The following is a 72,089-nucleotide window of genomic DNA, read 5'->3' as shown; positions in this document are numbered from 1 at the left end:
TTTTTCATAATAAATAAAATATACAATAAAGAAAATGATAAGATTTAATACTCAAAGTTTGGGGATAACAAGTAAGTATTTAAGTAAGGTGAAAAAATAGAGAGGGCAGTTAGCTCAAGGTGAATTAGATAGTATGTGAAAGAGATGGTAGCAGTGGTAAGCAAATTAATATGAAACAGTTCAAAATCATGTAAGATTATTGAGTTCACTTCAAGAAATGTTTTCCTTTCTGATATGATGAGTATACTACAAAGGCTTGAGTGAACACTGTAAAGCTGTCATTTGTAAAAATAAATTTGCAAATTCTGCTCTTGGATTTCTCACTGGTGTCATGAGCTATGGCTCCAGTGGATATCTAGTATCGCTTGAAACAAAAAAGAAAAAAAGAGAGTGAGAGAGATAGAGAGAAAAGGGGAGAGACAAACAAATAAAAAGTGGTTTAGTATTCAGTAATACATTTTACATGAATAACTATTTAAATAAAATAAGAAAAAGAAAGAAAAATATTTCTCCACTTAGCAACAAGATGATCATTGGGCATCCTACCATATAGGAAGAAGTGGTAGAGAGAACTAGTGTGCCAAATATGGGAATTGTTTGAACTGCCAGGATGCAGGGCAGACACATTGGTGATCCACCCCCATGTATCACACACTACCTGGCAAGTGATGGAATGGTAGCGGAGCCCTTCCTGTTATTGTACCACTCACCTGTGAAATAGATGGGGCCCTAATTACAACATGGATGCACTCTATAGCAATGAGTACCTCAGAGAAATGTGCCACCCCATAAGAGGCATGCATAGTCTGGGCTCAGTCCTGAGGTGACACCAGAAAATAGATGTACTGATCCACATGTGGCACAAGTACATCCAAGAAATGCTGAAGTATCCTGGAGGCAGACCCCTGTGAGATACCCAATGCGTCCCCAGTCTGCCTCTGGAAGGTCCCGTGGCAATTATAGTGAAGGCTATACTTACCTTGGTGTCAGAATCTAAACCTGGCACAACCTTAAAGAAGCATGCCAAAATGAGGGGTATTCCCCCTTGAGGCTGAAAAAAAGCAACATTGCTTTTTTTTCCGCCTCAAGGGGGAATACCCCTCATTTTGGCATGCACATTTAAGGTTGTGTCAGGTTTCGATTCTGTGTTACAAAAGGACTGATGGAAAACATTTGACTGAATTTTAATGGATCTTCATTGGATAATTAATTTATGATGTCATTTATTTTTGAGTATTTAATATGATGAGCTATGCTTCTGCCCACATCTGACAAAGTTGTTGAAATGAAAACGGATTTTTAACTATGTTAATGGTGTTTTTTATACTTCAATAAAAGTGTTTTGCTGCATTAATTCCCTCCGTGGCTTTATTGTTTCATTTTGCGAGGTAGTTCTCTGCTTCCTTGTTTGGTTTTAATCACCTCATTTTTGCCTTACTTTGGTTTACCTTTAAATGTTTCCCACTTTCTGTACCTTTTGTGAGCTCATGAGCTGGAGAGATTTTTTCATCTGCTCCTGAATGGGTAAGAAATATAACAGTAAAGTGTCTGGGAACTGTAAGAGTGAAAAGATTGTTAATGGGGCCCATGCTCCAAGTGTAAAGGTTTTAACATAGGAAAGACTATTTCTAAGTTTAAAAGGAGGATAACTCAACACATGTCGAAATTAAAAATAGACTAAACAAGAATTATTTTATAGAACACAGCATTGAATCACCAGGTTATTCTTTTTTCACTTTTCACATTTTGAATGTGATCAGGATGTGTCCACTTGAGGGGAACTGTAATGCCATTCTTGAAAAGAAGGAGCTGGAATGGCATATTCGCCCTAAACCCTACAACCCACCTGTACTTAATTCTGCTTGTTCAACTAAATGCATTTTTCATCTTAGGTAACTATCCCAGAAATTATTTTATCATAAATTAAAGTTGGGTTATTCCAGTGACTAAGCCTATTTGAGTTTGTTTCTTCCATACCTTCATAGAAGGGGAATGAACATCCTAAGTTTTGGACTGTTTATTACAGTTGCTCAATATTGTAACTTTTAATTTTTTTTTATTTTTCATTTTTCTCAAATAACAAGGAAATGATGTCAGTCCTCTACCTTAATGCTGTGGTCAGTATTCTCTAGGTAGGAGAACATGGATCACAGATTGCATGCCATATCAGGGCTAGCCACTCAATGGTGTAATAATTGGCTCTAGGTTATTCGGTCAGGTTGACTAAAGTTGCCCAAAAAATGGGCTTGGGTACTTGTCGGTGAGAAATGGGTTGAAGGAACAATGTTAATGGCAGGAGGGGTGTATGTGCTCCTATTGGACAGTGCATGCCTGCTATAAAGCCCAGTAGCCCTTGGTCAATAAGCTTCTGGCCTGTCAGTGTCCAGTTGCCCAGCTTGGGTTGCCTGGGATAACTCTGTTGAGTGAAAGCTGGATGTAAAACCAATCAACCTGCCAAACATAAACTAAAGATTTCTGTACTCGGTGTAGGTTCACTGACAAGAGAGAGCTTGGAAGTTGATGACATGATGGTAAGGAGGAGTCTGGACAGCTTCTGTACCCAGGAGATAAGATGGAAGGGCAGTGCAACAAAACCACTTGACTTAGGAACCAGACTCTACTACTTGGGAGGAGGAAAGACTAGAATTAGTGTGGGAATTGTGATGAGGAAGAGGCTCCAAAAGACAGTGAGGGATGTCATCAGAAATAGACTCATGGAACTCAGACTTCAGTGTAATGATAGGGTTCTATTCATAATCTCAGCCTATGGCCCAAGGCAGGGTTGTGACAGTGAGGAAGAGTGCATTCAGACAGCAGTCGCAGGACCTGCTAAATAAAGCAGGACAATATGAGCCGGTATTGATAATGGGTGACCTGAATGCACACATAGGGACAGACAGAACAGGATATGAAGACTGCCTAGGTCCTCATGGGTGGGGCAAATGGAATAAAGAAGGAGACGCCATTCTGGACTTCTGTCTGGCAAATGGCTTGATGGTGGCCAATACATGGTTTAGAAAGAGAGACAGTCACAAGATACATACAAGAGTGGTCAACATGCAACTCAGGCAGACTTCCTCTTAGTAAGGAATGGACATTGGGGTAGAAACAGTGATTGCAAAGTCATCTCCATTGAAATAGTCAGCTCACAGGATAAATCACTGGTTGCCACAATCAGCTGCAGGGAGGGGTCAGAGGAGGCTCTGATATCAACAGAGACTAGGCTGATGACCTGGAAGTTGACTGGGGAGAAAGCACAAGAGTTCAAGGAATCAATCAGGGCTCTATCTCCTCCAGAAGAACAGGAAATAGACAGAGCTGAAGAAGAAGAAGAATGGCAATGCCTCAAAACAAAATGTGTGAGGCCTATAGAACAGATATGCAGCTGAGCCAGGTATGGAAGTAAGGCAGAAAAGGAAAGACAGTGGTAGAATGCAGAAGTACAGAAAGTCATGAAAAGAAAAAAGTGCAGGAAAAAAGATGGACCAGGCTAAGAAGGAATACTGGTTGTCTATGAAAGATGCTGAGAAGTGCTGCAATAGCAAAGAACAAGACAGCAGAGGCACTATACCAGCTTCTGGAAAGTGACACAATAGCTGCCACAATTTAACTCTATCAGGCTGCAAAGCAAAGACAGAAAGATAAAGGAGGTAGTCAGATACCCTTTATAAAGGATGCCAGCAACAGCCAAGGCAGATGGATCGAATACTTCCAGCAGCTTCTGAATGAAGAAAACCCCATAGACGCTGTACTGCCCCAGACACAGCCTACAGTGAGAGAAGAAGAGAAGCCCACTCTAGAGGAAGTAAGAGCAGCACTAAGGAAAATTATCTCAGGGAATGCAGCTGGCTCAGATGAGGTTACAGTAGATATGATAAGAGATTTTGGGTGAAATAGGGGAGAAAAGGCTTCTGAGGGTACTCACAGCAGTATGGAGAGCAAGGCATATCCCAGATGACTGGAGAAAAACATACTAGTGCCAGTGTACAAGAGCAAAGGGGAAATCTACAACTATTGGCATTACAGAGGTATCAAACTCCTGTCACACTACATGAAACTTCTGGAGAGAGTGAAGGTAAATGAATATGCAGAGTAGTAGAAAGTAAGATGGCAAATGGACAGTTTGGATTCAGATCAGAATGCAGCACAACTAACCCAATGTTTACAGGAGACAGATAGTTGAGAAGTAGCTAAAGATGAGGAAATTGTTCAACTGGACATTTCTAGACATGGAGAAAGCTTATGACAAGGTCCTAAGAAAGCTGATTTGGGCAGTCCTGTGGTGGTTCAAAGTATAAGAAACGGTGGTAGAATTAGTGCAGCCCATGTACAAGGACACGATGACTCAAGTATGAAAAGTGTTTGCATTCATAGAGGGGGTTCTTAGTGGCAGTGGGTATGCATCCACCCAGATTCCAAGCAAGAGCTTCAGTAAAGCATAGGGAAATGGAGTGCAAAACTGAAGGTACACGTGATGAAAGTGAGTACAGATTAAGACAATTGTAATGGCAGCATAATAGAGGAATTCTGAAGAAGTTGAGAACTGAGGTAAAAGGGAAGATAGTAGAAAAGTTAACAGCTTCAAGCATCTGGGAGGGTTGACTGAGGAGATAGTCTAAATTAGGCGGTCAAAGCTAGAATTAATGGACTGCAGCCAACTGGCACAGAGTGTCAGGGTAGTGCATGACAGAAGAATGCCAAAGAATCTGAAAAGTAAGGTGTGCAAAACAGTGGTGTGACCAGTACTACTGTATGGCACAGAATCCTGGAGAGTAAAGGCAGAGCAATTGAAGAAGCTAGAAGTGATGGAAATGAAGTGCCTGAGGCAGGTGGTAAGATGCACACTATAGGACAGTTGAAGAAATGAGGACATCAGAGCAGAAGCCAAAGCCACTCCAATTACAGAGAAGGTCAAAGAGAATAAATTATGGTGGTTTGGGTAAATTTGCTGAAAAACAAATAACAGTCTGGTAAAGATGATTTGGGACAGACAGAAAGAAAGCAACAGGAAACAAGAGTGTCCAGTAAAGGGATGGTTTGTGTGAGAGAAGACCTGCGACAGTCAGGCATGATTCTCAAAGAAGGTAGCAAAATGGCACTGAATCGAAAGAGATGGCGTCAGTTGACTTGACACCCTGTCCCCATTTAAAAAATGGGAAAAAGGGAGTTGATGATGGTGATGATTGCGATGTTACTGTTAGACCCCCCTCAATTTCTCCTGTTCCTGATTCCATAATAGTAACAATATAGTAAATAATATGTTCTCTCATAAAAATATTGAATAAATATCTATCTATTGATTGCATTAATGTCGTTCTTTTTATATGATTGAACCATACGCATAATAAATGTGAATATTTAGTTTTAAAATATGTGGCCAGTGTTGACTTATTACAAGAATGCACCATTCCTTTAACATTAATAGATATTCCCTGGTATTCATTAACAGTGGTGTAGGCTTTGCACTAAGCCTACACGATGCAAATGTGTTAACTCAATCATCATCAGTGCTAATTGAATATGCATGCTGCTCTCCCCATCTACATGTTTGCAAGCACATTTTTATGGACAGCAGTAGTGCTCACGGCCATGGGAAAGGTGCTTGCATGCATGAACACAGAATGTAAACAAAATGGTTTGTTTATAGGCAACGCTAAGATACAAACATGCACTGTAGACCAGAATTATTAAGGGCAAGTACAGTGAAATAAGACAGAAGGAGGGGAAGAGAAATGGGGGAATTGTAAACAAATAATAATTATTTTATACTACATAATTAATTAATATAGAATAGGAAATGGATAAAGTGTACTTATATACTGCAGGCAAATGTGCTGAAGTATCAAAGAGCATTTCTAACAAAAATCCTGCAATGCTGATGTAATGATAATTAAGTGTCAATGGCAATACCAGAGTTATATTATGCACATAAATAAAAAAGGACATGCTAACAAAGAATATGACAGGGATATATAGTTACAGTGTAACAAAGGGGAGAGAAAATGTGATGCACATGTTTATAAAATGCTGAACTGAGATAATAGCAATTAAGGAGAAAAAATACATTGCGGGATGAATACATAGGCTGCAGTTATTGCATGTGATATGTATACACAGGGAATCTATGTATGCAAGCCAACACCACTGCTGTATTATTCACCTCAGCATGTATCCGCAAGAACAAATGGACCTTACAGTTGTAAAGTTGTTTTGCAAATAAATATCAGTGGCACCCATAGGAAAGGAGTTTATCATCTATGAGCATGTAATAGATAAGCAAGTGTTGTATAGTGATTTCAATTCTAAATGGTAATCTAATAACATTCAACATACTTAACTGACAAATGACAACATAGATTAGATGACATGTCATGATTTCAAGTTTTCTATTGCTGATTTGCAAACATCTCAGACATTGTTATACTGTGCATGCTCAAACTGAATTAAAGGAAACAGTAACATAACAGCAATTCAACAGCAGTAGCACACAAAAAAAGCGTTGTAACAGATGACCAAATACAGTTTCTGATGGTCTGACACCATGCCTTACCCCCGGATTTACTAATCTTCTGTGCAGGACTAGCTTAGTCCTGCATGGAAGCGACCATTTAGGAGCAGGACATCAGCACACCATGCATATTAATGAAGGCACGCTGCCTGAGCTCCTAATTAGACACATAGCATGTAAGAGTGCAGGGGGCATGTCTGAGAGCAGAGCTTTCAGAATATACACACCCCCACCATGAAGAACAGTAGAAAGGCCAAAGGAATGAGCGAGACTGCTCATAGGTGTCCGCATACCCCCAGCAACATCCCCCACGTGTACAACAGCAATAGTAAATACAAACCAAATAAACAAACATTTGTTTTTATTATGAATCCAATTAAAACTAACCATAGGTGCGCGGGTTTGCCCATCGCTTAGCTATGGTTAAAGCAGCTTAAATGGCTGAAGAGGATAACAAGGAATGTAGCAGTATAGCAATAGTGTAGTAGGCAGAGCATTCGCCCTATGAGCAGGCATTCCTGGTTCGAGTCCCACTGCAGCACATTCCATTTTCCATGTCAAATCACGTTATGACCAATATTTTAGTTGCATAACCAACTAAATAACATATATTTGTGAAATAGAGTACGGCATTAAATGCAGATTTGAGGTGTCAGTGTCATAATGTTGCAAAGTCCACAGATAATCACGTGCCCCATACAGTATATGCACACAGGAATCATGGATACAAATGGAAGGTAAAATGTGTAATGAATGATAACCCCATACAGCTTCCAAATTCCTCTCCTTCCCAAGAACCATTAGATATTACTGTCTAAATCAGTGCAGTTGTAAGCGAGAGTAAGCACTAGTAAGCAAGTGTAAGCACCAATAAGCAGCAGTAAGCATATTTAAGCACTAGTAAGTGAGTTTAAGCCTGTTTGCATGGGGGTAAGCACTGCGCACACAGGTTAAGCAATATTGAAGCTTACTCTCTGTAAGCATCATTAACCGGAGGTTAGTATTGCTTAACCTCGTGCAAATCCACACAAACCCGCTTACAACTGTTCAAAAGTGCTTTAATCACTCTGTATCCAACGGCCCTTGTTCTGCCCAGCAAGAAAATAAACAGCCTCACAGCTCTTGAATCCTGGACCCTATACACTACAGTCACAGTAGTTAACCACCAAGTCATCACAGTAGTACAGAAGAATGAGGTATCACCAAACATATCCTCACTATAGTAAAATCAAACTGAACCTGTGAAAGGAATCAGTATACAGTCATATGTTCTATAACCCACAACATAACATAAATATGTGAACTGGAGTACAGCAGTAAGCCCAAATGTGAGGTGCAACTGTAATAGAGTGTTGAAGTCCAGAATACAACACAAGGACCCCATACAGTGTACGTACACATGAATCATGGATACCAGACATATATATAAGATGCAATGAATAATAAATCAATGCTAAAAAGAAAATATAATGCAAAGTCTATTGTAAGCAATGCTAAGCATTACACAGGCCAGCTTAGGAGGTGTAAACAATATGTAGGCCAGCTAACTCAATGTGCCCAGTGGTATTCCCCCTTAAACAATGCCAACCTTAGGTACGCAGGTTTGCCCACAGCTTAGCCTTTTCAAAACCAGCCAATTATGGCAAAGTGTGGGAAACTGGCCCTACTTAAACCCAACAAGCGGGAATACATCTCGTAACTGGTTGTAGCTTCCCCTTGCAGGCACCATGGCAGAAAGAGGAGAGGGTGTGCACTTCTGGGTGCAGCACTGGGGCATCCAGGGGTCCAGAGTCATGGCAGGACTCCTTGTCAAAGACAATGAGCAGAGACTGCCGCAGGGCCAGTACCAGGGTTCCCAATATAAGCCAGAAGCCTGGGACCGTCTCGCCAGTGACCTCACCACTGCCACTGGCATACCCCAAACTGGTGAGCAGGTCAGGCATCACTATGCTGACCTGAAGCAGTGTAAGGGGGACCTCTTGGAGCAGTGGATCGAAGAGGCTAGAATGGCAGGGGCTGTCCCAGCTGTGTGTAAGTATCATTCCATTATGTGTGTAATAATTGCCAGCTCATGTGTATCATGGATATGTATGGCTAAATATTCCTATGTCCTTCACAGCTGCAAGTGAGCGGGCCGCAAACCAGGAAGCCTATGGCTGTCACCTAGAGAGTTTGCGACATGAGGCAGGTTAGTAATACTCTTGCATGTACTGTCATAGGAAATAATTCTAAAAGTATTAGTAAATTAATTGCCAGTATAAAACCTACATTGTTTAAGGCAAGTACTGCATACACTGGAGAATATGGCAGGAAGCATCTCATATAGTTTGTATGTAAGCAAAAGCATAATAGCCTGACAATAAAGGTCTAACTGTTGGACTGCATGGGTATACTCTGGTATCATATGGTAATGTAGATTTGCAATCACATAATAGTACTGTTGAAGTTTGCACTGTTATCCACACTGTGCACCATAGATAGAATGTGTAGGAATGCCTCTATATGACTGTTGTAATCCCCAGAGGTCATTTAGTACAACTGAGAGACACATAGGCAGAAAACAGTGAAAAGGCAGACAACAAAATCCAAATAGCACATGCAACTGAGACATGAACTGTTGTATTTTTAGCACACACAACCATGGTTTGAATCCTAGCAGTGGTAGTAGTCTGCATACAGAATCATACCCCACAACTGTACAGATATGTCCAGAATGTCCAGTAAAGTGGCTCATATCTGTTGCCCGTCAACCTGTCCCCCTGGGAAATAAGGTGGATGATCCTAGACATATAGGCAGCAAACAGGAAATATAACTGACTGACACACATCTATGAGAAGAAAGCTGGCACACTAGCAACTCCTGAAAACCTTATGAGAGTAAGAAGCCACATATGTCCCATTTACATCCCCATGTTGTCAAGCTGTGGCCAGAGTGTGTACAGTAACAGAGTGAGACGTATGTGCATAATAGTAATGTGGAATCTGGTTCTGTGTGTGGCAACATTCAGGTAGTGCTAACAAACATTTCTCCCACAGGTCTGTCAGATACGAACACTGTGCCCAAAAATACAAGAATGATACCCTGTACTGGTACTGTTTACTTTGGTATTGTACGGCATTGTGACTGATGCAGTTGCTCTGAATAATAAGGTATTACTCATCACTGTCGCCCACACTGTCCTACAAAATATAACTGTCTAGGAAATCCTGTATAAGAGTGCTGTAATACAAGGTCAGAATGCAAAACCACAGGAGAATTATAAGACAGAAAGCAGATAGGAGATATACAGCAGTATATATATAGCACAAACAACTCTGATAGACAGTGTTTTAGTTGTAGCAGATACAGCCATGATCTGAATCCTGGGAGTGAAAGTAGGCTGCATACAGAATCATACCCCACAAATGTACAGATAAGACCAGAATGTCCAGTATGTGGGCCCATATCTGCTGCCTGTCACCCTGTCCCCCTGGAAAGTCAGTGGGATGATCCCAGATGTTTAGGCAGCAAACAGGGAATACAACTGATTGTTACACATCTATAAGAACAAACCTGTCACTCTAGCAACTCCCAAAACTGTTATGAGAGTAATAAGCCAAGTATGTCCTATCTACACCCCAATGTTGTCAAGCTGTGACCAGAGTGTGTACAGTAACAGAGTGATATGTATGTGCATAATACTAATGTGTAATCTGGTACTTTTTGTGGTAACATTCAGGTAGTGCTAACAAACATTGCTCCCACAGGTACGTTGGATACAAACACTGTGCTGAGAAATAAAAAGCTTGATACACTGCACTAGTACTGTTTACTCTGGTATTGTATGGAATTGTGAGTGTTGCAGTTGCTCTGAATAATAAGGTATCACTGATCACTGTCACCCACACTGTGCTACATAATATAACTGTGTAGGAAAGCCTGTATAAGAGTGTGGTAAGTCACTAAATGTTGGAGAGAGCAATAGTCTAGATATGTCCCAGTTCACCTGCATGTGGTCAAGACATGGCCAGAGTCTGTGCAGAAAGAGATGGAAAGGTATGTGCACAACATCAACCAGGAATCTGAGAGTATGTGTAGAAACAGTTAGTGTTAACAAACATTTCCTCCACAGATATACCAGGTAAGAGGTGTATACTGCAGGTAAAACCAGTTCATGTATAAAGATGACGACAGCCATATCATTGTCCAAACTAAGGCAATAGGGTAGTGTAGTAATACTTGTAAGGTACAGTTAACAGCACTGACTAGGAACGTAATGTGAACTACAGGAATATACCAGTTGTTAATTGACATCTTTCTCTCCTCCCCACCATATCTCCAACAATAAACTAAATACCCACCACAACTGGTATGTAATGACTTCACTGTTCTATTGGGACATATGTCCTATTGATTGATAATTATTTAAATCTCTTTCCATGCATGTTCTATGTTGAAATACTCCAAAATTGGTGGCATGGTGCCATCAATGTACCTGCATGCTGTTGTTATTACCACTGTGGTCCCAAATATGCATGTGTTCCATTTGCTATGCAACTGTTCCGTATCTGGTGTCTGGGTTAATGGGGATATCTATGCATGCTGTTATACCTAACCCTCGAATATGTTGACTATTACTAACCCACATATGCTGATACATCATAAACACCATAGCACATATGGGAATGCGGGTCACAACGGACCCACCTGTCCCACCTCAGCGGGCCATGGCACCAGGCACCAGCACATCTGGGACCTAACCCAGAACCTCCTCGTCCATTGGTCCTGCACCACCTTTGGGTGGAACTGCCACAGGGGATGGGGCTTGCCCCCCCGGAGCGGGTGCAGACAGGAAGCTGTCACCCATCGCCAGGTCTGGGTCTTGGTGCGTAGTGAGTTCCATCAGCAGTTTGGAGATCTACTATGCCAGCTCGAGGGACGCGTGTCGCAACTAGAGGTCAGCCTAGCTGTCCAACCCAGCCCCAAGGCACAGCCACCTTTGGGGCTGTGAAGGTGCAGTGGTGACTGTCCATGGGTGAAGATCTCAGTGCCACTGTTTCCACTAAGGGGTTCATGGGTTTCCGATTTCCCAACACCCCTTCCCATCAAGGTGTTTACCCCCACATGTGTCATATACCACCCCTGTATGTGTCTTGTTTGTCTTGTCTGTAAACCTACCCTACCTACCTCCCCAAATATACCTACTATCCTCCCCAACATCCCACTCTCACCTGGAAAAAAAAGGGCAATCTGTTCCCAAAAAAACATTGCCCCATACATAGCTGTCCATTTCACACACATGTCCACTGGACACATGTAATCTGGTCAAATTGGTATCACAACATATTAATGTTGTCCTCACACCTCTCTCAGAGGTTTGAGTGTCCAAATCCACCTCCAATGTCAGTGCATATGCACAGCTGTTGCTGTAGAAGAAATGGGCAGCTATGGACCTTTCCTACACCCTCCTGCACATCCCTAGCAATTTCCCTACTGTCTTTCCCTCTTTTTGCCCCTTTTTCACCACTTTCCTATCAACCCTTTTTTCTTTTCTTTTAAAGAAATTAGTGCGGGGGTAAGTGGGAGTAAACACTTTTAAGCAGCAGTAAGTGGGTTAAAGCTTGTTTGCACAGGGCTAAGCAATGCCTACACAGGTTAACAATTTAGAAACTAAGTGAGTATAAGAAACTGTAACCGAAAGTTAGCAGTGCTCACCTCTGCGCAAATCCGTGCAAACCTACTTACAACTGCTTAAAAGTGCCTTAATCACTCTGTATCCAATGCCCCTTGTTCTGCCCAGCAACAAAATAAATAGCCTCTGCAAGTCTTGAACCCAGGACCCTGCACACCATAGCCAAAGTGATTTACCACTAAGCCATGTCAGCTATACATAACCCTGATGTTTTCACAAACATATCATCCAGCACACTCATTCAACAGTACAGGAAATGTATTTAAACATGTAGATGTATGTGTGTGTACATACATCTACATGTTTAAATACATGTAGATGTATGTACACACACATACATCTACATGTTTAAATACATGTAGATGTATGTGTGTGTAGATGTAGATGTATGTGTGTGTACATATATTAATATCTAAATAGATATATACATATCTATATGTGTAGATATATATATATATATATATATATATATATATATAAAAATACATACATGTACATATATATATATATATATATATATATAAACGTACATACATACATATGCATACATCTATAGACATATATGTCTACATCTATATGTCTATACATATATATATATATATATATATATATATATATATATACAATATATATATATATATATATATATATATATATATATATATGTAAGCAGATATATATATATATATATATATATATATATATATATATATATATATATATATAGGTATATACAGACATACATCTGTAGATAAAAATGAGAACATAAAAACATATATGTCCACATGCACCGTTAATGGGGTTGAGGCCCCAAACATATGTCTTGTATGAATAGGGATCCCCCCCACTGCCAAACACATCTACCCTGCAATACACTACCAATTGTTGCAGATCCCATAACCAGAAAGTGACATGACATGGGCACAAGATGTTAACAGTACTCCATCCCACCTATATGATGTCAGGTTGGTATCAGTAACATATGCAGTACAGTCTGGCTCCCATAGGGAATGTACAATGGAGAAGCAATCAACATCCCTATATATACATATATACAGACACATATATGCAGATATATATATATATATATATATATATATATATATATATATCTAGATGTAACTATACATACACACACAGAGATATGTATAGGATGATACATATGTAGAAGGTGCACACAATATGGAACAGTCACTATGTCTACAGTTACCACCTTACCAACTGGACACTGTATGAGCAACCCATACAAATATCAATCATTGCTTGCAACATATACCTACAGAGAGGTCAAAGGATATAACACCACACACAGGTTTGCATACATGGGAAAGCTTTATTTGTGTACTATTACAGTTGTATATGCCATGTCATATAGCTGTTTAGACAGTGACATCCATATAACCAGAGTAATGCAACTGTGAAACAGTTATACTAATACAGTAGTCTGGAAAGGTTTACATATGTTGCTGTCCATGCCGTGGCCTTCAAGTAGTACAATAGTAAAGACAGACTGGGCCACAGGATACCAAACAATCAATAGTAATTAATGCAGATGTATAGTCCAGCAGCCTCTATCTGTACACATTCCCTAGGGGGGTAAAGACATCAGCTGACACAATGGGATGTATCTGTTACATAACAAGGCATAACTGACACCATCAACATCACACTGACAAACAGAACAGTCTGTCTGGAAGGAGGCAGTAGGTCTGCCTTTACCCAAGGTGGATTGTATGGTAATGTACATCCAGATACCTTAAGGCAGCTTACCCCTGATACCCCCACATGTTGTAACAACCTAGGTTAGTTATGGTGCATCCCCCCCAGACTCAATAATACAGGGCCATATACCACTGTTAAATACACTGGCCTCTGGAGTGCATAAGGGCACACATGTATTGTGTAGGTGAAGCCCACACATATATGGACCCAACCCCACAGTATGTGTGGGGGACACAACACCAGTGAACTGATGGCAGGAATGGCAGCATGACATACTCACAGCTCACTACATAACCCCTGACAGCATGTCATATGTGCAAAGCCTGGTATGTAGTTGGAGGACAGAGGCTGGAACACAGGCCCATATGTGTAAAACGTTTGTCATACACTAAGCAAGTCACTGGTGTTACAGGATAGTCTGCAACATACCCTTAGTCAGGAATATGAAGTTAGAAACAGAAATGGATGTGGCCATGTACTGATAGCACTCAACACACACACTGCCAGTGATATATCTGACACAAGACCTGTGTGGTGGACAGACAAAACATAATAGGCACACCTCTGGCCATCAAGAGGATAGGCCCACAGTTGAGAGCTATGCAGACAGACTACATTCCAAGTTAAACTAGTATGCACACACAATCCCTGTAACAGCAGTGCTATACAATGCATACAACAACATTAGTCACACTCTGTCTGTAGTTCTGGAACCTCAGCTGGCCTGAGTATGCAGGTTCTCCTGTAAGAGGTAATGCTACCTGCTGTCTGTAACACTGATGCCCACACACAGGAAGGATGTCAATCATACAGGAAAGGTAAAGGAACAACGCCCACACGATGTAGGGCTTTATAGTAGTTGGTTGCCATGACAGTGGTAAATGGAAGTACTACACAGCATGCTGCATGCTTATAGCAAGTGGAGGACACTAACTGGTGCATCACCTACAAATTCCATGCTGCAATCTATGCAAAGCAGCTCATTCCATTTACTGTGGAGAGACAGAGTGAGAGAGAGAGAGAGAGAGAGTGAAAGAGAGAGAGCGAGAGAGTGTGCGTATAAGGCACAGAACAAAACAAAAAAACAGAAGAGTCTGCATTCCCATAACAGGTATGTGAAGTATATATGTATGTAATTGACCGTAGTACTTCGTCCATAATTATGGGATAGATGATGTGGAATGATTTATATGTGCCTTCAGGTGTTGTTGTAATGATGTTCAGCTGAACAACTGCTGAGGACAATAGCGTCCATCCCTGTGGGTAGTGGGCCATACCCGTCAACCGTGCAGAGTTTGATAAGATGTAAGCCATCATAGTGTGTGTTGTGTAATGGGAAGTATGTATATTACATGGCCAATAGCTGGTGGTGGAAGTAATGCCATTATGATGGACACATGGGATCCACAGCCCACCCCTTGCAGGATACTCAGATTAATCTGTATTGTAGCATGCAGGAATCCCATAGGTGTGCAATAGGGTTACCTGCAATCTGTCCCTACATATGCCCCCCTAATTTCAGGCTGTGTCCATATGTGGCACCTGTCTGTGTTGTAGCAAGGCAGAACAGTGCAGCTGTGCAGGAAGGTGTTGTGAGATTGTGGACCTGATGTCTGAATGTACCCCACATATAGGTATGCATATGTGTACATATATACATATATATATATATATATATATATATATATATATATATATATATATATATATATGGGTCTAGAACTAATGCTCAAATGGCCGTTTCACTGAATGTGAAACGGCCGGGCATATGTACGCGAAAGTGCTTTTCACCAAAGAAGCACTTTCGTGTAAGTATGCCTGTTGTGGAGGTCGTACTACGGTGCGGATAAGGGAAAATTCCCTTTTCCTACTGTAGTGCGATCATGGAGTGAGAATATTAAAGTGGGGGGGTGGGGAGCACAGCACAGTTTTTTATTGTTTTTAATGGGGTTTTTTAACGCGCTTCAATGAAAGTGCTTTTTCGGTAAAAGCACTTTCGTTAAAGTGTGTTCGGTGAATGGATTTTTCAGACTATTGAACTTTCGTTCAATAGTCCTAGATCCGTATATATATATATATATATATATATATATATATATATATATACAGATACCCATGTGTAGACATATATATGAGCACATATATACATCACATATATCTACACATATATAGATATATAACTATAAGCACATGTCTACATATACACAAACACACACACAAACATATATGTATGTAAATGCATGTCCCCTATATTACTACCACAGTGCCGCAGGCTATGTGCTAGGAAACAGCACACATAGCAATAAACACAGATATCTACATCTGTCAGTGTGCGCAACATGGATGGGTATGTCACATGTGAACCCCTTGTTGCTCTGAAGTATGGAATGGAAATATGGGGAAGTATGGCAGGTATAGTTGTGGAGGTGGTCAGGGTTGGTAGATAGCCTACAGTGGTGGTATGTGACACATCTGGTGGGTAAACACCCTGGATGGTGTGTGCGGTCTGTGATGTGGATGCCCCATGGGCCCCAATATGGACATAAAGTGAACAAGCCTCCCACCCACTGCTACTCACAACAGCAGTCCATGTCCTGAAGGTGTCTGGCCTGGAGGCTGAGCAGGAGGAGCATTTTGGCCCTGTGAATGTGTACTAGGTGCCTCAGAGTGATGTAGCACATCCCACATGTGTCTGCGGAGCCCATTATGGAACAGACCTTGGACCTGATCTCAGGGGACAGAAACATGTCTGTGTGTGCCCCCAGGGGGGGGACAACAGCCCTTGGGTCAGTTCCACCTGATGGTATTGCTGGACCAGTACATAAGGAAGCCCCAGCTTGGGACACACATGTGATGTGGCTGGGTAACATGGGCAGATGAGTTTGGAGAGGTGGTTCTGCTGGCCAATAGTACATATACATGCTATTGTGTCACTGTTATAGAACATATGTTGGTAGTAATAGTCTACACAATCCCAGAACATGTACAACAGCATGCATACATAACCGCAATAACACAGTATGTCAGATGTGCAGCACACACATAGCAAGCATACCACAGGCATATATGGAACCTTTGTGGTCCTGACAATGGCATGCAGGTGAATAGTCTCTAACAGGCCAGCAATGATAGTGTCCACACAGGGAACATGGCTAGAAACACATTGCACAAAGCGTAATACAGTACAATAACTGCCCCACTGGTAGGTATGCTGTAGTCATACCTATTGAGTTGTGTGTACGGTTTGTTGTCGCTGATATGGTGGGGGGATGACAGTGATGTGTTTTAAGAACTGTGGTAACCTTGCTGCATGACTTGCTCACACCTGTGTCCATCTTTATGTCTTTCAGGCACGATGTCTCATGGAAGACTGCCAGCCTACACAGCAGCAGAAAATTACATCCTGCTGGATGGATTCATTCATCACTATGCAACCTTGTTTGGCTGGGCTGCCCATGATCAGCAAGAGTGGACCACCATGTGGAACGACCTAGTCCACAGGGTCAGTAATGTCGGACTGCATAACTGCAGTTATGAGCAGGTCCGGCATCATTGTTCTGACCTGCTTCTCAATGCCCATCGATGTGCTGCTGCAGTCCAGGGGGATCACCTCGCCACAGGGGGGGTATGCCATCCATCTCCCCCTGACATGTGTGGAGGAGCTCCTGGCCAGCCTCATGGCACCTGCCTGTCTGGCCAGCCACAAACCGCCAGACACCTTTGTGGAGGTGGGTGCCACCCACACACCGGCTGAGGAGCATGCAGGTAAGGCCAGAGGGCACATCCATAGACCACTGTTGCATATACATCCACACTGGTACAGGTAGATCATGCATATCTGACATGTCATAGATATATTTTGTTGCTACATAGTAGTGATAAACAGATGTCCATATGTGGTAGTATTGTGGAAATGTACTGTTGATGTATTGTAATACTGCACCCACTCTGTAGCACTGCCACAGTTGTGGCCACTGACTTTGCAACTCTCACCCTCTTATGTAGGACCCTCCGGGATACCACCAAGGCAGCAGCCTGTAGCTGATGAGTATGGTTTATGTAGATGCTTGCCAATACACTGGGCATGTAATAGCAATGGTATATTCCATGCACATATCTAACAAACCTACCCAGAATGCATGCTGTACATATGCACGTATTGTTCCTGTGAAATGCATGGCATCACAGGGGTGACCATGATGGGGTATTGGAAGGGTATGTCAGACACCTGCATGATAACTAACATCCTATCATTGCGGAATGTGTCCACAGGGAGTAACAGAATGATGGGAGACATGGCCTACAGTAGGGACATGTTTGGAACAACACCCATATACAGTGCAACACCTGTGTATATACTTGTAGGACAATGGCGATTGCTGCAGAGATACACTATGGCATAAGGCATTACAGTTGTCCACATTATCAGCTGGGACTAGGCTGTAACATGTGGTGTTCAGTGTATGAGACACTGCAAAGTGACACGTGTAGGGCTTACTTGTCATGCATCTGCGAAAAGGCTGAAGGAGGGGAGAGGGGTATCAGCATGACACACCAGTGCACTGCAGCAGGGATCCTTAGGATGCTAAGAATGGCTGTATCTGCACATAGTCAGGTTCAGAACCTGTGGCAGCCGTAACCCTACCCCCATAGCAATAGTGATGGCAGTGTGTAAACACCAAGGGATGTGCACATGAGTAGACCTTGCAATCATGCAGTATAGGGGGATGTGAGTAGGGCAGACTGAACATACACTGGCAAATGCAGATGACCCATGCTGGTATACCCCTGCCAAGAGTAGTGAATGCTGTAGTACTCACAACAAGAGGTGCGACAAACCGTCATAATAAGGGTGTGCACACATATGCCCACACTGTGTGTATGCATCACGTTCAGCATCCGCACACCTAACATATTCCATAGACACTGCATGTGAAAGTCCAGGACATATGTCACATATCGGGCTCATGTACTGTTAAGATATATGGTGATGTGGTCCCATGGCAGATCAAGGACGGGGATGTCATATCAATTAGGGTGTGTACACCACCATAGCTATGGTATACTCTGATGTTTGCCAGTGCAAGAGTATTGGATTGGTCATACATGGTCCGCTGATGTTGAGAGCTGTGAATCAGATATCAGGCATTCACAAATGACATCTGTCCACATATCATCCCAGGTATGTGTTTCTGGAAAACACAGGGGTTGTGAGCATTAAAGCTGAAATAACTGATACAGTAGTACACATTCAGCAATGGGCTGTACACCTGTGAGGTGTGGTGCACAGTATTCAGGAGAAGGGGTTTCAACTAGTGACACAGCACATGCATCACACACATGTATACTGTTGCTAGCATGGATTGACTATAGCTGCACTGCATGCTGTTGGGTACCATATGTTATGCATGTTGACAGAGGGGTAATAGGAGGACTGTGTGTACTATCATTGTGCAACCTTACCTGTATGTGCGTGTGTGTGTCCTGGTGGGTAGTTAGTTTGTCTGTAGGGTCACTCTGGTGAAGTGGAGGGAGGTTGATGCATGTAGGATGCTTATGTGCATGTGTGTGTGTTTGTGTGGCTGGCCATGTATGTACATGTGTGATTGTGGGGTGTTCATACAGCAGTACCACCCTCTGGGATCATGCAGTACATGTACATGGACTGCCACATTACACACAAAGGAATACTTGTCATGTGTGTAATCACAGGACAGCTGATAGTATAATATGGTCTGTAGCATGGAACAGGCATCAAGAGGGAACCAGTTACATCATTAATATTGCATTCAGCAGAGAGGTAACCTACAACCCATGTATGCAGCACTACAGATGCATTGGGGAAGTACTAGTCAACACCAGGGAGTGTAACCAAATATTACAGTTGTCACATGATAGGCTGATTGAGCAGCATATCTGGCATGTACTGAGCATTGCATACATATGACACACCAGTGCATGATATTATGGATAGAACATAGTTGCCCACACATATAGGGGCCATGCTCATGATGTCCAGACATACACAGGGTGAACACAGAATGACAGCGGTGAGGCCATCTAAAACCACTACACACAGATCAGGCAGGTAATGTAGTAACAGGTATTGTGTTGTGACCACTTGTGTAGGCATTTAGAGGACTGATATGTTAATGAGTGGTATCCATGTGTGTATGTTAACAAGTGTGATGCAGGACATATATGTGAGACTGTCTGTAAAGTCATGGACAGGTAGGTATTACGGAGGTGTGTGTGTGTGTGTGTGTGTGTGTGTGTGCACGTGTGTGTGTGTGTGTGTGTGTGTGTGTGTGTGTGTGTGTGTGTGTGTGTGTGTGTATACTGTTAGACAATGCTATACAGGTGTGTGTGTGTGTGTGTGTGTGTGTGTGTATACTGTTAGACAATGCTGTACAGGTTATAAGGTGCGTTTATTGTTTTCCCCCACAGGTGGCGAGGTGGGTCAGGGTCCCTCCTGCATGCAATCGGATGTTGGTGTCCATATAGACACCGAAGATGACAATACTGTTGAGGTACATGTGGGGTTTTCAGGGGCTGACAGTGCACCATCATTTGACATCCTCCTTTTAGCCACCCCAACCCAGCACACAGTTTCAGTGCCTATACATACCTCATCATCAGTAGCCATAGCGGTGGGACAGCTGGCATTTGGTGACAGTGCACAGGAAAGTGTGGTAACCATGCCTACTGTGTCTGGTCACAGCAGACATAGCTGGATGTCCGGCAGGGCACCACATAGGCAGATGTCCCAGGGTGCTCATGATAGGGCCACTGGACATCATGCTCCTGGCAGAGGTGACATAGCTGGTACCAGCAGGCGCATGTTTCAGGCTATCATGGCTGTGCAGGCACGTATGGAACATTACACCAGACAAGGCCTGAGGCTGCAGAGGAGAGGGCTGCTCTCACATCTGTAAGTGACAGCATCCGTGAACTGTCTGGTGCCATCAGTGCTTATACCGAGCTCATGGACAGATGGCATAGTGAGAAGATGGCCCTCATCGGCCGTGGTGTGTCCGTGCTTGAATGTGTGGTGGGGGTGTGGCGACAACCACATGGACATGGGCCAGCAACACCAACAGCTGGCAGTCAACGTGGACATGCTAGGACACCAAGGGGCTCCAGTAGTGGCAGTACCAGCCTCAGCAGTGCTGGGGCTGCTGTCCACACCACATCATAGCAGGCCACATGCACATGGTCCTGGCCAGTCCCAGGAGGGGCCTGATACCAGCGGACATTTGTCATCAGCAGGTATAGCACATTGAGGCCTGTACCTGGATGTGCCCATGGAACCCCTGGCAGGCCAGTCCATGTGTCCGTGGCCAGAGGCAGTAAACTGCACACCCTGCCAGTTATGGTCTGCAGCTGTCCATAAAATCCTGTGTAGGGCAGCCACATGGCAGAACTGTGTGCATGATTACCCACACACTGTACAAACACCTAGGGCAACCCCATACCTACACACACCACAGCACCACGTCCAGCTCACCGCAGTACACTCCTCATCCACACACATGCATTTGGCCTTAAAAACATGTAAGCCAATAGGGTAACATACACTGGAGCAGCATGTAACATCAGATAGTACGGGACCAAGAACAATGACATCTACCACAGTCTGTACACAGGCCAAGGTACATATTCACAATACAAACACTATCAACAATCACCATAAGTACACAGACCTCAGTAATGTACACACAACCACAGAATGCCCAGGTTATGTCCTCAAATATAACCCCTACTATACATAACATGTGTAGCAGTCTGATATCTCACTGGCTTGTTATCAGATATTATGTCAATAAATGTGGTATACAGAACATATGCACCTCTTCCTGCTTGACATATGTACAAAGGTTGACAGAGTTGTGGCTGGAGGCACATACACAGGGCCAATATTGACATGTTGCTGTGATGACCTCATACATTTACTGTTGTAAAAGGGTTTGTTGCAACATATGTCCTATGAGGGATATGAAGTCAGTAACTCTCACGGCTGTCACCATCTACTGACTGCAATCCTCACACTACCTTCTGCAGTTCACAGATAGGTGCTCTGTGGATAACACAAGAAACAAAAGGCACCACACACTGCCCAGTCTGCAGATGACCCTACAGATTTTTTTTTTCATGAACATAGCACTGACATGACAGGTATTAAAACATGTAGGACAGCCATGTCCACACACAGCCTGTTAAACCAACATTACTCCAAATGCAGTATAGCAGCACTTACAGTCTGCAGTCAAGTCAGGCACATCCCCCTCCTGTGTATTGACCTGTTTCCACAGTGTATGTTGTTAGAGGTAAATCCCCAATCCATCTGTGATGCTGTTTGCCAAACAACAGATCTAGTTCTTACTCACAGTGAATGAAAAAGCCCAACACCAACATGATGTTCCTAGATATTGGAGTGTGTTTCCATGCAATTGGCTATGGGAATGTTACCACAGCTGTTCCACATGCAATCAGCTAGAGGAGGGCTGCAATACATGCAGAGGCCATCAGCTGATCATGAGCATCACTTACAATACACATGCTGCTGCCTAAGCAAAGCAGTTGTAAATCTCCACATCCACCAGAGAGGGAGTGAGAGAGGCAGACAGAGGCAATGATAAGTCAGGGAGGGGTGGAAGAGTAAAACTTAAGCATGTTTGTATCACACACCTACCAGTACAGGGTATCAAACCCCTGACTATGTATTGCTATCACATGTCTATGCAGTTATTGGATGCGCCACATAGGTTACACGTTGAGGAGCCCTACAAATGTATATGTGATGGTGAGTAACATCTGCAACAGTGATATGGTAGCTATACGGTAGGTGTAGTACACGTGCCTGTCCGCATGAACAGGTGTCAGCGTCAACACAGTCACACTTTCACAGGGACCCACACACATTGACACACTTGGCAGGATCAGGAATACAACTCATCACTACTTAGATTGCCACAACACAGTACTGTGCAGGTATCACATGCACCACAGGGGTTATACGGAGGTTATATCGGCAAAGGATATGTGGAGTGTCTGACATCAGACAGCAAGACTGACAAAGTAGGGCATTTGAATTGTAGTGTGTATGTGACTAGCCTAAAAAGCATTGCTCCCTACACAGACATAGAAACACACACACAAACATCCACAACTGCCATTGCCATGTGTGAGAATAGACCCCCTACCAGAGTTCTACATCACACTACAGCATTATGCTGTTATAGGACTCGCCACAGAGATTACTGGTGTACTCCTTCCCCAAAGGTGTATTTCACAGTGAATGACATTAGCAGGATTGCCAAAGTAGGGTATTTGAATTGTAGTGATTGTGACTAGCCTAAAAAGCATTGCTCCCTATACAGACATAGGAACACACACACAAACATCCACACCTGCCATGTGTGGGAATAGAATCCCTACCAGAGTTCTATAACACACTACAGCATTACGCTGTTATAGGATGCTCCATAGAGATTACTGGAGTACACCTTCCCCAAAGGTGTATTTCACAGTGAATGACATCAGCAGGATTGCCTAAGTAGGACATTTGAATTGTAGTGAGTGTGACTAGCCTAAAAAGCATTGCTCTCTACACACACACACACATACACACACACACGCACAATTGCCATGTCTGGGATTAGAACTCCTACCTAACTAGTTTATCACACTACAGCAGTACGCACTTATAGGATGCACCACAGTGATTACTGGGCTACAGCTTTCCAAAATGTGTATTTCACAATGAATGACATCAGCAGCCTTGCCAAAGTAGGGCATTTGAATTGTAGTGAGTGTGGCTAGCCTAAAAATCATTGCTCTCTACACAGACAGAGGCACACACACACACACACACACACACACACACACACACACACACACACACACACACACACACACACACACACAGTTGCCATGTCTGGGATTAGAACTCCTACCTAACTAGCTTATCACACTACAGCAGTATGCAGTTATAAGACATGCCACATAGATTACTCGGCTTTCCAAAAGGTGCATTTCACAGTGAATGACATCAGCAGCCTTGCCAAAGCAGGGCATTTGAATTGTAGTTAGTGTGACTAGCCTAAAAATCATTGCTCTCTACACAGACAGAGACACACACACTCAGTTGCCATGTCTTGGATTAGAACTCCTACTTAACTAGTTTATCACACTAGAGCAGTATGCAGTTATAGGATGAACCATGAAGATTACTGGGCTACAGCTTTCAGAAAGGTGTATTTCACAGTGAATGATATCAGCAGCCTTGCCAAAGTAGGGCATTTGAATTGTAATGAGTTTGACTAGCCTAAAAAGCATTACTCTCTACACAGACAGGGAGACACACACACACACACACACACACACACACACACACACACACACACACACACACACACACACACACACACACACAGCTGCCATGTCTGGGATTAGGAATCCTACCTAACTAGTTTATCACACTACAGCAGTGCAGTTATAGAACACACCACAGAGATTACAGGGCTACACCTTTCCCAATGGTGTATTTCAAAGTGGATGACCTCAGCAGGCTTGTCATAGTAGGGCTATGGGGAGGGCAGCATGTGTGCATGGGCCATAACCCATTCATCTAGAGGTTGACACACCACATGCGGGCACACGCAGGGTTATTTCCACAGGTATGTGTATAGAGCTGTTAGATGACTACTTCCTTGTACAGTCATGTTGCACAGCTAGCACTTGCACCACATAGTTTGTAATGCTGATGGATACTGGTGGCTAATGTCTACAGTGAGTGACATTTACACCTCATGTGGTTGTAGCTATTTGGCTGTGTGCTGGGTGGGACAAGCCTCATAATGGATGGCTCCTTGTCACAATCACTCTCTTCGACACATCTATGTACATCTACTTTTGGCTTATTATAGTGTGTTGTCCTTGGATATATGTCTGTATTTCTATCCACTGTGTGTGCAAAGCATGACTGGTGCATACTGAGGAGTGTATGCACTAACATCTGCAACTGGCAGATATGTATGGTCCACTGTTGTTTGTAGACATGGGCTTCATTTGTTTAAGTATGTGAGCATGCCCAGTATGACCTTTCAGTATGTTGTTGTCTGATATAGCCTTCATTTCTCTAAGTGTGTGAGCATGCCCAGTATGCCCTTCTGTATTGAATGTGTGGATCGATTCCAGGAAGTTTGTACTCCACTGCAGACCTTTGTGTTGTACACCTACAGGTAGCAAACTGTTTCTGCAGGGTATCCGTCGATCATTTGGCAATATGGGGACAAACTGTGCAGGGGATAGTGTGTATTGTAAGTTATTGTGTCTCTGCTGCTTCAGCTACATGGTACTGCTGTTAGCAGAGATATTCAGACATGTCTACTGTTATACACTGTGATGTTTTCTGTCCTCATGTACTGTCAGGTGGACATTTCTGCTCACATTGATGTCTTGGGGGGCAAGGGTGACTGCAGTTGTGTCTGGTATTGTGGGCAGATGTCTACATATTCATGGTGAGTTATGCCATTCTGAAGGGGGAGCTGCAGACACTTGCTGCTGGGTCTGTGTATCCGGCTCAGCACCTTGGTACAGTGCTAGCTGAGGATCCCATACTTGTACATCCATCGACATGACAATATGGCCTTATCTTGCTGTGGCAATACCTCACAGCTGTACAGATTCACACAGGTTACCCAGAGGCAGGGGCAATGAGTCAGGACATACCCCCTAGTGTGGTGTATGAGCAGGTATGTACCCACCCATTTATGTGTTTGCAGCCAAAGATAGTGTGCGCACACAGCTTTGTGTTGGACCTTGCACATTCCATGCTGCCCATGCTCCCCCCCATTATTCTATCCTCTTACATACATTATGCATACATTCTCTGATACTTTCCCTATGGTTATCACCTCATCACAGCTGTGTGTTGGTGTTGGTCCACAGTTCCTGCAGTGGGACATGGTGGACATGTTACTGTGGTTTGTCCACATGGCCTTGCATATGGCTTATGTGGAGTGTGTTATGTTGTTATTTGGGTATCCATGACATAACGTGCATTGGCAGTACATGTGAGACACAGGCCTTTGGCAGAGGCCTGTGGGCCATTAGGTGTTGATGCAGGCCAGATGTGGCAGGCCGTTGCATTCTGTCAGTCCTACAGCCTTAGACCGCCATACAGTATATTCCCCTGGGGTGACAGGGTAGGTGTGCTAGGTGTTCATGCCAATACCTTCTATCTGTCTTGATCAGGTGGTGTGGATGCTGGCAGGGTGCTACCTATGGCTAGGGACACACCTGAACTGCATGCTGCATTCTTTCGCTATTGCCATATACAGGTGGGGTCATATTGTACCATTCCCTACAGCAGGGATACAACCAGAGAGGTGTGAGCTGGATGCATATGTGCTATGGACACTACTTGCATCTGACACACAAATATGCATGGGGCATTCAAGTTATGCTGGCATGTGCAGGTATATCAGCTGTTTCCCAATACATCAGTCCTACCTCCTTTGTGATCTGCAAGTGTTTGGGCAGACAACACCGGCATCCCCTACTACAGGACCAGATAATGCGATGCACACCTGTATGTACAATTCCAAGGGTGTCTCCATTTCACAGTGACACAATATATATACTGTATGCATACCTCTCAACTGTACAGATTTTCGCAGAATGTCCAGATTTTTGCTTCATATTTTTGGTGTGTTCCTCTGAAAATCTGCACCTGTCTGGCAAATACCTGGGAATTGAAGTCATTAAATAATGACAGATATTTGAGATTCAGACCCTACATCCTTCAGAAAATTCATGCTAATGCAAAACCCATTATTCTATCAACTTTCTAAGTTTGTAGGAGCAATATTTAAAATCTGTCCCTATTTGTCTCCCCATCATTTTAGGCTTTGCCCAGATTTTTTTGCTCTAAGAGGTTGAGAGGTATGACTGTATGTCTGGGGTACTTTCCCCTGTGTACTGCTGTATGTCTAGCCCAACAGCCATGCCATGTCAGGCTTTCAAATGGTGACACATATTACCACCATACATTTACAATGGCTTACTGCTATCATGTGTTATACTGGTGGGAATTGTTTTTGGCACTGCAGTTGTGAGAACTTGCCCCTGCCATCAGCAGTAGTGGGCAATGACCACCAGGTCTTACCTCAACTTGCATACATACTGACTACTCTCACACAATATGAAACACACATCAACCTAACACACACATACCTGCATATTGTGCAAATGCTACAACCTATCCTGCTACCTTGGCTACCTCTGTGCATCTGTGCTCCACTGGTATTATACCTACACATACATGTTACTACATTTCTACATAGGGTTGTGGGGGGGCACACGTGACTGTTACAACGTGTGTACATCGGATTGGGGGGGCACACCAGACCGTTACTACATTTCTAAATAGGTTTGGGGGGGCACACCTGACTGTTACTACATTTCTAAGTAGGGTTGGGGGGACCACACCTGACTGTTTCTACATTCCTACATAGGATTGGGGGAGGGGGGAACAGCTGACTGTTATTACATTTCTACCCAGGATTGGGGGAGGGGGCACACCTGTCTGTTTCTACATTTCTACACAATGGTTGGGAGGGGGCACACCTGACTGTTACTACATTTCTACGCTGGATTGGGGGAAGGGGCACACCTGACTGTTTCTATATGTCTACATAGGAGTAGAGTGGCACACCTGACTGTTACTACATTTCTACACAGGATTGGGGGGCACACCTGACTGTTTCTACATTTCTACACAGGTTTGGGGGGGCATGCCTGACTGTTACTACATTTCTCCACAGGATTTGGGGGGCACATCTGACTGTTTCTACATTTCTACATAGGATGGGGGGCATACCTGACACTTGTACACATTTGCTATGACTGCACTGGTATGTCAGGTACTCCATTTCATTCTGTATTCTAACCTGTCATGCTGACTAGAGGCATATCAGTGTACTACAGGTCTTAGCTTTGATTGACCTACATATTAGTTTCTGACTTCCTACCCTTCAGAACTAACATCCCACTGCCTGACCTGCTGTAGTCGGTCTGTGTAGGCCTGGCAGTTGATGGAGGCAAAGCCCTTGCATTTGATGTAGACCCTACCCCGCTCACCGGGTGGTGCTTTGATGCATATGTGCATGCAGTCTATAGCACCCACTAACTCAGGGTATTCTGGTATTTGGTGGAACAGTTGCATATTGCTGGCCAATGCCTCATGGGTGTTGGGGAAATATACGTGCTCACCGGCATGTGCTGACATAGCATCCAGGAACTGGTGGAGTACCCTGGATGCTGATGCCTGTGAGATCTCCATCATATCCACAGTTGGCCTTTGGAAGGTACCTGTAGCTAGTATTCTTAGGCTTACACATACCTTGGTATCCACTGGGATGGGTTCCCCTCTGTTAGTTCTGTGTGTCAGGCGTGGCCAGCACAGCTCAACAATTTGCTGTTAAGAGGTCCTTGTCCACCCTATAGTGCTCCACTGTCTCCAGCTCATGTAGCCCCTGGTAGGTTACCCTGGGTCTGTACACTCTTCGCTGTCTCCTTATTATGGGTTGGTCGACAGCATTCAAATCTTTACCACCCTCAGCCTCTTCCAAATGATTTTTATGATAGCTATTGCAGCCGCTATCATTTTGTTGTTTTGTTTGTTAAAATTTCCCCGCGTGTATACACCGGTGGTGTAGAGTATGGGAAAAACCAGAGGGAAAGGTGTTTGCATAGTTTATAGTAGTGTTATGGGCTGGGCTAGTCTGCTGCCTGTGTAATTGGCTGATTCTGATACATTTCACCTGCCAGCTATGCTAGTTCTCCTAGATTACCTTCCTACTGTTGTTTTCCCTTCCCATTGCCTTCCTGCTTAAGCCCGGGGGCACGCCACACAAACACAGTGCTCAAATGTGCACAGAGCTGCTATTTCCTGGTTTACTTTTTTTTTTCCTTTAAAACCCAGTGCGCGGCGTGCACACCCACTTAGGCAATGTAAAGAGTGCTAGGCAGCCTCAGACACACCCCCTTGCTTAGCTGTGCTAAGCTAGGAGCAAACCCGAGCCACAGAGCTTTAATCCACTTACTGTATATGCCTGACACACCTCCCTATGATGTCACCTAACTCCTAGGCTTGCACCAAGCTATTCCTGCTCTTACACTGTTGGGAGATGCCTGGCATGCAGGGGAAATCTGGGATTCACTATCATTCCCCTCATTTGCATAGGATTGCCTGCTAATGCATAGTTACATGTACCACACTGAGCCTCCCCCCTTAGCAACCACTATTTACTGGCCATGTTGTCTTCTGCCTGCCATTGAGTATAAAGGCAGAATAGTGATTTTGGTTAGAATGCTTATTTTAATTTTTTTTCTTATTTTCCCCCAATCCCATTTGCGCATCGCTGCCCTACGCTTAAACAGCTGAGATTGACTAAAAAAAAATAAAAGTTGATTTTTTTTTGCAAGTGTTTTCCATGCCAATGGCCTCAGAGTTGGCCATTGGTATGCTTTATACATGATATCCACCCTTTATTTGGAGCTGTCGTGGCTCCGTTTTGTAATTTGCAGAAATGTACTCTGTTACTGGCGGAATACATTTCTGTAGATTACACTAGTCCTGCACGGCCGGTTTCCAGCTTCCTAGATTGCAAATTCACCTAATTTGCATGGATTTCTCCTGCAAATGGGGTAATTTGCATACAAGGGCCGAGTCTGTGCAGGACTAGTGCAGGAGCGCTCGTGCACACCCCTACAGGTTATTCCTGGATCGCACGGCAGACATATTGCCTGCTGGAGCTCCTGCACTAGTCCTGCATGCCGTGCAGGGCTTGCAGAATCCAGGGGTTACTGTAAGAAGCATTTATTGAATCCCTCATCTGCCATTATAGTATAGTATAGTATAGTATAGTATAGTATAGTATGGTATAGTGTGATGAAAACAATTTCAGTAATAAAGAAATGTCTGGATGACAATATGTAATACAGAGCACAGTTATTTTAGGAATAGGTGAAGTACACCCTTGAAGGGCTTACAGCACTTTCTTATCATAAGGGGTATGGATGCCATACCTTGCAGGACAAGGTCTGAAAAAGGTGGCCCTCTAAGTGTGCCATAACTATTGTCTGTGTGTAAGTCACTGCTGTCTGACAGACAGATGTTACCAGTTTCATACTCCTGCCTATTACACTAGGATTTCTCCAGACCTCTGTGTTGACTCTATGTGCCACATCAGATAGCAATGGATGCTCTCACAAATACCTGAACTGAATGTGTGCATTAAGAAAGGAGTTATGAATATAATATGAACAAATGGATTTAGTCAGAATGCTGGAAAGGAGCTATTCATGTTACTGTCCACACAACAGTGAGTAGTAAAATGTCAATGTTTCTTTGACAGAGAAACTGCTTTCATTTTGTAGTACACACACTGTTCCAGAACTGAACCACAGTCTATCAGTGTAGGTATGTTATACAAGCCAGTACTCAATCTACATGCCACAGGAGCAGTCACAACATGACATGCCCCATATGACCATTTCACTGCCATGTAATAACCTGTGATACATCATCACAGGTTGTTATTACATGCTCCATATGACCATTTCACTGTCATGTAATAACCTGTGATGATGTATCATTGTACAACATAAAAATGGATAAGAATATCTAATACAGTGGTGCTTATGTAACATCAGTACATTCATATAATGTTGCCATTTCAAGAATTGAACAGCAAGCTATTTGACTATACTGACCAATGACATGTGGCTGTACCACAAGTGCTACAGTGGAAGTCTTAATACAACTGTTCACTCCACATGCTTACTTTTCCCATCAGATGTATGTGTTCTAAACAATCTCTTTGAGATAAAAGGGATGGTGGAGGCCACTCCCGCTGTAAATAGACACTTTGTAACTGCGGTGGATGTTATTCATCTATTACAGTATAAGGCCTGACAATGCTAACAGGCTCTGAATGTAAATGTTGAACACATGAGCATTTGACAACAGAAAATACATTATATTGTACAGGATGAATACACCACAGTAGAAGTGTCACTACATTTGTGAGATGTGTTGGTATGTGAAGGCATTACATAATGTTATTGCTGCAAGATATATGTGTGCCTATAATTGCTGTAGCAAGTCAACAATATACAGAATGTCTTCTCATCACCTTTTGCCAGAGGATAACACTTCCTACATATGTTATGTAAGGAAAATGTAATCACATGTCATCATTACTCTGAATGAAAGCATTGCTATGTGACAAATTACCATAAGTTTTTGTAAAGGAATCAACATCTATATACACAGCAGATGTGTGTTACAAGTGTGTGAATCACAAGCATCACACAACATGTTGAGGTACAACTGGGACAGTACCCATTTCAGTGGATGACATCACCACAGTTTAGTAGCTGGATGTTTAAGCTAAAAAGTGTTTGAAGTGCACAATAACACTGTTACAGCTACACATTATCTATGTACATATATGTATCTGAAGACTAACACACAGTACAAGGGTGAAAGACACACCCACAGCTGGCCTCAAACATTCTGCATATATAGCAAAACACCAGGACTTGGAGATGGCTGTAAAATCCAGTATAAAAATCTTTATTCGACACAAGCACTTTTGTGGGTCAGCCCACTTCTTCAGATGTCCAATACATTTTAAAAACAGCAAGAAAAGTGAGCACAAGCAGAGCTGGGGATCACAATGATGTAAAAAATCCATTCTTTTTCCACAAGCCACTGTAGTACAATGAAAACTTTTATTAAGCAAGATAGACACAATCAGATAAGCGCTTTTGTCTCTGCTGATTCAAAGACTTTTTCAGACCGGTCTGAAGAAGTCTCTGAATCAGCAGAGATGAAATTGCTTATCTGATTGTGTGTATCTTGCTTAATAAAAGTTTTCATTGTACTACAGTGGCTTATGGAAAAAGAACAAATTTTTTACATCATTGTGATCCTCAGCTCTGCTTGTGCTCACTTTTCTTGCTATTTTTGTGACTTATTCGTTGTTTTGTAACATTTCAAAAGCAGCTCTTAGTTTAAATATACACCCTCTTGGGACACATGATTAAAGATCAGTTCGAGACAAGCTTCACAATAGGGAGCAGGCATTAATGTAGCAGCAGAATAATGATGTGTTAAGGAAAGGTGTAGCCAACATTTTACAGCCACAGGAGTCAGACAAAACATTCTGAAACATTTTTTCAACCAGCTAGATTCAGACCTTTAGATCATTGCAAGAAGAACTTTTATACCAGAGTATTATCTAAGCATACCATTTAAGAAGTCATACTTCTGATATTTCATATTTGACAGCAGATTTCAGCAAATGCGAATGTGTGTATTCATCTTTATTATCGTATTGACCACTGTTATCTGTACATCTGACTGTTCAGCTTGTTGAAAAGTACATTTAACTTAATATACATAGCTAAGAACACTGGAGTGAAGTGCAATAGAGTAATGCAGCCAAAGGCAATAAAAGCACAAGCTATTGCCCTAAGCTGTGTTCTTTCATTTAGCCTTATTTGCATTTGTTTTCCTGCTCCACACATTGTGTAACTGCAGAAGTGGAAGAATAATGATACAAAAGGGAGAAGATACATCGACAGGGTGAGATGGAGAAAGGGATAACGTAGCTTATGACAGAAGAAGGATAATGATGAGCAAGGTTGGCTTACTAACGTTCCCTGTTGTTGCTGCAGTATTTTGACAAAGGATTTCTTGCTGCACTCTTCAAATGGTATGTTAATAAAATGTTGCATATGTAGAGAAATACAGATGACTGGAGTTAAATATATGAAAGTAATATGAAATTTGAATAACGAATACACTGATCTATAGCTGTAATCAAACATGTGACACTATACAAAAACATCAATCGACAAACCCAGTGATTATCTCAGCAAGCCACATAAGAACTCTTGCTTCATTAAATCCAGCAGCCTAAGAACTGCTACATTAACAGTTTCACAGTGCTGACTTTAGCCTGCCTTTACTCTGTATTCTCAGAGTACAGCAGATTTAAGTAAATTTGAACGGAAGTAACCTGACCACTGTGGGCTACATTGAAATCATCAGCTTTTGCAATAGGAAGTTAAACAGCATTCACTGTCACTCAGCATTGCTGCACTATGGCAACCTCCATGTAAATGCTGAGGACATAAATTGAAGGTTTTTCCTTGGGCCATTTCTGGCCATGTGTGTTGTGTATGTGAATCTATTTTTTGACCAGATTAAACATGTAAACAAGGGGTGGATAGGACAGTAGTGGAATGGGGCTGGCAAGCAGAGGGTAGGACACAGGGGAAAGAATAGAGGAATATGCAGAAGCTTGATGGGAGAACACCATAGCTATCACTTCTTCACAACATACATGTACAATTGTATACACAATTTCATGACTTTGGAGTGTCACCACACCAGTGATGGGTGACAACAACAGACTACTATTGTATGGCCAATTGGACAACATCAAGTGTGAAGCTGACACATAGAAGAGCTATGAATGTTTTTTTTTTTTTTCCTGGTAGGACAGGTGCCCATTTTTTATGTTTCATTTTTTGGGTGAGAGAGGAATGTTGGGAAAGGTGTTAGGAATGAGAAGCTCAGACAGGTAGTGTAGGTTAGGAAGCATGTGCAGACATACAGGATATACAAGACAGACAAGGATGGTGATGGCAAAAATGGTTGGGGGATACTATGATTGGAAATAGGGGACATTAGAGGCACACCCAAGTCCAGCTTCAGAACTGTGCAAATCTAGTCCTCGTCCTCAGAACTGTCATCACTGTCTCCTGCAGTAGCTCCCCAGGTCAGTGCTGGCTGTGGCATTGTCTTTGAAAACTGATGCAGGACCATTTCAACCCTGCCAATATGTGCACTAAGGCCCTCTCCAAGATATCCTCCACCATCCCTGGCAGCTCCTACCTGGTGACAAAATCACCACTTCCACTGGCATTGCCCCCAGAGGGTACCACTGCACCAGAGGCTGGGGCAGAACTACTTGACACACTTGGAGCAAGTAGGTTAGGAGTTGTGGAGGCAAAACTGACAGGTTGTGAACCTGAAGTGCTGGGTGTCTGTGCTGTTATCTGTGGAGGTCTAGTGGGCTGAGCCACAATGGTCAGTCTGTCTCTCTGTGCTATTGGTCATTTATTTTTCAGCAGCATGATATGCAAACAGCAGACTGTTAACAAATTGTAACCACCCCAAAAAATAAATAAATAAATAAAAGAGAGAAAGGGTGGTGGGGACAAAAGAGCTAGTTAGATACATGGTATGTCACACTACAAGTGTATTTTTTCAATAAACTTTGGCAATACATAAACAATTATGATAGTTTAGTATTGGACACCTTTGCCACATCCATATATGATAGAAAAGTATTAATGTGTCATAAAATAAACAAATCTCACTGCTATGATATAACAAAGAGTATCTTTTATTTCCCTATCATGAATAGGAAATATGAATTCAAATGTAATAATTGCAATTACCATAATTGGATTCTTCCTGACATATTATTCCAGTTAATATTTTATAAATACTTACCCAGTAATAAAAAGTAATTGCTGCTTCTGGTTATTGAACCTGTAGACAGTTAAGCTGCTGTTCTCATTGCCTAATGCAAGCAGCAAGGGTTATTGGGGAAGGCATGCATGCTTGAGATGAAGGTGGGGGTATGCCCTCTCAAAATACTAGTGATTGAGGAATGGAAAGAAAATTCTGACTTGAATTTGGACCTGAAGCATACTTACAACATGCCTTTCTGAGGTGAGTTAATCTCTCCTGGTGCAGCTCGCAGTCTGCAGCTATTTCCTCTGCAGCTGTGCAGTACAAAAAGAAAAGAAATGTATATGAAAGTATAGCGAGTACCTACATTGGTTGGCTAGATCATTAATTATATATCATAGATAGGTGATGGATTAGTACACTTACACAACTGCAGTTCTAAATTCAGCCTTTCACAGCTTAGGAGGTCCTGCTTGTGCTTCTTAATGTCACTGCAGTGGTGACAACATTGTTCCCCAGTGCATAGAATGTGCCAGTTGCACTGGAGACAGCCTTGGCTAAGCTATTTCAAGCCTCAGCCTTATACTGAGACCTAGTATAATCTCCCCTGCAGCAGCCCACCACTGTAGCACTTCACAAGGAGTTCCACAAATGTCCTGGACTCATCAACACCCCACATTTGTACTCTAAATTTAGCACCATTCCCTCCCTCACCAGCCATGTCTGCAAAAGTCAAACAAAAAAAATATATCTGAACTGCTAATCAATTCAGATCATCTGGTAACTGATTTTGCACAAAGACACACAGCCTTGCCGGCTGCATTTGCACAGTTGAAAGCAGATGGATACATTGGCAGACATGTTGGTACTACTTATATCACACAGCAATAAAGGTGTGAAACATGGCATTGAGATTTGCTATGTGTGATGCTCAACCTATTGCTACAAGTTCCAATGGTCACCAATGGAATGCTTAATGACATGTCTTTTAGTCCTTGGGAATTGAACCCATAGGATAAATTATGCAAAAACTGAAAGTTGGCTTATTAATTGACATTGTCATATGAGAACTACCTTTCAAGAATGGATATTAGAGATATACTCATTTCAGAATGAATGGAGATACACTTCAGAGAGGCTTTTATTAGTGTAATTTTAATTAGTCTGTTGCCATGCATGTTTGTACTACATAAGGCAACCTAAACTAATTCTTTCTATTTTTTGCTTCGGTGGGGAACTTTACTTGTGCACTGCCAAGTGGACAGAAAATGCAAATGAAAATGACAAAAATAAAAATATATATTTAGTGAATCATTGCAATGTGATCTGTAAACAGGACAATGCTTCATGTACATTATTTCTCTAAATTCACATCAGGTACACCTTGTGGCACACAGATAGTTATATGATAGATGTAATTTCTCCATTCAGTACCGTCCAGAGTGCTGAGGAAAGTGCACCATTGTCAGGAGTATTTGCTCTATATAAGGCAGCCTGAACTAAAATTTTCACTTTTTCCCCTTAGGTAGGGAACCACATTTGCACTCTGCCAAGGGGAGAGCAAATACAAATTAAAATGACAAAAAAAGTCTTACATAGCGTGAAGAATTGTAATGTGATCTCTAAACAGGATTCAAACAATTCGTATTTCTCTCAATTCAGTTCAGTTACACCTTGTGCCACAGAACTGGACATCTGTCAGGTGCATTCTCTGTAGTAAGTATTATCCATGTTGCTGAGAGACATGCAACAATGCCAGGCATATTTGGGCTATATAAGGCAGCCTAAACTAAATTTTTCACTTTTTTCCTTTGGCAGTGAACCATGTTTGTGCACTGCTAAGTGGAGGAAAAGGCATTAGAAAAATATACGACTGAGTAAAAAGTTGACAATAAATTAAATGCAGTCAGTAGGTGTATGTAGCAATTACCAGAGCAAAAAGTGCATTCAAGTGGCACATTCATCCTTCTCACGTCATTGCAACATCAGAAAGGTACTTTGTGAAACACATTATCAGACTTGTAGTTAATGACAAGTAATGTGAAAGTGAACAGACAAAAGCTCACATGTTAGCAAGAGCTGCTTTTTAAGCAAAAACACAATGGTATCAAAAATAGATTAAATATGTATTCAGACCACCCTCTGTAAAATTATCATTTAGGTGGATTTAAACTGTGCATCAGCTGTTCTTTTTCACTAAGCTTACTGCACTTACACCTTGTGCCACAGAGAAAGCTACCTAACAAGTATATTTTCTTCACTGAGTACTATCCAGAGTGTTGATGACTATGCAATGCCCAAGGGCTGGTTTGTGCTACATAAGGCAGCCTAAACTAAAATTTTTACTTTTTTCCTTAAGCTATGAAAGCTTATTTTGTACTAAGTGGTGCACAAATCAGAAGGTAATATTTATCAGAAGCATTCCAACAACTTTTTGACACATGAAATGAATCACAGAGTTTACCAAACAATAAGCACAGATATAACTGCATTAGACTGAAACATTCAGTCTTCTCACATCTCATTCCCACATCAATGCTATCATGTATGTCTCACAATATCAGAACTTTAGCTAATGCCATGAGAATTGAGAAGGGCACAGGGAACAGAATAAATGCTTTAATTGTTCACACAGCACACAAAATTAATATTGACATAATTTCAAAGGACTTTTCTGTCTGTCTGTCACTTTTATTCAGTACTGACCTTTTTGAGGAAAATGAAAGCAATGGCATTTGTGTTAACATGTCTGGCAGGAGATTTGTGTATATTCTCAGATTAACTTGTATTGTATGCCAGCATGTCTAATTGTGAAAACGTAAATAGGTTTTTAAAATGTTAAGTATTTTCCTGTTAATACAAAATGTTTAAAGAATTTGTCAATGTTTTGATACATTTCTAATTGCACATGTTTGTGAGGTAGATTCTAAAATACAAACTGTGGGAAATCAGCTGATCAGTAAGTTATGTCATTAGAATGTTCCTGGTTGCTACGTGATTATTTGAACAGATGATTGACCGGAAAAAGAACTTTTTCAAACAGCTGGTTGTTATTTTTAAAATAAGGCAGTTCAGACTGTTAACCTGGATTATAAAAGAGACTGCTTAAGTCAGTTGAAGGGCAGTTAGTTAAGAGTTGCAGTCAGTTACAGTAATGTGCAGTAGATACCCAAGAAAAAGGACTCACCAAAAACTGTAAGCCTGACTTTGCCTTGCTGTTATGTTTTAGATTAGATCAGGGACAGTATTTTCTAGTTAGATTAAGAAAGTTTAGTTATTTAGATAGAGTTTTTTTTAAGATGATGGACTTCTATCCTACAGTTTAATTTTATATTTATGGCGATTGAATTCTGGTGTTTATTGAAAATTATTGATTTACATTCTTGTAATCATTTTACTTCTTATTAAATGGTTTTCATTACTTTACATTGTGGCTGGACAATCAGCATGTTCTTTAGAAATTAGAGAGTGTTTATACCTGTCTGATACTCAACAGGTCACCTCTATGACCTTATACATACGTCTGACCCAGAGACTCCCCAGACTCTGGAATAGATTGCCCATACATGTCAAGCAGAGTGCCTCTTTGGACCTCTTCAAGAGGAACCTTGACGATTGGATGGGAGAAAGGAAATTCACCCCAGGGATCACGTCAGTCGCCCTGCTAGACAGGGGTCCAGGAAAGTAAATAATGTGGGAAGAAATAGCCAGGGAATTGTTATGGCTAGGCTTGTATAGGCCCTAGGGCTGATAGCCTAGTACCAACCTATGAACCTACGAACCAAATGCCTGGCTGCTTCTGGTCATAGCTATCATTTGTTTTGATATTTAACTTTTAATAATTGATCACCCTTTGAAGGACATGTAGATCGGTCTGACTCTGGTGGCACTGTTTACCATTTGCATTGGGGAGGGGACAGCTGGAAATCTGTGTCAGGCTTCTCATAAGTGTTTGAGTGTGTAAGACTTGCATTAATTTTGAGTGTGAGTGAATCAGAGGTCTTAAACTGGAACACATTTCTCTGAAATGTATATTAAGGGAATACATTTGGGGAGGACTGTGGTATATAGTCCAGTCTCAGAAAATAGAACATGTTCCTGTTGTGCTGTTAAGGGAAATTGTGAAATTTACTCTTGTATGCTCTGTGCTCTGGTGTTTCACATGACACTCCCACACTAGAGTCAGTAGTGAGGATTGAACCTCCTTAATTACTGACCCAGGTGTTAAGTGATGGATGTCTCATTATTGGTGGCAGTCTGGTCAGATATTGATCGGACATCGCAACATTACTTGAGTTTCCCACATCAGCACACTCATACACCAAAATGAGTGCCAAGATTTATTATGACCTTCCTGAGTAAAATGATCTGTGAACAGGTTTCAAACCCTTCATCACCTGTAATGTTTATTTAAACTCAATACATTTACACATTATGCCACAGAGAAAGAAATGTGACAATTTGAATTTGTTCACTCATTATTGTCCAGACTGCTGAGGAAAGTGCAACAATGCCAGTCTTCATTGTGCTATTGATGGAAGTCCAAATAAAAATAGCCAATTTTTACCTTGGGCAGTGAAATTCCAGTCACTTCTACTGATTGTTGTCAGTCAATGGAGGACAATGCTAAACAGTATTCAAATGATAAAAGAAAAAAATGGTGATCAAATAATTTAAATTTACATTTCAGATGTTTAATCAACTTTATCTTGCAACAGAAACCTCTATGGGTTTGAAAACTCAAACAATGGTAGTGAGAACAATCACTGAAGAGTATTTCCCATATTTTCCACAGATAAAGACATATATTAGCAAGGAAAAAAGTGGTTAAATGTACTGATAATGTAATGTATCAAGTCACATCCATAGTGCAACAGAAACAAGTTATGAAATTTGTCCTTCCTAATTTGACAGGAAATGTCTAGATGATTGTAATATTGCCAGCAGTTAGGATACCACTGTATTCACACAACATTAAACAAAGACCGCAAACACTGCAGATGCATTCCTCTCTTTCTATATGGTGCATCATTCCCTTAGCTATGTTTTCTTCAAAGCAATTCTATCTCTGTTTTATTGCATATGTTATCTGTATCAATGCTTGAAGCACTCCCTTGACTATGAACAACATTTCTTACTAAGGGGAAATGACTGTGATTATTAAAGCCAGCATTTGAATGTTAGGAATGTTGATCTCTAAATCAGTCAATGTACTCAAAGACTTTTTGGTAAGTTTCTTCTACCTGACATACCCTCAGTAGGTGTACATCAAAGAGGTGAGATTGTGAAACTCTGGTTGTTCCTGCAGTCAAGAGTAATCTTATACACCTGCAAGCCATTAGCAGGTAACACTGTTCTATGCTCATATTGCACTGTTAGGGCATGTATATGTAATTGTGTAGGTCTTTACATCATGTTTACATTCCCTTCACTTAGTGCATATTGTGATACTCAGCAATGCAAATGATGTAACACCTAATATGCATATTTATAGTGCTCGCATGGCTAACTCTGCATTATATAAAGGTAATCATGTAGCTAATGCCACTGTAAATTACTGGGGAGACTGTTTGGATCCATAGAGTTCAATACTGCTAAATAAACACAGCTTTTGAAGAATTACCTAATTTCTACACAGCTGTATTGTCAAAGTATGTTGCTATTTCTTATATAACGCTTTTAGCATAACATTAAAAGGTAAATTACATTAACAGCTGAAAAGCATCTTTTAGCTTAATTTTCTTTCTTTTATCTCTTTTTTAGCATAGCCCTGTCTACATTACAAAATGACCTACAGTTTTTAGGTTGTATTTAATTTATGTTTGAGCAGTTATTGGAAATGAGTATATTATAACTTTGTATGAATACCTGGCATTCTTACCTGTGTTAGTATCAAGGAAAATGTGTTACATTTGTGGATTTCTACCTGAATGACCACCACAGCAGTGCAGATGGTACTTATAACAGTTTTGGCTTACATTTCTAATGTTATATTTTGAATTGTTAATGCTGTAATGTATTACACAGTTAAACCAGTGTTATCTGCATTAGAGTACATTTATAGATTGTTGTTGATATTTGATTTAGAAATATTTTGGGGAGATCTGTTCTAACTTCTGTGTAGTCATAGGGAACATTAACTTTTAAATTGTTGTGTGCATTATGGATGCATGCATTCACACACAATTGAGTTCACAGCTATCCAGTCTGTGAATTATATATGTAATTATGTGACTGTTTTCAGTTTAATTTCATACAGAGATATGGCACCCAAAAAGAAATCTGTACCCCAGCAAGCCACCATACACTGATGCAGAAAATGAAGTTATTATCCATGCTTTATGTAATCATGGAAATTTTTTGCTAGTAAGAAGTAGAGTTGACCAGTTTGCCCAAGACAGGATATAGCAACAGGTGGTCAATGACATTAATCCTGTTGGAGTTCATGGGAGAACTTACTGCCAAATATGACACCAGGCAAGTGATATGGTAACCTCTGCCCACCATAGAGTAACTGAAATTGCCCAGGAACAGGTGGCTAGGGTGGTGGTCCTGCTACCAAACCACCACTGACACAGAGAAGGTCCTGTCCACTGTCAGAGATCCAGATAGCTTGGCAGAAGGTTCCCCAGAATCCTTTATGTTGGTGCAAATATAAAGAACAGACCCAGAGTGTTACAAGCAGACCTTCCAGGTATGAAAATATAAATGCAAGTGACATTGTTATAGCTTTATATGAGTATATCTTAGATGTCTGATATATAGAGAGTCAAAGATAACTGTGAGTCAGATGACACAGTGATGGAAACATGTTTGTATGAGAACATTTTTAATCTGCCCTTGTGAAGGAGATTGCTCTCTTTCCTTGTTTCATTTCCATTGAAATGCTTATCTACCTCTTTTCCGTTCTCTTCCTCACACACAGGCACATCTGGATTGCAGACTGACAGACCACCTGCACATGGCAAGTATACATTTGTTTATTGGTATTGCTTTTGATATGGTAGATTCAGGTATATATATGAGATCAAAATTTGTGTTGCTTTAGCATCTGTTAGAGTTTAACATACCTTTCATATAAGGATCAATTTTATTCTCTATTTTTCTGTTTGTTGTGTTTATTGCTTGTTATCATAAGTGATCCTGGGAGTGGCACTATAGAACTTCTACTACCTGATGTCAGAGTACTGGTAGCTTCTAATGATAGGAGTGGTGATGAAGAGGCACAGTCTGAGAGTGCAGAAGGTCATTCTGACATTGTGGTTGTGTCTCCCACATCCCTACTCGTATTTCAGACACATTCAGTATGCCTACACATACCCATGACATGAAGACCTCTGATATAAGACAGGCTGAAGGTGACACCATTGATCAGGGTAGTATGGTTACTCTGGTTGCAGAACTAGTTGCTTCTCCCCATAGTCATCATGAGGGCATGGTGTCACACAGGAAGGTTGATAGGAGTTCTCTGAGGACTGCTGTCCACCTTTCTCCTGATGCCAGTGTCTCATTAGGTGCCACCAGACATATGTATAAGGTCATAGTGGAGGCACAGGTATGTTCCACCAGAGCCTCAGAAGAGATAGTGTGACTACTGAACATTTGCATTCTGATATGAGTGTCTCCCTGAACCATGTTGACAATTCCTTGGACAGGTCGAACAATACATTGGATCAGGCAGTGTCTGATGGAACATATGTTATGGAAAGATAGGCATCCATGTTTCCAGACAGCTGCTATATCTTCTGGTGTTAGCAGACATGGATGTGCAAGATCCCACTCTAGTACTGACACTACATCCACTACTCTGTCAGTGATTGCAGTGTACACACAAGAGATGTTAGGCCCTGAATATAGTCATGATGAGAGCTCATTCAGCAGAAATCACTCACATTCAAGCACCATCCTGATTTCTAGCCAGGGCCATGGAAGTAGCAGTGCAAAACCAGACAGAGGTGGTTCTCATGACCAGGGGTGATGACAATGAACTTACTTCTCTACCATGCATCATTCACACTTGTCTGAGATGCCAGGATGTAGTGCTAGCACAGTACTTGACTGTGTTCATGCAGACACATGCACACACACACACACACACACACACACACACACACACACACACACACACACACACACATACACACTGAAAAAAAATGTACTTGTCCCTACCACCTCACACACATGCAAACTATCTAAACAGTACTGCTGAGTGCTATACATCTGTTGTTACTGGCCCCGAATACTGTATACTCTGATAGATACTTGTGTTTTTATACTTGCACACACTCACTTCTTTGGCATCAGCCTTGCTGTCCTACCACCCACCCTCACTCCATGCAAACAATGATGACTGTGCCCTGCCCTTTGCTCATGTCTTTATGACTTAAGGCTGCATATATGCTGATGCACACAATGGATAGCTAATGCTTGCTTATTCACATGCTTGCACTTATCAATATCTATTGCAGAAGAAATGTTGTTGATTTCTTGTTCCTACTCATTTGTGAATGATGACTTCTATAATTGTTGAACCACATTGCATTTCAGTTAGTATTATCATTACAGTAATGTAAGCATTAGGTACTTCAGTTTTGCTTCTTGATAAGGTTGTGCAGATGAAGGTAAAATTAACCTGTTGCATGTTTTAAAGATGGTGGTCAACTGAAATGCTTGATGCATACTATTGTTTCTAATACTTTAACTGTATATTACAAAAATCTGACAGAGGAGATATTATTGACATAACTGTATACCTCAGACAAATGCTCTGCCTAGGGACATATATATTATTTCCATACGAGAGCAATCAGTTATATAACTTTTTTCTTTACAGGATCCACACTTACCTTGTCATTACTGCAGGTGCAAATTGTGTCCTTGGGGGGGGGGGTTGTCCCTGTATGATGCTATCAGGACACAGCCATTACATGGTTAAGTAAAGATTGTGGAGTCTGACAGGCATCAGTTTTCCTATTTGTGGGTGCATGGGTTCTTAGGCTTTGAGCTAGGTAGTGAAATTGTGTGCTATCCTTTGCCTCTTAGCCAGAGCCAGGGCATACTGTGCACACCTCCATCTACCAACCTAGTTGTATCCTTGTTCAGTGGATGTCATGAGCCAGGGCTCCAGTGCATAACCTACATCCCCTACTAGATGCCCTTGAGGAATGTCACCCCTAGCAAACTTGGTGCACAGCTCATAAGTATGCCATATAAATGAGTCACTGAAACTGCCTGGGTTATCTGCACAGACATTGTAGTTGATCCCTTGGGCATTAAAGACAACATGACAATTTATAGAGTAGAAATCTCTTCTCTTGGTGTACTAGCTCCTTCCCTTTTCAGTGGGCAGGACTTTTATATCTGTGTGTGTGCAATCAGGGAAGTGTGCCACTGCATATAATTCCTGCATGGTTTGTGCTCTCTCCTGTGGGTGCATGGAAAATAAATGTGATCCCCTGCATGTAGTAGCATTACATTTAAAAACTGATGCAATATTCTACAGGGGTGATGCCTGTGATACTCCTAAATATATTTTCATTTATTTATTTTTTATTTAACATTTTTTTACCGGGGAAGTCCACTGGACACAGGTCCATTTTCAGTGGAGGCCTAAGAAGAAAAGCAAAAAAATAGGAACAAAACAGTCCTGGACAAAGTGACCCTCAGAAAAAATACGAAAATCCAGAAAAAAATCACAAGAGGCAACACCACAGCAGATATCAGAAATTCCACGTAGATTTAATGAATCCAATAGAGCAAAACAGTGAGCGCTTTCAAGTTGTAAAAATGTTTCTATTGGAGTCATTAAATCTATGCTGAATTTCTGATTATCTGTTGTGGTCTTGCCTCTTGTGTTTTTTCTAAGAAGAAAAGCTCCAAAAATCACAAGAATGCATAACAGTATAATAGTAGTTGAAAAATACAGAGAATAGTATATAGCACTAAAATACGAATCATGCAATACAAAAACATAATTGAATTATTTACAGATCATAGAGTACAAAAAATAATTGACTTACTTACATAATGGAGACATTGCAGAATAAGAAGTTATGATCTTACCATAACGTTCCATGTTAGTTGTCATCTTCTCGCCTTCTTTCTTGCTGGATGGGTTCGGAGCCGATCCTCGACTCCGACTTGGCCTATAGTATAGCTCGAGAGCTATTTTTACCGGCTTGAGGCAGCCCTATAACCCACAATACCATGCGCTAACTCCCCAGATCTCATTTGGAAGCTAAGACACAGTATAAATATAATATCATAATATCATAATCCTCATTTGCAAGTACGGGCTCCCTGCTAGTAACATTAAGGATACAGGGGAAACCATAACATGTTATATCTCCAGAAATGGAAGGACTCAGAGACCTCAAGTCTATCCAGGCTAGGGGGAAGGAGGGAGGGACGCAAGAAAGAAGGCGAGAAGAAGACAACTAACATGGAACGTTATGGTAAGAACATAACTTCTTAATGTTAAGTTGTCATTCTCGTCTTCATTCTTGCTGGATGGGACAGCGTCCCTAGCATCTTAGTCCTGGGTGGCTCAATGGACCAGACTCCTGAGTACAGTGGAACCAAAGTCAGCTCTATTTCTGGAGGCTATATCAAGTTTGTAATGGGCAATAAAGGTATGCTTGGAAGCCCATGTAGCTGCTGCACATATGGCATCTAGTGGTAACCTTGCTTGAAATGCCATTGATGTTGATAGTGCCCTGGTTGAATGAGCCTTAGGCCTAGACAGAAGTTGCCTGTGTCTCAACTCATAGACAAAGGTAATAATAGATGTCAACCATCTGGAAAGAGTAACCTTGGATACCGGAAGCCCTTTCTTTCCTGCAGCATAAGAGAGAAAGAGCTGGTCTGACTTTCTGAATTGTTTTGTCCTGTCTAGGTAATACCGTAATTGGCGATGAACATCTAATGAATGTAATTTCTGTTCAGCCCTGTTGGCATAGTCTGGGAAGAAGACAGGCAAGTCAATGGAGTGGTTTAGATTTGCTTCCGAGGACACTTTTGGTAGGAAGGAAGGGTTTGCTCTGAGAGTTACCCTGGCTTTGTGAAAGACCAAGTAAGGGGGACGGACAGACAAGGCTTGAAGTTCCGATACCCTTCTGGCAGATGTTATGGCTACTAAAAACAGTTTTCCAAGAAAGAAGCTTGAGGGAGCAAGAAGCTGCAGGTTCAAATGGAGGCAGAATCAATGAGGTTAGAACTAAATTCAAATCCCATTGTGGAGGTGGATCTTTAACTGGAGGTCTAAGCAAAAAGATGCCCTTGAGGAAGGTTTTACAGAGTTTGTGGGACATAATTTTTGCTTCTGAGAGCCCAACATGAAAATTAGCAATGGCCGCTAATTGTACCCTGATAGTGGCCGACGATGACCCTGAATGAAAAAGCTCCACCAGAAAGTCTAGAACCTTATGAATGGGTGCATGGAAAGGATCTAGGGACCTAGTTTGTGCCCAATGCAAAAAACGCTTCCATTTACTCGCATAAGTCTTCCTAGTATTGGACTTATGGGAAGCCAAAATGATATCACGAACAGGAGGAGAAATAAGGGGAAGCCTGGCTATGGCTGGAAGTGGAGCAACCAAGCTGTGAGGTTGAGGGAATGAAGAGACTGATGCAGCTTGCCTGTGAGATGGGTCAACAGATCCGGAAGGGGTTCCGGATGCCAAGGCTGTTCCAGTAGGTAACTGTGCAGAACGGAAACCGTACTTGTCGAGGCCAAAACGGGGCAATGAGGATCATTTTGGATCTCAATGCAGTTGCTCTCTGAATTAATTGCGGGATCAATGGCAAGGGAGGAAAGGCATATAGAAGACCCCAGGGCCAATCGTGAACAAGAGCGTCTCTGGGGGGATGGCCTGCTAGAGGAAAGAGTGTGAAGAAGTCGAGGCACTTGCTGTTTTGAGAAGTTGTGAAAAGATTGCAGCAAGGCTGGCCCCACTTCTGAAATATTCTGTCTGCTACCGCTTGATTTAGAGACCACTCGTGAGGCATGAGGATAGTTCTGCTCAATCTGTCCGCTATGACGTTGGACTTCCCGGGGATGTGCGTTGCTATCAGAAACCGTTGAGAGGAAATCGCCCATTGCCAAAGTCTGAGTGCTTCTCAACATAGGGGGTAGGACTTTGTTCCACCCTGCTTGTTTATGTACCACACCACAGACATATTGTCCATTTGAATTGCTATAGTCCCTGTGGGAAGAGAGCTCTGAAAGGCTTGCAACGTCAAAAGCACCGCCCTGATCTCCAGGACATTTATGTGCAGGTGGCATGGCATCTGATTGTTGCCATGTGCCCTGGACCATCCTGCCCTGATAATGCCCCCCCCCACCCGATCAGGGAGGCATCCGTTGTCACCGTGGCAACTGGGGGGGGGGGACAAAGGGTCTGCCCTGAAAAAGCTGAGGGGAAACCATCCACCAGGAGAGGTGATTGTTGCAAGATGGGGTTATCAAAATGTTGTGAGTCATTGGTAGCTGTTGAAAGGACCACTGAGAAAACAGCATCCATTGAAGGAGCCTCATGTGGAAGCGGGCTAATGGGAGTAGAAGAATCACCGCTGCCATGAGGCCTAACGCTTTCAATACTAGCTTGACTTGAACTCTGTTGGGCTGAAACAGGGACTGAACATTCCGCCTTATGTCTGTCATTCTCTGAGGTGGTAATGTTGCAGACATTTCTGTGGTGTTTAATATGGCACCTATAAAGTTTATACATTGACAAGGCGACAAGGAGGACTTTGCAAAATTTATAATAGACTGTTGCAAAGTTGAATAGTGTAATCCCTGGCCATTATAAGATGCTGCTTGGTGGTAGCGGAAATGAGACAGTCATCTAGATATGGAAACACCTGGAATCCTTTTTGTCTCAGGTGAGCCATGACCACTGCCAAGCATTTGGTGAACTCCCAGGGGGCTGTGGTGAGACCAAAGGGCAGGGTTCTGAATTGATAATGACTGGCTTCCAGCCAGAAGTGGAGAAACCTCCTGGAGCGCCTGTGTATCTTTATATGATAGTACGCGTCCTGGAGGTCTAAGGAGCACATACAGTTGTCTCTGCCCAAAAAGGGTAGAATGGACTGCAGTGTTACCATCCGAAATTTTGTCTTTTGTACAGAATTGTTCAATCTGCTGAGTTCCAAAATGGGTCTCCAGTCTCCAGTCTTTTTTGGTACCAAAAAGAATCTGGAGTAGATTCCAGATCCTAGCTAATCTGCTGGGACTGCCTGCATGACTCTTTTTTTTAACAGCTTTTTATTTCTAGCTGAGCCTGACCCCCTTTGTGCGGGTGGTACGTCTGGTAGGGGTCTTGGCGGTTGTACCGGAGGGGAAGTGAAGGGAATTTTGTAACCCTCGGATATGATCTTCTGTACCCATGTGTCTTGGGAGAGGGATTGCCAGGCTTCCGGGTACAGAGATAATCTTCCCCTGACTGCCTCCGAAGGTGGACAGTCGGGCAGCTTCTCAGGGATGCTGAAAGGGTTGGTCAGGGAAAGATTCCCTGGAACCCTGGTTCTGTGGACCCCCTCTTCCCCTGGGGCGGCATCTGTTATTATTCCCCCCTCTGCCTCTAGGGGGAAATTCACCATGTGCGGCAGGTGCAACTCCCTGTGGTTTGCGGAACCACATCTTTCCACCCCTCTGTCCCTTAGGATAAGGCCTAGAAGGTGTGGAAAAATGTTGGTGAAGGACGCCTTGAAGGGATCGGCAAAGTTACAGAGTCGCATCCAAGCGTGACGTCTCAACGCAACACCTGTGCCAGCGGCCCTACTCGCTCCATCGGCTGCGTAAGAGATAAGCCGCATGGAGGAGTTAACAATGGAGTTCAGGATGGCCAGCTGGGAGTTTATCTTGTCCTGATACTCCGCAGCAGAAGGATCCTGTACTGTTTCACCCAGCTCTTTGAGCAGGTCTCTCTGAAGGCGGGTGAAATGACATAAATAGTTCAGCGATCGCATAGTAAAGGTCGCTGAAGCAAATGTCCGCTTGCCGTATCTGTCCATGGTCCTGGACTCATTGTTAGGAGGATGAACAGGTACAGAAGGATCAGCCAATTCCTTCTTAGTGGCTGCTGCTACCACCATAGCATCAACTGAAATGCCTTTGGTGAGAAAGGATTTGTCCTCTGGTGCAGAAATAAATTTAGAAGGCCTCCTAGGGGTAGGTTCCATTGAATCAGGAGCTGCCCACGCCTTTCTAGCCACTACCTCCATTAGTGGGTCGAAAGGGGGAGACACCCAGGAGGTGGAAGGGTGAGATCCAAAAGCGTCAAGGTAAACCGACTCGTCCTCGGAAGGTTTGAGAGTGGACCAATTTCCCCTCTGTTTTGGATCTCTAGGATGTCTGAAAAAGAGACATCCTCAGAGGAGGATCTGAGGGAACCCTCCGACTCATCCAAGTCGGTGTCCGACGTGACAGACTCGGGGGAGTCTATGTGCTTCCTCTTGCACTTTCTTTTCCTAGGGGGTTCCCCTGAAACTTCAGGGGAGCCCTCGGAAGAGGAGGAGACACTCAAGGTGGGTACTCTATGCTTTGGATCTCTGCTGTCAGATGTAGGAGGATGGCCAGAGACCATAACAGGCACTGTAGAGGGAGGAGCTGCAGAACTTAACCTTGGAGTGGACACTGGGTTCAGCACACTCCTCATCACCTCGAAGGCTCCCCTATCAGATACCAAAGGTAGTCCTGGCTCCGAAGAGACCGGGACCACCCCCGGCACCAACAGAGAAGGCTCCAAGAATGATATCGGGGCTGAACTAACCAGAGCCGAAGCTCTGAGAGGGAGAGCGGGGTCGGACAAGGGTCCAATGCCACTCGCCCCCTCAGAGCCAACAATGGAGTCCCGGCACTCGGACCTCTCCACAGACGGAACCAATGAAGAGGTCAGAGCCAACGACACTGGAGCCGAAGGTGGGAGTATCGGCTCCGACGTGGGTAAGGTTACGGTTCCGACAAACTCCGGCTCCAAACTCGAGAGGTGAGTCGGAGGAGGAATCGATAGTGGTACCGAAGGAGCCACAGTCTGGTGAGATGGGCTCTGGAGCATTTGGGCTAGTGCCTGAGATTTTATGAGCCTACTGACCACCCTCTTGATGTCGTGGCCGGAGAGCCTGGATGACCTAGATGAGTGAGTCCTATGACTCCGCTCCGATAGGAGAGGGGATCTTGGAGCCGATCGGATGGAAACTAACGTGGGGGATCTAGAGCGCTTTCGCACTGGGGTCAGCTCTGATGCTGGTTTTGGAGCGGATACCACTTTGCCCCCCTCAGATCCGGATGGAACCGATGTCGGAGCCATCTCGATAATGCCAGCCCTCGACTCAGAAGCTGGAGCCGAGGATTTGGCGGCTTTTGAAGACTTCCCCGAGCCAGACTTGGACGGGGAGTCATCGGGCTTTAACAAGCCCCTTAGGATGAGCTTATTACGCCTCTCCTGCAGGACTCCTGAACTAAACCCATGACAGATGGAACAAGAGTCCTGCAGGTGTAAAGGCCCCAAGCAATAGACACAAGACGTGTGACCATCTGTCAGAGACATTTTCTGACAGCACGAGTCACACTTCTTGAATCCCGAGACCTTAGTGTCTTTGGACATAGTCCTAACCACAGTAAACACAGTCAGTCCACACACACACTCAACTTAAAAATTAGAAAAGTTAAGGGAACTGACTAAAACCCACACACACAGTACTATAAGGGGTGGGGGAACTAAGGTAAAGCCCGTAGGCCCAAAGATAACTAAAGAAGGGAAGAAGGGCTACAAAACGGGTAAGGCAATTAGTAGGGACCTAAACAAGGGTAACTAACTGGAGAAACTACCTGAAAATTTAGTTTAATAGAATAAATCTCTTACTGACCTGAGCCGGTAAAAAAAGACAACCTCACAGCGAAGCGGCAAACGAGATCTGGGGAGTTAGCGCATGGTATTGTGGGTTATAGGGCTGCCTCGAGCCAGTAAAAATAGCTCTCGAGCTATAGTATAGGCCGAGTCGGAGCCGAGGATTGGCTCCGAACCCATCCAGCAAGAATGAAGGCGAGAATGACAACTTAACATTGATTGATACAAAATTGATGTATGTATGTGCTAAACAGATATGGAGGAGCTATACAATATGTGATTATTTGATTCAAGTTAAAAAAAAATTTCTGCTGATATATACACGGTCAACTACAGGCATATATTGCCCATTCATTAATTCAGTAGAAAGTAGTGGACATTTATAAGGTGCAGGCTGCCCTGTGCAAGAGCAGAGCCAAGTTTTGGTTAAGTGTGATTTCAGAAGATTTTTGAACTGAGCTATAGAGCGGCTTGAGGTTATTGGGGATGGTAGTTTATTCCATATCTTGGGAATGAAGTTTGAGAATAGTGCATTCCCACCAGAGCTGTTTGCTTTGGTAGTGCTAAGTAGTAGTTTATTGCTGGAATGGAAAGAGCAATTATTTGTATGTGGTAGTAGAAGGTTCTGGAGAGAAGGGGTTTTATCTGGATGATGCAGGATTTTATGGGCAAAGGTTAGTTGATTAAAGAGTAGTAGCTGAGGCAGCTCAAGCCAATTTATTAATTTTAGAGATGTACAGTGATGTGTCCGAGAAGGGGAATCTGTGGCAAACCTAGCAATTTTATTATAGCAGGAATCTTGTTTAGCTAAATCAGTTTTTCTGTGATTAGTTAAGATGGGAGAGGCATACAGAAGTGTAGACAAGAGATGTGTACAGGCAATGGTAGCTTTTCTGTTTATGGTTAGTAATTGTTTATTTCTGTAGAGGGTGCCTAATTTCTTATGTACTTTCTTGATGGTTTGAGAGATATGAATATTAAACTTCAAGTTACTGGTTTGATAGTGGTTTTGTTTCTGGATGTGATGGTGAATGGTAGGGTTGAAGAGGGTGTTCTTGTAGGGTGGAACAGGAGGAGTTTGATTTTGCTGGGGTTTAGAATGTGCTAGATGTTAGTGAGCCATGTTTTGACTGCCAGAAAATAGTTTTGGGTTATGGTATGAAGGTCTTGTAGACAGGGGGCTGTGCAGATCAATGTGGTGTCATCTGCGTATTGTATAACTGTTGCTAGAGGGGTACAGGTGTGGACTCTGTAAGTGAAGAGAGAGAATAATAGAGGTCCAAGGATAGATTCCTGGGGAACTCCTAATGTTACTGAAAGAAGGGTGGGGTTCATTTTGCCATTGAACAGCCTGCTGGCATCCTGATAGGTAGCTTTTAAACCAGGTTATAGATGGAGTACTAAGATTTAGGGCTGTGAGTACATTAATTACTTTGCTATAGCTTACCATATCGAAGGCTACTGAAGGATCCAGGAAGATGGCCGCTACATAATTTCCAGTATTTCTGTGGTGGTTGGCTGAGTTAGTCAAGAACATTAAGGCTGTGGTAGTACTGTGATAAGAGTGAAAGCCATGTTGAGTGTTTGATAGAAGTTTTGTTTGTGTAGATAATGCATCAATTGGGTGTGTATTACTCTCTCTAAGATTTTGGATAAGGGGGACAGGATGGCAACTGGTTGATAGTTGGTCAATTCAGTGGAACTACCACCTTTATTTATGGGTAGGATATGGAATATTTTCCAAATGTCAGGTACTAGGTTCTCAGAGATTGATCTGTTGATTAGTATGGCTACTGGGTAGGCTATTGCTTCTGCTGCTATTTGCAAAAAATCCACAGGGAGTTTGTTGGCTGCAAGTGTGGTTGGCTTTAGTTTTTTAAGTATTTTTTTATGGTGTCAACAGAGACTGGTTGTAGTTTAAAAGGAGTCAATGTTATTTTGGGATGTTAATGGTTCAGAGGTTGTGGGAGTGTTTTGAGAATCTGAGAGGGGTAGGATGGTTTCTGTGAAGTATTCATTGGAGTGAGTTGCTATGTTGTCTGTGTTATTAGTTACTTTTGGTGAGGGAGTGGTGGATTGACCTGGATGTAGCATATTATTAATGGCTGCCCATGAAGGTTGTTATAGTGTTTTATCCTGTGAATCTGGAAAGTACCAGGAGCTAGTATACATAATGCTACACATACCTTTGTTTGCAATGGGAGGAGTTGTCAATGATTTACCTGGGGCCTGAGGTAGGGGTGGCAGAGTTTGCATGTTTCCTCTATTGTTTCCCTGTCTCTCCTGTATCTCACAGCAATTTCTGGGTCATGCAGTCCATGATAAGTCAAATGTGGTTTAAACATGAATAAAATAGATGCCCCTGGTCAAAAGATCATTCCAACAAACTCATAAGCTTTGTGGAATAACACCAGTGACATTCCACAGACAACAACAGGTGCCTCCTACCTTCACAATGTGAGTTCTGTCAGCAGGCTAATTAGCTATCCACTGGAAAACATATGGGGTTAATGCTGAGTTGGGATTGTTTATTGACAATACCTTTATGGAAGATAGTGTCAGTAGCCTTGGCATAGTTGAGGTAAGCATTATGAATATTCAGACCCTTGTGTAGGACTTTGATGACTCTGCCAAAGAAATTAACCATTTTAATTACTTCTATACCATTTAAGAAGTAGACAGTTTTAATTTTGTTATACATGTACTCATTGCTGATTTCATTTATATGTGGTGTGTATGAGAAGTTTTCTGCCTATTTACTGGCCACCAGCTATATATATATATATATATATATATATATATGGGTCCCTAACAAATGATAGAAAGCACATTTGATAGAATCTCATTTCACTGACACCATAAGATAGAAAGCTCAAAACACTGAAAACTCATTTGACTGAAACTCAAAACACTGAAAATGCTATATGCCCTTTTCCCCACAGTAGTGCAATCCTGGAGTTCGTATATATAGTTCGGGGGTGTGGGGGGGCACAGACCCCCACAATGGGGGGTGTGGGGGGCATAGCCCCCCACATAGTTTATGTAAATATTGTTTTCTCCAAACAGTTATTCATTGTAGTTATAAGTATCCACGTGTAGGGTTTAAAATGTATGAAGTATGTGGGGGGGTTGTGCCCCTCCACACCCCCCCTAACTATATATACTAACTCCAGGATCGCACTACCGTGGGAAAAGGGCATATAGCATTTTCAGTGTTTTGAGTTTCAGTCAAATGAGTTTTCAGTGTTTTGAGCTTTCTGTGTTTTGGTTTCAGCCAAATGATTTTCCATCAAATGAGTTTTCTATCATTTGATAGGGACCCATATATACAGCTTGATCAACCATAGTTGGTTGACATATGAAGATGGTCGACTAGTATGGTAGATTGACAATCCCTGAGAGAGGGATTATTCCCTTTCACAGGGATTGTGTAATATTGGGGTTAGTATATATAACTAGCAGGGGATGTGAGGGGTAAAGGAGGGCTTTAACCTCCCTGCAAAAAGCAATGTTATTTGTTTTGTGTTTTTGTTAGCAAGGATTTTCCTCTCGCATTTGCAGTTGATGTTGACATTTGTATTGTCGACCTTTTCTGTTTGGCATTCTTGCTGAAGACATTTTTGCTTTGTTGACTAAGGTAAGTAATACCATATTAATATATGCATATGTGTGTGTGTGTGTGTGTGTGTGTGTGTGTGTGTGTGTGTGTGTGTGTGTGTGTGTATATACATACACACACAAACATATATATATATATATATATATATATATATATATATATATATATATATACTTTTTTTCTTTTTTAACTTGTTATAGTCTTGTATTCTCTACTCCATGCTTGCATCATTTATTACTGTAATAACTTCTCCTTTATGATGATATTCATGACTGCACTCTACTGTTATTTGTTCTAACCCTGTAATATTGAATCATATATTGCTATGTCTATATGTTTGTCTCTGCAATCATGGCCCTAGATGTGTCCAAAAAGGGTCTAGGACCAGTTCATTTACCCGGTTAGCAAATGTAAAATAAAATAAAAAATTAATAACCGGGGTGAATAAATAAGACTTGTCTTTTACAGACCCACATTGCTTTGAGTCAAGGATTCAAAGACCTATGATGCCATTATGAATTAGTTCAGCAATAATCATTCCATAACCTTACAGATGATGCTAGAAAGTCTAATATGTCTACAATTAAATAAAAATATGTTGTGCAGCCACTGATGTATAGTCATATTACTATGGCTGCTCTCCACACTTTTGAGAGATAGCCCGAGTAAAAGAGATTTAGGTGGAGTTGGGGTAAGTTTATCACCTAAACTATTAATGGGACCCATGGAACTGGTGTTTTTGGTTTAGAAGAGGACCAAGAAAAACTTATCCAAAGTAATATTGGAAAGCTGGTATTAATGGAACGGGGAAGATAGTGGGATGTATAAAGGGAAAGAAACTGGAATTAAATTTGCTTGAGATATTTGCAGTGGTTTCAGTGTCAGAGTACACTGCCCCATTTAAAAACTTCAGTGCATACATTATATTACTTGGTATTACTTCTAAGTTTCCTGATATAACAGAAAAAGGCCTTTATGTCTGTTATTAGTATAGGTGGTTACTAGTGAGTTCATAACTGGCGTTGTACTTCCAAGTGGTACATTAATGGGATTTCCTTACCAGTTTTTGATTCCTTCCATATTGAAGAAGTAAAGAGTTCTTATAAAAAGTTAACTGCTCCTTTTTATTGTAAAGTTTAATAATATGAGAATTGTCCTGTAGGGCTTATTTTTAAGTTTAACCTACTGTTTATGGTGGATGGAAAAAGCCTCTTCGTACATGTTTTCATAAGTGAGTAGTAGGCTGAAGATTACACAGTATTACCCTGAACTGTAGGCTGAGGATTACACAGTAGTACCCTGAACTGTAGTCTGAGGATTACACAGTAGTACCCTGAACTGTAGTCTGAGGAGTATACAGTACTACCCTGAACTGTAGGCTGAGGATTACACAGTAGTAACCCTGAACTGTAGTCTGAGGAGTACACAGTAGTACACTGAAATGTAGGCTGAGGAGTACACAGTAGTACCCTGAACTGCAGGCTGAGGATTACACAGTAGTACAGTTAGACCTTGCCCGTTCGATCCTCAGTTAGAGCGTCTTCTGTGTGGCGATATGCATGAACGGGCGTTCCTTCGTTGAAGGTTGTGCGTTAGGCCCGGCAAGCCAGCACGTAAAACTCTACTGCCAATCATTGGCGGACCGGAGTTCCGCTGTGGCGACCCCTAACCGGGAAAAAGCCGAAAGACACAAACAAACCCTGAACTGTAGTCTGAGGATTACACAGTAGTACCCTGAACTGTAGTCTGAGGAGTACACAGCAGTACCCTGAACTGTGCTGTTTGTGGAACTGTGACCATAATGTTTATCAAGAATATCCTTCCATCCTTGTTTCTTTCTGCAGTTTTAAACATCTTCAACTTTATGTTCTTTTCTCTTTGTTTATACTTACCTGGGAATATTTTTTTCCAACTCTTGACCTCTTTATTGTCTTGTTCTGGGAAATTTTCATAGGGGAATAGCTCTGCATGACATTTGATGTCATAAACAGCAGTCACCTGAGCTTAGTACCCATGAAGTAATTTTTACTGCTTTTACAGTGGCAATCGTAGTTTAGACTGTCTACATTAAAAACAAGTAATAACTAACCTTTTAACCTGACACTGTGTTGTACATTAAGAAAAAACACTTTTAGGATTTAAAATGGCAAAACTTTATTGAAATATGAGAACGATAACTGAAATGTACTTTTATATCTACAAGTGAAGAATTAAGGGACAAATGACTTCAGTAATTACATCTGCATTTTGCTTAACATAAGTGGACAGCATAAAATTTTTGAATGTAGTTAAAGTTATGGTGTACCATACATTTAAAAACAACTATCTTAGGTGAATTTGTCACTAACTATAACTGTGATTTCTTTCAGAAGAAGAAAGTAACAAAGTATTAAAAACATTAAAACCCAGGACAGACGCTAACAACTGCAAATTAGTTTCCATAAAACACAACACTGGTTTCAATAAACAGTGATCACGATTCTCACAGTAGACAGTATTGCTGTTTATAGTCTATTAAACATAATCAACCTAATTAGTGCAGTAAATCCAGTTTATTATTAATTTAAATAAACCAACAAATCATCAGTACTTGATGCCTGTATCAGCAGTATTAGAAGGTTCTGAAAAGCGGGAGAATCATTTACATTCTATCATATCCGTCCAACTAACAAACAACCAAGCTACAAATTTCTTTAACTTTAGATAAATGTCATTTAGGTCAGATACCATCGCAGTAAACATACTGCACACAGCCTAGAAAAACATTAAGCTCAATTCAGGAGCAAGTATAACATGCATGCATAGAGATTCAGAGAAAGCTCCAAACTATGAGGCAAAAGCTCAGCAGCCCAGTGGAAGGAGATGTAGGGGCAATGTCCTAATAATGTTAACATGAGCAAAACTTTATATTCTAACAAAACTAAATCAGATTTCTTAACAACAGACAAAACAAATATATCAGAGTGTGTCACACATATGCCATTGTTAGGAAAATAATGAAAGAATTTATTTTTTGCATTTACTTTTCTTTCAGTTCCTGTAAATTAAATAGATGAGAGACCGGGCAACACTACTGCAGTTCCAACTATGTCAGCTAAGTAAAACGTAACAGTTTTTCTACTAACAATAGCAAAATAAATGACATGGAACAATGAAAAATAACTGGTCTTTTAGGTGATTTTAGGGAAGTCCTTTCTTACATGCAGTATCTAGGTTTAGTAACAAAATATTTATCATTTAATAAAAATCATGTATTACACTGTATATTGATAGACGTTACCCTTCATACCTCGGGTACACTGTGCCTGAAACAGTATGTTACACCATTGAGAAATCTGCAGCGCTTCTCTCCATTCAGTTGGTTAATATTAAATAACTCAGAAAGGAAAAAACATATACATGAATGTGTTCTAGTGGAATCATTGTAGAAGTTCCTAAATGTTTTGAGAATGTTCTTTTCTGCACAGAACTCAAACAGAAAGGTAGAAAAAGAATAATATTATTCATATGTACTACACTAAACCAACCTCCCAACAGTACCTTAATAGCATACTCCCAACACCTGTACAAGAACACTTACACACACACACACACACACACACACACACACACACACACACACACACACACACACACACACACACATACCCACATGTGCACACAAATGCACCAACCCATACACCCACCCACCCGCACACACACACGCACACACACGCACACACACGCACCCACCCACACAGACTCACTCACCCACACACACCCAGACACACCCATACACCCACACACACACACCCACGCACCCACACACGCACACCCACCCACACACACACCCACACAGTCACACACCTGCACACACACACACACGCACACATGCACACTCGCACCCACACTCGCTCCCACACACACACTCGCTCCCACACACACACTCGCACCCACACAGACACTCGCACCCACACACACACACACGCACGCACGCACGCACGCACGCACACACACACACACACACCAAAAAAAAAAGAAAACAAATTTTAGGTAGAAAGAAAACCAATTAGTCAAGCATAGCTATTTATCTAGTCAGCTCAGGAAAAAAATGCAAATCCAACATATTTTTTACCTGTAATGAGGAAACTTCACCCCTTCCCATTATCTACATATACTAACTCCAGGGTTACATGACAGTGAAAAAACGTGAAACACCCAAAATGGTGAAAACAGTTAACAGGACAAATAACAGACCTACTGACCCATTAAAACTATGGGAACAATTCCTGGAGAGCAGAGAAAATTGATGAGTTGTAACAGAATGTGTTGGAGCTCTCAATGTCTCATTAAAACAATGGGAACAATACCAGGAGAGCAGACAAAATCATTTAGTTGTAACCCAATGTGTTGGTGTTCTCTCATTAAAACTAATGGAAAGATTCTAGGAGAACAGAGAAAATAGATGAGTTGTAACCTAATGTGTTGGTGCTCTTTTATTGATAATTTGTAATTGACAGTTGTGAGTTGATCATTGATAGGAAAAGAAAAATGTCACCATTTGCCACTGATTGCATGGACACATAACACTGAAGCATTGCTTGCAGCCCTTTGCTCTCCACCACAGCCTGCCCCGCTACCATCTAATGCATGTGCACTGATTTAAGTACTGAGTTACTGACAGACGTGGTCATGTTGTTTTACATGAAGCTGAATGATTGCAAACTGTCATGAATGACCCTGTGGTTTTACCCCCATCTCCCATTATGTATATTCACTGACTTCAAGATTTCTGTACCATACAGCACAGGATATATTCTGAGAGATCATGGTTTTGGAGTTAGCATATATTCACCCCACTATTCTTAGGATCTAAGTTATGACCACAGAAAATTAATTGTTACCCTTGTGTAAGTACATTTTATAGGTTCATAGGTTCATAGGTTCATACTAGGCTATCTGCCCAAGGGCATTTATAAGCCTAGCCCATAGTTATGTGGCTTTCGCCACCCCTTTAGTTTGAATAAAAACTATGCCTATCATTTTGCTGTACCTCTGTCAAGCAGTGACACTGAAGTAATCCCTGGGGTATATCTGCAATCACCCATCCATTGGTCAAGATTCCTCTTGAACAAGGCCAGAGAGGTGCTCTGCCTCACATGTACCGGGATTTTGTTCCACAGCATAGGGAGTCTCTGGGTGATGAATCTGTCCCTCCAGCACGTTCTATTTATAACCGTGTCAAGGTTTAAGTCTCCCTCCCTTGTGGTTCTGAGGGATCTAGATTTTTTGAGGTGAAGCATATTCATCAAATCTGGGTTTGACATGGCCTTATATGTCAGGCACAGGACACCTCTGAGCAAGCGGTATGAGACTGAATAGAGCTGGAGTTCTTTCAGTCAGGCAGCATAACACATATTTTTGAGACCCTTTATCCTTTTGGTGAGGAACTTTTGGAGCCTTTCAAGCTGCAGCAGGTGTCTGGTCAGATACATTCCGAACGGGGCATTGTACTCAATCATAGGTCTAATGAGTGATGAGTACAGGGGGAAGATGACCTCCCTTGATCTAGATGTGAATCCCTTCATGATCAGGTGGGCGATATAGAAGGTTTTCCTAACTACTTTAGCAACATGAGTGTCAAACGAAAGGCAACTGTCAACCTGGGTCCCCAGATCCCTGATGACTTTTTCTGTGCTCAGTGGATTGCCACCTATATGGTAGCTAGGGGTAACCTTGTTTTTCCCGAAGGGTATGACTATGCATTTTTGGCGTTTAACTTCAGGCCATGGCTCTGGCACCAGTTATCCGCTTCTGTGAGGCCCTTCTGGAGGATATCTGTGTCAGATGTGTTTTCCACTATGGCCCAGTTTGCAGTCATCTGCAAACTTTGTCAGCCATAACCCTCCTGTGTTTGCTTGTACTTCAGAAAAGTAGATGCCGAACAAGAGTGGACCCAGGACTGAGCCCTGTGGGACACCACTTGTGACAGGCTTTGAGTCTGACATGGCTCCAGCAACTCTGACCCTGTGGGTTCTGTCACTTAACCAGTTTGCAACCCATCTTGTGATGTATGGGTTTACATTCAAGCTGATGAGTTTTTCGATGATACCTGAGTGGGGTATTGTGTCGAAGGCCTTTGCCAGGTCGAGGTAGGCTGTATGGACTGCCTTTCCCTCATCAATGGCCTTGGTGACTGTCTCGAAAAAGTCAACCAAGTTTAAGAGGCAGGACCCCTTATTTATTGTATTATAGCGGAGTGTGCAACTGGTATAGTGGAAACTAAGTTAATGGCTTTGTTTCATAAATTCAAACAATGGTGGAGCACTAGCTTTTGTAGTGAGAGTTATTCTACTAAGAAAAAAGGAGAAAATTTGTAGAAATTAATAACTTGCATAAAATTAGACCTGTTAGTCACAGCCTGCATTTAATTGCTGGAACCTGTGTTCTGAGAGACTGACTTCCAATCTATTTGCAAATATACAGAGCTGAGTATATTTTTTTGGTTTTAGAGTGTGTACTGTTAGTTGTTGCTTAGATATCTGTTGAAACTGTTTTCCCCACCCCACCCCCTATTTTCTGCCATGTCCTCAGTTGGTATAACTGTTTTTTACAGCTTGTGTGTTATCTAACTCAAGGATCACTTGCAAAATTAGACCTGTTAGTAACAGCCTACATTTAATTGCTGGTACCTGTGTTCTGAGAGACTGGCTTCCAAGCTATCTGCAAATATACAGAGCTGAGTATATTTTTTGGTTTAAGAGTTTGTTAATTGTTGCTTAATCTCTGTTGAAATTGTTGTCTCCCTGTTCTGAGAGACTGCTTTCCAATCTATCTGCAAATATACAGAGCTAAGTATATTTTTTTTGGTTTTAGAGTTTGTACTGTTAGTTGTTGCTTAGATCTCTGTTGAAACTGTTTTGTCCCACCCACCCTATTTTTGGCATGTAGTTTAAATTTGGTGGCTTTTGCAGATGCCCACCCCACTGTAGATTTGATCTAGGACACTCCCCTAGTCCCATCTCTTTATCACATTCTACCTAATAAACTCTTTCTGCACTTGGTTTTAGTCCTTTTTAATTTAATTGCATTTTTTAAACTGTGTTTGGTCTAATGTTGCTACATACGCAAGTGTGCTAGCTTGCACTGCATGTGAATTGTTTTTACTACTGTTTTTGCTACTTTTCTGGAAAAAAAAACTGTAAACCTGTTTCCTACCTTTCCTGTAACTAGTGTTCCAGATACACGTTTGCTGTATCCAGGACTGTATGTAAGCTTCTGAGCCCCCCAAGCCTTTCTGTGTTGGAGGGAAGCCTTCTAGTTTATCAGTGGGAGTGGTAAGCATTAGATAACCTGTCTACCACATAAGGAGTGGTTCTGGCCCAGAAATTGTAGCTATTGGCCATCTGGGCAATCTCTTCCATCTTTCTCAACTTTCTGATTTGAAAGCCTGCATTTGCATTTGTTTCTATCCTGTAACTTGTCTAGTACAGATACATATTCTTAGTTTTAGTACTTAAATTTGCTTATTCGTGCTCAGCACTTGTTCAGAACTTGTAAGCACTAAATAAGCTACTAATTACTATAACACTCAACCTTCCTCATTACCTAGAGGAAAACAGTTTTTGTACTTACTTTTCTCACTTGCTTAGAGAAAAACAGCTCTTGTACTCACTTTCCTCACTTATCTAGAGGAAAATAGTTTTTTATTCAGGCATGTCCAAGGGTCAGCTCCCAGTGTTCTTCCATGTCTATCTGATGAATCTGGGCATCTTGAGGCAATGTAGAAATTACCTCATGTACACAAACAGCCCTCTCCTCCTACCACCCAACACTACAACCTGTGAGAGATGCACTTATCTAGCCAAACTGGAGGTAAAGCTCTCTCCAACCAAGACTGAACTTGACAGTCACGAGGAGAAGGTAAATATATGCACCACACCACACTTATCACATAGTCTCACTAAATCTACACCACCTAAAGCCACACATAGTAACGCAAAAACATTCGCGGAGGCTCTCAATAATAATCTGTCTAAGCAACAGAGACCTCCAAAGTAGAAATGCAAGCAACCTCCATCCCCCAACACAACCCAAATGACACATAGCCCACAGACTCAGTGTGCCACTCCACCACAGCCAATAAGGCAAAACAACGTACCCAATACACTAGTCATAAGTGACTCTATAATCAGGCACACTGATGTCCCACTCACTAGGCTAAACAAGGTGAAGGTTACTGTCAGCTGCCTGTTGGGTGCCAGGATCTGCCACATAACCCACGCACTCAGGTCACTCCACAACAAGTACAAATATGACTCTGTCATTGTCCATGTTGGTGTGAACGACCTGAGACGTACCTACCTGGACTACATGAAGAGAGACATGGAAGAGCTCTCCGATCTTGTAGCCCAGGCAGGTACGACCCTAGCCCTGAGTAGCATTCTGCCATCGCCCAGAATGATACTGCAGTACAAGGACAAAATGATTGACTTCAACAATTGGCTAAGCTTCTGGTGTCATTCTAAGGGGATCCAGTATCTGTCTGCTTGGGATGACATGGTCGACAGACCACGATTCTTTGCCACAGATGGCCTGCACCTGTTGCCCCTGGGATTCCGGAGACTGGCTAAGGCACTTGCTGCCCCTATAGTGCTTTTTTTTAGGCAAGGTTCAAATAACAAATTCACCACCGTAACAGGAACAGGCAATGGTAGTAATGCTACTCAATGCTAGAAGTCTAAATCTCAAAATGCACTCACTCGAGGCACTCCTTAAAATGGAGAACATCGATATCTGTGCAGTGACTGAGACCTGGTTCAAGGCTCCAGAGAGCACCCCTGCACTACCAGGCTATAACTCATACCATACTTTTCAGCCATGTAACCTGGACTGGAACACCAAAGGCGGAGGTGTGTCCATATTCATTAAGGATATCCACACCTCCAGGCTAGTTGCTCAGCATAATGCATCCGAGGTTATCCAAGTGCAACTAACTCTGGGCAAAACTGCAATCCAAATTGTAGATTGCTACAGATCCCCCACCATGCCCCAGGATTCCCACTCCTCTTTTATTGATATACTGGAAAATATTAGGGTTCAACCAAACACCCTAATAATGGGCGGCTTCAACTACCCCACCATTAACTGGAAAAACTACTCATGTACCAACTCCTTAGCTCAACGCTTTCTGGAATTCATAAACTCCAATGCCCTGGATCAACTTATCCACACCCCCACCAGGGGCAACAATATCCTAGACCTAATCATTACCAACATGAGTGACCGGTGTTCCACACCTGAAGTCAACTCCTCGTTGGTCCGATCCGACCATAAGCTAATCACCATTGATATCCACATCCCACCCCCACCCCCCATTAAGGAAACCATGGTAAAAAAATTCTCCAAAGCCAACTTCATGCTTCTTAAAACAGAAGTGGTGAACTTCATGACACCCATGCAGATGGACAATACAGTTACAACTGCTGAATCCTACACAAATGCACACTATAAGCACTTACACTAGTGCATGGATCGTGCTGTCCCAAACAGAACCAAGATGCTATCCTCCAAAAAAAGGAAGCCAATCTGGTTTGCCCCTGCCATAAACAAACTGTAGAACAGAAGGAAGAAAATATTGCAAAAGAGAGTAAAATCTCATGAGTGGAGGAGCTCCCTGGTCAGCCTCAGTAAGAAGCTGAGATCCCTTATAAGATCCTCCAAAGCTAGCTACAAAAACAAAATTGCCACTAATTCTAAGGACAACCACAAAACATTCTATAGCTATGTCAAGAATCTCGATGGCAACACCCAGATCTGCTCTGAGTTACAGCACAATGGCATGAAAATTACAGAACCAACTGATATTGCCAACATCCTGGCAGATAGGTTCAGTGCTAACTTTACCCCCCCTCAACCCCTAAAGGGCCCATATCTATACAGGAAGAATGCAGAATCCCTGTAATCACAACTATGCAGGTAAAAGCTGCACTCTCTAAAGCCAAAAACACAGCATCCACGGGACCGGACAACATCCCAAGCTGCATTTTACATGAACTTCAGAATGAACTGGCTCCCCACTTAAGCACCATGTGCAATAATAGCCTCTCATCAGGCTTTGTGCCCACTGAATGGTGCACAGCAACAGTTATCCCACTCCACAAAGGGGGAGCCACCACTGATCCTGGGAACTATTGACCTATTAGCCTGATGAGCCTGGTCTGCAAGGCCATGGAACGTGTCATCGTGGAACTCATAAAGACATTGGTAACCTCCAAACTCTAGATCCCACCCAGTTCGGGTTTGTGAAAGGCAGATCATGCCTCCTGAACCTGATCGACTTCTTTGAGGCAGTCACCAAAGCTGTAGATGAGGGTAAGGTGATTCACACAGTCTATCTTGACCTCATCAAGGCTTTCAACACCATCCCCCATTCTGGAATTATAGCTAAACTCACTAAACTAGGTATAAATCCCTACATCACAAGATGGGTTGCCAACTGGCTCACTGACAGAACCCACACTGTAAAAGTTGCAGACTCCAAATATGACCTCAAAGCAGTGACAAGTGGAGTACCACAGGGTTCCGTCCTGGGACCTCTCCTGTTTGGTATCTACTTCTCTGAAGTACAGGCTAACACAGAAGGCCTCTGGCTAAAGAAGTTCGCAGATTACTGCAAACTAAGAGCCATAGTCAGGTCCACAAATGATGTGGACATCCTACAGAAGGGCCTCGCTGAGACAGATGCCTGGTGTCAGAGCCATGGCCTCAAGCTCAATGCCAAAAAGTGCAGTGTCATCCCCTTTGGTAAAAGCTCTGTACCCATGAACTACCACATAGGCAGGAATCTACTTAATACCAAATGTGTGATAAGAGACCTTGGCACCCAGATGGACAGTAGTCTCGCCCCTTTTGGAATGTACCTCACAAGGCATCTGCAGCAGCTGGAAAGGCCACAGAAGTACCTCACAAAGAGGATTACTGGCCTCAAACAAACGCCCTACACTGACCGCCTCAAAAAACTCCAGCTTTACTCCGTAGCATATTGCCTACTCCGAGGTGATCTCTGCCTAACATATAAAGCTATGTCAAACCCAGAGCTGTTGGACATGCTACACCTAAAGAAATCCAAATCCCTCTGAGCTACACACTCTAGGGACCTAAACCTTGCCACCACAATAAACAGGACATGCTGGAGGGATAGATTCCTGTCCCAGAGACTTCCCATACTCTGGAACAGGCTATCCATCTATGTCAAGCAAAGTTCTTCATTAGCACTCTTCAAGAAAAATCTTGATGAGTGGATGGGAAATAGGAAATACACCCTGGGGATCACTTCTGTGCCTCTGCTCGACAGTGGCATAGGAAAATAACTTTCTTGGGTGGCGTAAGCCAGGGAACCTTGTTGGCTAGGCTTACGTGGGCACCTGGGCCGATAGGTTCATAGGTAGGTACTAGGCTATGAAATACTACACTACATTTCTACATAAATAGATATACTATTCAGCTTTAGAGGGTATTTGTCTTGGGGTTGTTTTCCTGGTTTATTTTCTTAGTTATGCAATCATGTACCCAGAGTTCTATGTATTTATTGACTGGGTGAGTGGGTTGGTCCACATGACCCTCACTTAAGCTACGACCTGTGCAAAAAACAAACTACAACAAAATTAACAAACAAGGAGTCAATTAAATTGTTACAGGTGAGAAAAATTCTAGTGCATAGAGTTGTACTAGTAGCTGAAGCAAGTGTACAAACAGTGGCAATGCAACTACCTCATATAGGAGTCTAAACATGCACACTAGCACAGCAGTAGCTGAAAAGTTAGTTATTGCATTTTTCCCCTTTAGGCACATTTTAGTTAATGCAAATTTAAGAAAATACTCTGATATTTGGATGTGAACCTATAGAAGAGGGATACATAAAAGTGGCTGTTTATCATTGTTAATGGCATATAAAGAATGTCACACAGTAACAGTATTAAAACTTCCCTATAGCCCATGTGGCTGTAATATGCTTCAATCAGGTATAACGTATTGAATTTCCTGTCTGGAATGGCACAGTATAGCACACTGGAGTCATGAACTCTTTTTGCAAATAAATAGACTTGCCACTATCAGAACAAATTTACCATACTACCAATGGACAAGCAGATCAAAACATTTTTTAAGCTCTGGATTACATAGTTGAGAATTCTAGGTCAATCAGCATAATACAAAATAAAGTAAACTCACTGGGGAAAGCATCAAAAGTCAAGACTCAAGACCAATTGGCAAGCAAAGGTGAAAAAAACGCCAATAAGTAAAACAACATGCCTCCGACAATGGCAAACTTAAAAGATGCAGTTCACCAAGCAGGAAATAACATCACAAGCAGGAAAGCAGTAAAAGTATTTATTCACTCTCAACACATCTAACATCTTGGCACAACTGTTCCTTCCTGGATGAAACAGAACAATCAAATCATTCAAACAAATATAAGAAGCTTAAGTGACAGCAGCTAACAAATCAATACTCTTAAAGGCACATCACAATTAAAACCTCTGGTAACATAGTCCTACATTTCAGTATAAATCCTGCTTCCAGTTTTTATAGATACATGACTGTGCTCACTGAATATGTGTCCCAGACAGGTATGTACCTAGCTTTAAGCAGCATTCTACTATCACCCAGAATGATGCCTCAATACAAACAGAAAATTATTTACTTTAACAACTGGCTTAGTTTCTGGTGTCATTCCAGGGGGATCCAGTGCCTGTCAGTCAGGGAATATATGATCGACAGACCACAATGCTTTGCTGGAGATGGCCTGCATCTGTCTCCCATGGGCTTCAGGCTTCTAGCAAAGGCCCTTGCCTCCCCCATAGTGCCTTTTTTAGGAAAGGTCATGAGGTCGATGCTACCAAAATAAAAATTTCATCAAATGTAAATTAAAGGTCATGCTGCTAAACACTAGGAGTCTAAACATGAAACTGCACTCAATGCAGACATTCTTAACCCTGGAAGATGCTGACATTTGTGCAGTCACAGAAACCTGGTTCAAAGCAATGGAGAACACCACAGCATTCTCTGGTTACTCATCCTATCATAAATTCAGACCCCAAAATGTGGTTCAGCAAAGCCAAAGGAAGTGGAGTTTCAATATATATTAAAAATACACACACCTCCAGGCTGGTCAAATAGTATGACACAGGAGACACTCCAGGTGCAGTTAACCATTGATAAGACCCCTATTCAAATTATAGCGAGCTACAGACGCCCAAATTTGACTCAAGATGCTCACTCCACCTATCTGGACCTCTTCAAATCTATCAAGATTCAACCCTTTACCCTGATCCTTGGTGACTTTAATTACCAACCATATATTGGAAAAACTACTCATGCCAGAACACAAATGCCCAGAGATTCCTCGATTTTATCAATGCAAATGCCCTGGAACAGCTAGTTGATACCCCCACAATAGGTGATAATATCTTAGACTTGGTATTAACCAAATGAGTAACTACTGCAGCACCCCTACGGTATCATCCTCCCAGGTAAGATCTGACCATAAAGTGGTTACTTTCAAAGTCACCATCTCCCCTGACCCCCCTCTAGCTAGGGTCAAACAAAAAAAAACACTTCTTCAAAGCTGATTACAGCCTTCTGAGGGATGGTATAAACAGCTTCACAGCCCCTCCCCCACTGCAGGAACTGGCACCAATGTCCAAATCTACAACAAAGTACTATATGAGCATTTATATAGATGCATGGAATCAGGAATACCTGACAGGATAAAATCATCCTCTGCAAGGAAGTGTAAACCTATCTGGTGGACATCTGCAATAATTAAACTATATAACAAAAGGAAAAAAATTGCTCTCCAGGACCAAGAAGGAGCAAGTGCCCAACTGGAAGCAATCTGTCCTTAGCCTGAACAAGCAAATAAGAGTACTAGTGAAGTCCTCTAAAGCCAACTTCGAGTACAAATTGGCCACATCTACCTGAGACAATCATAAGGCCTTCCTCACATATGTTCACAATCTCAAAGGAAGCACACAGATCTGTTCAGAACTGGTGGTCAAGGACACCATCTACACACATGCTGTAGATATAGCCAATCTACTGGCTGACAGATTCAACAAAAACTTCTCGCCTGTGTCTCTCCATCAGTAAATCAGGACATCCCCAGTACCTGCCCCCCACCCCTTATCTCTAGGGAACAGGTCACAAAAGCAAAAAATACAGCCTCCATGGGACCCAATAACATCCCAGGCTGCATCCTACATGAACTCAGGCATGAACTTGCAGCACCATTAGGCACCCTATTCAACCAAAGCCTGAGTACTGGGCTTGTTCCAGCTGACTGGAGGACAGCCACTGTCATCCCTTTACACAAAGGTGGAGTGTCCACTGATCCAGGAAATTATAGACTCATCAGCCTAAATAGCCTGATCTGTAAGGCCATGGAACAGATTATCATGGACCTCATTAACAGGGACATTGGCAACTTCCAGACACTCAACACCACACAGTTTGGCTTTATCAAGGGGAGGTCATGTCTGTTAAATCTGGTCGACTTATTTTAGACAGTCGGCAAAGCCATGGATAAGGGGAAGATGGTGCACACTGACTACCTTGACCTAGCCAAAGCCTTCGACACTATTCCCCACTTGGGCATAGTAGATAAACTCTCTCAACTAGGCATCAATCCATATGTTACCAAATGGGTAGCAAACTGGTTCAATGATAGAACCCACCTAATCAAAATAGGGGAAGTCACCTCAAACAGTAGACCCGAAATGAGCAGCGTACCCCAGGGATCAGTCTTGTGGCCTCTGTTATTCAGGATATACTTCTCTGAGGTGCAGGCCAAACCCAATGGGCTATGGCTGACCAAGTTTGCAGATGACTGCAAGCTGGGCGCAGTCATCAATTCCCCAAGTGATGTGGATGTCCTCCAATAGGGTCTCACCCAAACAAATGACTAGTGTCAAAAACATGGCCTCAAGCTGAATGCCAAAAAATGCATCATCATCCCCTTTGGAGAGAGTGACCTCCCCACACATCACATTAATAATAACATCCTAAGTACACAATCAGTAGTGAGGGATTTGGGCACCCAGGTTGATAGCAACCTGACTTTTGACCACCATGTTGCTTCCATTGTATGGCAAGCTTTCTACATGACCCACCTCATAAGTAAGGATATCTTATCCAGGGACAAAGAGGTCATAAGATTACTGTATTCGTCCCTTATAAGGCCAGGTATTGAGTACAATGCCTCCTTTGTCATGTACCTCGCAAAACACATGCAGCAGCTGGAGAGACCACAGAGGCTCCTCACCAGGAGAATCCAGGGCCTCAAACACCTACCCTACACAGATAGTCTAAAAGCCTTGTCACTCTACTCAGTTTCATACAGACTCCTCAGAGGCAACCTCTGTCTGGCATACAAAGCAATCTCAGACCCCGCCTTGATGGGGCTGCTGCTTATCCGCAAGTCAAGCTCCATTCGAGCAACCCATACTAGCGACCTCAACCTGGTCTGTGATATCAATAGGACTTGTTGGAGGGACAGATTTGTGTCCCAGAGACTCCTCCGTCTGTGGACAGATTTGTGTCCCAGAGACTCCTCCATCTGTGGAATACACTCCCTCTCCACATCAAGCAGAGTACTTCATTATCCTTTTTTAAGCGCAACCCAGATAGCTGGATGGGAAATAGAAAATACACTCCTGTGATTCCACCTATGTCCCTGCTGGACAGGGGCTCTGGGTGCTGACTTGTCTAAACATGGGCTAAACTCTTGACTAGGCTTATAAGGGCCTCAGGGCCATTTGCCTAGTAACCTCCTGGGATCCTATTGTGCCTCGCGGCCCATCTAACTAAATGTTTTCATGCAAATGTAATACAGCAATGCAAATTCTGAACTATATTACTGTGTACTTCATTAAAATGTTCAGATACAGTATTAGAGAAAGGAGAAATACCTGGAAGGTAAATATTCTTTTGAAAGAAGGGTTACGGCAAAGAAGGAATGGTAAGGCAGGTGGCCTTTTTATGGAAAAAAAGTATACACAGAAAATATTTGATAATGAAAGAGTAGTTTTTCTATGAGAGATATAAAGATATTAAAAATGTTGCGTTATGTGTATGCTCTTTTAGGTAATGAAATAAGTCTTGATAATATTTCCTAGGTGGTCATTGATCTATTCATTGCTCACAGAGGCACAGGATTCATTTATTAGAAAGCAAGTCAATGATAGAAGGATTATTAACCTGAATAAAGAACTTATGACATATAAGGCACTGATTACATATAAATGATTACTATGATAATTTGATCACTATCTTCTGTTTTAGCTACATTTGCTGGTTTTCTAACTTTGATTAACCATAAAAAATTCATAAAAATCTGATAAGAGACCTTGGGACACAGGTAGACAGTAGTCTCTCTTTTGATAATCACATCGCCACAGTAGTCAGGAAATCCTTCTACGCGGCACACCTCATCACAAAAAGTTTCTCATCCAGAAAAAAAGAGGTCATTGTTCCCCTCTACTCATCACTCATTAGACCCATTATAGAGTACAACGCCCCTTTTGGTATGTACCTCACAAGACATGTACAACAACTGGAAAGGCCACAGAAATACCTCACAAAGAGGATTACCGGTCTCAAACAGTTGCCCTATGCAGACCATCTCAAAAAACTCTAGCTTTACTCCGTCGTATATTGCCTACTCAGAGTTGATCTCTGCCTAACATACAAAGCTATGTCAAACCCAGAGCTGTTGGACATGCTCCACTTAAAGAAATCCCAATCCCTCCGAGCTACACACTCTAGGGACCTAAACCTTGTCACCACAATAAACAGAACATGCCGGAGGGATAGATTCCTGTCCCAGAGACTTCCCATACTCTGGAATAAACTACCTATCTATGTCAAACAAAGCTCCTCATTAGCACTCTTCAAGAAAAATCTTGATGCTTGGATGAGAAATAGGAAATTCACCCCGGGGATCACTTCTGTGGCTCTGCTCGACAGTGGCACAGGAAAATAATTTTCTTGGGTGGCAAAAGCTAGGGTACCTTTTTGGCTGGGCTTGTATAGGATCCAGGGCCGATAGCCTAGTACCTACCTATGAACCTATGAATAATATCACATATGAAACATAAACAAGATATCAGAACTAAGAACATTTTTTGAGATGAATGATGTAATTAAAATAAAGGTATCTACAAAAATCCAACAATTAAAGTAGGCCATATCATATATGAACTTTTTATGAATTTTTTATGGTTAATCAAAGTTAGAAAACCAGCAAATGTAGCTAGAACAGAAAAAGAGAAGACAGTGATCAAATAATCATAGGCAACATAAAAAGGAAATTGTGATATTAGTAAGGAAGTCTGTAGTATATTTTTTTATACACAATTGTGAGATATATGAGCTGTACACTAGAAACTCTCTGTGGTATTCATAAACATAGTACTCAGTTGCATAAATGCATTTTGTGCACCACATTGAGTAGCCATCTGTCCATCACCATGATTCATAGACGTGGATCATAATAATGAAACATGGTGTACAGAAGGTTATCGGCTTCTGTGAGTGGTATATAGGTGTGTATAGTACACACTGGTGTACTTTGTCAACAAATATTCCAGATGACGGATAGAAAGTACTGGGCAGCATGCTAGTTACACAACACAGCCAAGAGCATCTATTTGGTAAGGAATAGTATACCACATTAATTACTAGCCCCCTGTTTCACTGTGCTCCACAGTCATACCCAACTAGTGATTCATATTGAATTGATGTATATTAGGAAATATGGTGGAGTTAGGTCATTACCATATTATTACACTAAGGGTTATTAGTTGCTATTGCAGCTCCCAATGGTAGCAGCTCTCCAACATTACTATGTTGGGGCAGAAAAGCGTGATTATAGCAATAGGGTTGTTTGCATCACAGTAAACTCTCTTGCTGGTATGTATTTTCTTACTGTGCAAAGAGTTTTGCATTCAACACTAACATGCCACTCACCTCTCTATATTGAGTCGTACACCAGCAGGGAAGGGAGGCTGGTGTGGTCAGAGGTGGTACATCTGTAATGAGTAAATGATTATAGTCATGGAACTTGTGTAGCTGGGACCTAACCCTTTTGGTGTATAATCCTGGGGTAAGTCATTAACAT

Source organism: Protopterus annectens, chromosome 11.part0 (assembly GCF_019279795.1).
Source record: "Protopterus annectens isolate FY-2018-M chromosome 11.part0, PAN1.0, whole genome shotgun sequence".
NCBI classification, from domain to species: Eukaryota; Metazoa; Chordata; order Ceratodontiformes; family Protopteridae; genus Protopterus; species Protopterus annectens.
This window is presented reverse-complemented; position numbering follows the sequence as displayed.